This window comes from Podarcis liolepis (genome assembly GCF_965112155.1).
Source record: "Podarcis liolepis genome assembly, chromosome: W".
Lineage (NCBI taxonomy): Eukaryota > Metazoa > Chordata > Lepidosauria > Squamata > Lacertidae > Podarcis > Podarcis liolepis.
The window spans coordinates 18,805,832-18,877,920 of record NC_139568.1 but is presented as its reverse complement, the minus strand read 5'-3'; the positions used below and the strand labels follow the sequence as shown (position 1 = coordinate 18,877,920).

Here is a 72,089-nt window from a genome sequence, read left to right as displayed (position 1 = left end):
ACATATCATGTACAGGTGCACAGCCTGCACAACAAAAAACTCTGATCCATGGCTTCCTGGCCGTACCGTGGTACAAAAACGTGGTTTTGAAACACGGATCCTCATGGATCCTCACGCTTTTCACTTTGGGGAACCCCAAATTCACCCTTTATTCAAATATCTTGTACATAACCACAGATCTGACCACAAACATCATGGATCTACTGCTTCATGGCCCTGGCCAGATGCTACCCTGGATATATTGGCCAGTTTTTAGGTGGGTGTGCTGGGATGGAGGAAACGGAGTCGGCTGAATCTTTATCCATCAAAGATGGGCATCCAATGCCTGGGCCAGAATGATTTTGGTTCGGTTTGCCAGCTCCCAGCTCTTCATGGGGCACAATAGTCACCTGTAGCAATAGTCACACCCGGTGTGATCCTGGATGCTTCTGTCTCTATGGAGGCATTGGTCACAAATGTAGCCAAACTGGAATTTTTGAATCTATGTCAGCTTAGGCGATCGGTACCGTACCTGTCCCTTTCCAACCTAGCCATGGTGATCCATGCAGTAGTCACCTGCAGGTTAGACTACTTTAACTTGCTGTACACCTGAGCCGGGGAGTGCAGGGTATAAATGTGATAGAGAGAGAGAGAGAGAGAGAGAGAGAGAGAGAGAGAGAGAGAGATGCAGGACTACCCTTGAGACTGCTCCAGAAACTCCAAATGGTCTAAAATGCAGATGCATGAGTTCTTAATTGGACTTTGTGGAGAGCCCACATCCAGTTGGTTGTTCATCAGCTGGATTGGCTCCAGGTGGAGCATTGAATCAGGTTCAATGTTTTGGTGCTAATCTTTAAAGCCCTAAACAGTCAGTGACCTTTCTTATCTGTGGGAATTATCTTCCAATACACCCCGCATGAGTGTGACGCTCATCTAACAGCAACCTACTGGTGGTCCCTGGCCCAAAAACATATCCAGCTGTCCTCAACCAGAGCCAGAGCCTTTTTGGTGGAATGCTTTGTCTAATGAGTCCAGGGCTCGGTGCAATCTATCTCAGTTCTCTCACTTGTCATGGTGAGTGGGCTTGCACATTCCTATGACCCTTGTGAGCAAAGCCGTTGGGAATCTCGTACTCCCAGCAGGGTCACCCAAGGCGGTAAGGTCAAAGAAAATTAAATATGCTCAGAGTCCTGTAGTGATTTCATGCTCTTTATTGCAGCTTGTAAAACAGTGACTGAATTTCCCCCCAAACCTGAGGCTTTTATATACATTATTTACACAATGAGTCCCGTCTGACTGGCTGATTCTGCTTCCCTCCTGGAGCCTGATTGGTCTTTTCTTGCAAGCCAATCAGTTATTGCATTCTAGGATCCTACTTGCCTATTGTTCTAGGATCCAAACTTAGTACATAACAGGGAAGGAGCTAGACAAAGAAGGACCCGAGAAGTCCTTAACGGCAGAACAGGCCGATGATAACAAGCGGTGTGTTACAACGGCTCTGAAGGCGGATGAAGGCTGCAGCAGATAGGATCCACCAGTTCGTCGTGACTACTCATGCCATCAGAACAGAGCCCTACTGCGAAGACTGTGCGTTGGTCAGCGTGCACTGATCTACACACATAAAACAAATTCACGCACAGGCGTCTTCCAAAAACCCAACCCAACCCCCCCAAACCCTCCCCCCATGGCGATCACTAAATGGCTGTGGAGGCAGGAATGTGAAGCCCCTAGTCATGAACCGACACATGGGCGGTCAGTCGTTCTGACTCAAGGAATGAGGCAGTTGAGCATCTCAGCAGCTGTATCCATGACTGAGCGGCCCTTTTTAGGATCCACTATGCTCACCCCGAAAAGGGGAAGGGGCTGGAAACGGTGCCCTAAACATAGTCTGCCTCCCTTTTTCCCTGACTGGATTACCACGCCCAGGTGGAATCTCTTTTCCCATAGTTTGGCTGAGGGAGCCGGCGTACAGCTTCTGGGTCATGTGGCCAGCATGACTAAGCTGCTTCTGGTGAACCAGAGCAGTACACGGAAACACCGTTTACCTTCCCACTGGAGTGGTACCTATTTATCTACTTGCACTTTGACGTGCTTTCAAACTGCTAGGTTGGCAGGAGCAGGGACCGAGCAACGGGAGCTCACCCCATTGCGGGGATTCAAACCGCCAACCTTCTGATCGGCAAGTCCTAGGCTCTGTGGTTTAACCCACAGCGCCACCCGCGTCCCTCTTCAACATGACATCCCTTCAAATATTTAAACATGGCTATCATGTCACTCCTTAATCTTCTCTTATCTAGATTAAACAAATCCAGCTCCCTAAGTCTCTCCTCATAGGGCTTGGATTCCAGACCTTTTACATTTTGGTCACCCTCCTCTGGACATGCTCCAACTTGACAATATCCTTCTTCAACTGGACACAGTATTTCAGGTGTGGTCTGTCCAACCAGAATAGAGTGGTAGCATTCCTTCACTTGATCTAGACACTATGCTCCTATTGATGCAGCCCAGAATTGCATTGGCGTTCTTAGCTGCCACATCACACTGTTGACTCATGTTCAGCTTGTGGTCGACTAAGACTCCCAGATCCCTTTCACAGGTACTGCTGTCAAGCCAAGTGTCCCCCACCTGCGCATTTCATTTTTTCTATCCAGGTGTAGTACCTTACATTTCTCCCTACTGAACTCCATATTGTTGGTTTTGGCCCAGCTCTCTAGGCTATTCAGGTCATTTTGAATTCTGACCCTGTCCTCTGGTGTATTAGCAACCCCTCCCAGTTTGCAGTCATTTGCAAATTTGATTAGCATGCCCTCTATTCCATCATCCAAATCATTTATAAAAATATTGAATAGCACCAGGCCCGGGACAAAACCTTGTGGAACCCCACTAGTCATTTTTTTCCAGGATGAAGGTGAGCCACTAATGAGCACTCTTTGGGTTCAGCCCGTCAACCAATTACAAATCCACCTAACAGTAGCTTTGTCTAGCCCACATTTTACTAGTTGTTTTGCAATAATATCATGGGGGACCTTTTCAAAGGCCTTACTGAAGTCAAGGTAAGCTGGTACAAGGGAAAGCAGGATTGTAATTACCGTAAAAATTACTGATTACTTTGGATCAGCAGTCTCAACCTAACCCGCTATGTGGGGAGAGCCACGTGTTCCTTTGGAAGGCAAGTGGAATACAGTGTGTTATACTGACAGCTGTTTTAAAAGATGTAACTGTAACTTAAAATCCAGTATCAGGAAAAAAAAACAAAAATAGATGGTCCCTGTGTGGATAGTCATGTTTGCATGATGGGGCCACCTCCAGTGACCATGTGGCCTGATATAAGAGGGTTCTAAAATCAGTCCTGAAAGTAGACTGATTGAGAATGACACACGCATAGCTTTTGCTGTGCTATTAACAAGGTGAGCTGAAGCAAATTCTTGCCTCCCTTTGGGCTTAGCAATATTTCCTACAGCATTCTTGTTGAAGGGCATTGGAGAGTTAGGTGAGGGTCACTTTTCTGTTTTTCCATCAAGCCCCCAGACAAGAATGCTACAGCATCAGCCCCAAACACTCAGTCTCATAACAAAAAATACTCAACGGAGTTAGGGCTGAGGGTAGGGGAAGTACAATTATGATCTTTCCAGTCCTCTAGAAGCTGACCCTTTTGGTCAATTTGGTTATGGAGCCAAATATCTGTTTCCAAGTTTAAAGAGTCTAAACAAGTAAAGAACAAGCTTGCCCTTTGCATGCAAAAGCCCTGAAATTCAGCCCATTGGGCAATGATAGGCTGGGAGGAGGGAGGTAAGGACTAGCACCTTCTCTGCCCTCCACCTCCAACAGCTACACCTGAAAGTTTCATGATGGGGTTCGATTTGAGAAGCTGAATGTTTATAAAGGCACTTAGCCAATTTCTGCCACGGAAATTCTGAACAGAAACACTCTGCAGGTTCAGCCCCCAAAAGAAACTGCTCTGTGGTCTCTGTGTTGGGAAATGGGAACAGATCTTGCTCATCACCAACCTTCCCTCCACAAATCAGTATCACTATGAGGCTGAACTGAACAGCTTGCTCCAGAGTTTTAAGAGATACGTTTCTGTGGTGTAGTAGTTAAGAGCGGTGGACTCTAATCTGGTGAGCTGGGTTCGCTTCCCCGCTCCTCCACATGCAGCTGCTGGGTGACCTTGGGCCAGTCACACTTCTCTCTGAACTCTCTCAGCCCCACCTACCTCACAAGGTGTCTGTTGTGGGGGTGGAAGGGAAAGGAGATTTTTAGCCACTTTGAGACTCCTTCAAGTAGAGAAAAGCAGGATATAAAAACTAACTCCATAAATAAGAATTCTATGGAAAAGGACCATCCCTGCCATGATGATGAAAATTATATGTTTGGATTTTGCTGTATTATACCAACCTGTGGAATATGACAGTTCGCAGTTTCAAAATCTATTTGGCCACAGTGGATTGACAGTCTGGACACACAAAAACCTCTGGAAGATCTTTTGAATCAATGCCTATGCGAAAGCAGTGGTACCAGTCCTTGCAGTTTCCTTCACAGTAAGCCATAGTTAGGTCACCACTGGGCCTCCTGCACCCTTCCTTCAAGAAACATAGTGACCAGCAGCCTTCAAACAAGGATATCTGAGCAGTAGGTTAGTGAATCCTTCCATCCCTCTGGGCATGATCGAGACACAGTAATGTAACTCTCGTTCAAGATTTGTCTCTTCTTGGGAGGAACAGCATCAATTTCCGCTTGAAAATATTTGTCTTGTCCTTCAAAATAGGTTTTCCCACAGTACTGTATTATTTCTTCTGCAATCCAGGGTCTAATGGCAGCCATATCCTTTTGTATGAACTGTAATTGGGCAGCAGAAGCAATCAGATGGGCAATGGTACATGTGAAAGAACCGTAGTCACTGGAATTACGGTACCTTGCCTGGGTATATCAGTTGGTGCAAAAAATGATCAGCCGCAAAACTATAGGGATATTTTGAATCCATCTCATACAGACATGCTAGGAAGGATGTTATTGCATCAATCACAGAGTGGTTCAATCCATGTTTGGAATCTAGATAGAGCATGGTCTTCCTTTTAAAAATGATTACTATCAGTTTCCAGTGGACTTCTCTGTCATTTACTGGAATAATCAAAACATCTTTCTTTAGCACTCCAAATCTCAAACAGTTCTTCAGAGCTTGCACTGGCAATCTTTGACATATCTGCATGAAGTGGCAAGTACGGTAAGTGGGAAAATTGTTCCATTGTGACCTAGCTCTTTGGCCATGATCACCCTGGAGGCAAGAAAGGCATCTATTATGCGATCATTTATCCAGTTTGATCCTTTCAGTGTGTTTATGTCATAGTCATACACACAGATGTTGCCAACTGAACCAAAGTCCCATGGTTTGTAGACTGAGTGTGGGGAAGGTACAGTTGTGCCATGGGGGAACTGATGTACAAATCAGTGATTTGTCCAAACACTTCTCACTTTGTGTTGAGAATATGGGGCTGCTATCAAAATAATCAATATTGGTCACTGTCAAATCCTCTTTCCCACCTTTTGGAGTGGAGGTCATCTGAGGCTGAGTGCTTTCCAGGTGTCTCATAGTCAGTTGGTGATCTTAATGGCAGCTACATGTATTTTTAATGTTTTAGGCGCACGCCCTAGGTCATCAAGGTGTGAAAGGTATTGCAAAACGTCATCGGTGGTGGGAGGTGCGCTAGCAGAAAGCCCCAGAAGACCCAAACCTGAAGCCCAAGAAATCGCACCAGGCCTTCTTGTAAGACCTGAGGGTGGAGGGTGTGACAGACGCTAATACTCCCTTAATCACTTTGCGTCTCCAACGTTCCACAGGTGCTCCGGAAAGGGTTCGGGCAACAGTTGTGCTCCAGGTGCCAGCGACCGGAAGCGAGACATCTGAAAGCGAGATAATGCATCGGCTATATCATTATTAACCCCCGGTATGAATTTGGCTGAAAAAACTATATTGTACTTAAGGCACCGGAGGACGAACAACCGCAGGAGGGAGTAGACCCTCTCCGACCGGGATGACTGCTTCGCTAGAATGTTCACCACTGCCAGGTTGTCGGTTCTGAAGCACACTCTGTGATTTCGGAACTCCTCCGTCCAGATATGCACGGCCACTACTATCGGAAAAACTCGAGAAAAGTGAGATCCCGCATGATGCCCTTGCCCTGCCAACCTGCTGGCCAATGTTGAGCGCACCATCGACCCTTGAAATACAAGCCAAAGCCCAGAGAGCCTGCTGCATCAGATTGGACCTGAAAATCTGAGGACAAGTTAAGGACATCCTGCCATAGGGACACTCCATTATAGTTTTCCAAAAATGTCGCCCAAACCTCCAGGTCAGCCTTAACTGTCTTCGGAAGACGGACTCTGTGGTGTGGATGCTTGAGACCCACCGAAAGCCTGGCTAGGCGGGCACAGAAAGGGCGTCCGGGGGAAACCACTCTACAAGCAAAATTGAAATGGCCCAACAGGGATTGTATCTGTCTGAGGGTGATTTTCGTAAGTGGAAGGGTAGCATGAATTAAATCCTTAAGGGTATCAATCTTCTCCCCTAGTAAGCGGGATGATTGAGCAACTGTATCCAGCTCAATACCCAAATAGGTGAGGCACGTAGTCGGGCCTTCCGTTTTTTTCTGCTGCGAGGGGAACACCTAGGTCCTGGGCCAGAGCTGAGAAGGCCCCAAGCAGAGAGGCGCATTCCCCAGTGTTTGGCTTCCCCATGAAAAGAAAATCAACTAGGTAGTGTGTGACCCCTGTGGCGTGAGTTCGAAAGCGTATGGCCCAATCCAAGAATGTGCTAAATGATTCAAATGCCGAACAAGCTACAGAGCAGCCCATCGGCATAGCCTTGTCGATATAATACTTCTCTTGAAATTTGAATCCCGGCAGCCAAAAGTCGTTGGGATGCACTGGCAGAAGGCGAAAGGCCAATTCTATATCACACTTGGCTAAGAGTGCCCCTTGACCAAAGCGCCTAATTAGTTTTACTGCCTGATCAAATGTGGCATATTTCACCGAAGTTAACTCAGCTGGGATGGCATCGTTCACCAATCCCCCTTTCGGGTAAGTAAGATTGTGAATGAGCCTAAATTCCCCTGGGGTTTTCTTGGGTACTATTCCTAACGGTGATATATGTAGATTTGGTATTGGGGGACTATCGAACAGGCCAGCTACTCTGCCGGCGCTCGCTTCTTTAGCTATCTTCCGCTCGGCAATTTCCGGCCTCTCCCTAACAGACTTCTGGTTGGGTGAATCTTTTGCTATCAAGGGACATGTTACTGGGATTCGAAAACCGTTGGAAAAATCCTCCCGAAGATAAGCTGCCGCCTGTTTATCTGGGTAGTAGGATATGAGATCGCAAAGTGGGGCCAGCTTAATCGGGGTAAACGCCAATTCAGAAACTGCCTTATCTTCTGTTCCCGGCACCCCCGATGAATTACAGCTATTGGCACCCATGCAGCCTGAGGTGTGAGCTGATTCCGTTGCAGAGCGCTTCCTCTTAGGTGCCATGGATAACATGCTAAAGCTACTGCCACAAACACGTGCTACCGCTTACAAGCGGTTGTATAGGGATGTGTTATTGATTCTGAAACGAATATACTAATTAACGATTGCTTTACTTATAATAAACAATGATTCCCAAGCCTTCAGTTAAATGTTTAATTGTTTATCCCGTTAGTATGTGTGTGTGTGTGTTATTTATTACTCTCTCTATATATATTAATATCTATTATTATTATTATTTATTCATTTATTTTTTATTTATTTTTATTTATTTATTTTTCTTAAAAATAAGATGCTTCCTACGTCATATTATAATATCTCATTCAATCCCCTGCAATGCAGAATATACCTGGGTCCCATACAGGGATCAAACCGGCAACCTTAGCATTATCGGCACCATGCTCTAACCAGTTGAGTTATCCAGGCTCTCAAGAATTGTGTGGGACCCCGAGGGTCATTTAGTCCAACCCCTTGCAAAGCAGGAATATGCAATTGTTCCATACAGGAATCAAACCTGCCACCTTGGCGTTATTGTCACCACACTCTAACCAACTGAGGGTTCCGAAATATATGTAAATTATTTATTATTAATGAATTTTATTTTATTTTTTATTTTATTTGTTTATTTATATATTTATCTATAGATTTGTTTAATTAATTAATCAATTTAATCTTGGTATGTGATGTCATTCCACTTATTCTCTTTTATTATTATTAATGTATATTTATCATTATTTATTTATTATAATATTTAAAAAAAAATCCACTTATTTATTATTAGTAGTATTTTTATTCTATTATTTATCTATTCATTTTTATTTATTTATTTATTTGTTGTTATTATTATTCTATTATTTATTGTTATTGTTATTTATTACAATCTATTCCAGTATTATTTGTTCAATTAATTACCACTGTAAGTAGAATTAATTGATGATGCTATCAATTGTCTACCATAACTAATGATGATATGAAATAATTATTCTTCATTTGACTGTTTGGTTTGTATTTGCCTATAAATTTATTTATTTGCCACCAAGCAAAGGGTCAGGCAGATAGACACAGCTAAATAACTCACAAGCATATAGGGATGGAACAATAGGCGGCCCCCACGCTGCAATCAAATGGAATCAAAGAAAATCACTCTCTGGGAAATGTCCCTTTAACTAACACTTTGAAAAACAAAAGGTTATGCTGGAGGCCCCAGCAGAAGGAAAATGCTGCCAAAGACAATGTATCCTTGATTGGCCATTCGCCAGGTACCTGAATTAACAATGTACCACGAACTGCCTGTCTTTAAGCGACAATGTATTCTGCCTGGACGCCGGGACAATTGTGAAGGGATTTCTTAAGCCAGGCAGCAGAATGAGTCACACTGAAAGAAGGAACTAAAACTCTTCTGCAGGCTGAGGGGAGGGGGGCGGGTTAGATCGCAAGCGAAATGTAAAAGTAAGGGACTACACGAAAGGGAAACCTAAAAGAGAATCCTTATGAATTGCGCAAAGCAGAGCTTAAGACAGGGACTGGGGGGGGGGAGGGGGGAATAAATCAGGAAATAAGGCTCAACACCAGAAACAGAACGCGGGTAAAAAGCTGCTGAATATAAGGTACAAGGCAGGCTAACAAGGAGATAGCTACTAGACCTGCTGCCTGCTATAACTCACTAAACGCAGCCCACATGTTGAGTCAAAACCGGCAGGGAAAGGCTCATGCTTTAGCGCGACTCAAAAGGGGGTGGCATTCCTATTTAAAACAATATGGGACGTCGTCTGCCGGCCGCAGAAGGCTCAGGCGTAACTCCTAAGGCTATCTGCTTTAGCGAGATTCACAAAGATCTGCTTGTATGCTTCTATCCCCCAAAGCAAGCCCCTGGATTATTGAAACAAGTTGGAAACAATAACAACAAAAAACTTGTTGGGACTTGAAGCTTTCTCCCGAACACTAACGCTGATTAGTCGATTGGGGGAGGAGCAGAAACAAAAATGCAGCAGCTGCAAGCCAAGAACAGCAGAACAGAAGAAACGGAAGGCAGGGACTTTTTAAAGAGGCAGCTACAGGCACCAAGAATGGCAAGCAGGGACTTATAAAGAGCGCAGTCTTCAGCTGTGGGTAAGGGCACAATTTGTACCACACAGTAGCCACACACGCATAGGGAATCACGCGCACTAGTGCCCCAGTTGGCACTCAAAATGTAAGAGGAGGGAGCGGATTGAAGAGGAAACATGCTCACTCTACACACTTGGGGAATCACGCACACTAGCCCTGTCTGTTCAAACGTGCTACCAGCCTTAGATATAAGTTCTAGGCAGTAGCCCAGTGGCTCTCAGTAAGGAACTAGAGGGGGGTGGTAACGAGCCGGGGAAGTGTTCAGCACATACACAGGACAAAGCTCCATCTTTCTTTCCCAATACCCCTTAGGCAGAGCGTTTCAGTCTGCCTTTCAGTTATCTAGCTATCACTTATGCCACCAGAGATGAAGGGTAACCCTGAGAATGCAGCTGCAGGGAACGTTGCCCCTTTAGGAAAAAGGTAAAAGGCGGATCTACACGGATCCTCGTGAATTCATATGATTTTTTCATTCAAATTAAATAAAACCACCATGATATTGTAGACCATGTCTTACTCTGTAGAAAGCATCAAAAAAATCACGCATCCACTGTTTCGGGGGGGCGCAGGGGCACAAAAACATGGTTAAAAAACACGGATCCTCATGGATCCTCATGATTTTTCCACTAGATCAGCCCAAAGTCACCATCAGATCAAGCATCATGGCCATGGGCACAGCATCCACCACAAAAATCACGGATCCACGGCTTCCTGGCGAAACCGTGGCCCAAAAACGTGGTTTTCAAGAACGGATCTTCATGGATCCACACGCTTTCTGCATCGGGCCAACCCAAACTCACCGTCAAATCACATATCATAGTAAGGGGCACAGCCTACACCACAAAAAACTCGGATCCACACCTGCCTGGCCACGCCCTGGCCCAAAAACATGGTTCCGAAGCACGGATCCTCATGAATCCTCATGATTTTTGCACTAGATCAGCCCAAAGTCACCATCAGATCAAGCATCATGGCCATGGGCACAGCATCCACCACAAAAATCACAGATCCACGACTTCCTGGCGAAACCGTGGCCCAAAAACTTGGTTCCGAACCAAAGATCCTCATGGATCCTCACGCTTTTTGCATCGGGCCACCCCAAACTCACCATCAAATCACACATCATGTCCAGGGGCACAGCCTGCACCACAAAAATCACGGATCCACAGCTTCCTGACCATACCGTGGCCCAAAAACGTGGTTTTGAAGCACGGATCCTCATGGATCCTCACGCTTTTTGCATCGGGCCACCCCAAACTCACCGTCAAATCACACATCATGTCCAGAGGCACAGCCCGCACCACAAAAATCACGGATCCACGGCTTCCTGGCCACTCCAAGGCCCAAAAACGTGGTTCCGAAGCACGGATCCTCATGGATCCTCATGCTTTTTGCATTGGGCCACCCCAAACTCACCGTCAAATCACACATCATGTCCAGGGGCACAGCCTGCACCACAAAAAACTCGGATCCACGGGTTCCTGGCCACCCCATGGCCCAAAAACGTGGTTCCGAAGCACGGATCCTCATGGATCCTCACGCTTTTTGCATTGGGCCAACCCAAACTCACCGTCAAATCACACATCATGTCCAGGGGCACAGCCTGCACCACAAAAAACTCGGATCCACGGCTTCCTGGCCACCCCATGGCCCAAAAACCTGGTTCCGAAGCACGGATCCTCATGGATCCTCACGCTTTTTGCACTAGATCAGCCCAAACTCACTGTCAAATCACATATCATACCAAGGGGCACAGCCTGAACAACAAAAAACTTGGATCCACGGCTTCCTGGCAACACCGTGGACCAAAAACATGGTTTTGAAGCACGGATCCTCATTGATTCTCACGCTTTTTGCACTAGATCAGCCCAAACTCACCATCAAATCACACATCATGGCCAGGGGCACAGCTTACACCACAAAAATCACGGATCCATGGCTTCCTGGCGATACCGTAGCCCAAAAATGTAGTTTTGAAGCACAGATCCTCGTGGATCCTCACATTTTTTGCACTGGGCCACCCCTAAATCACTGTCAAATCACACATCATTCCCAGGGGCATAGCCTGCACCACAAAAAACTCGGATCCACAGCTTCCTGGCCACTCCATGGCCCAAAAACGTGGTTCCGAAGCACGGATCCTCATGGATCCTCACGCTTTTTGCATTGGGCCACCCCAAACTCACCGTCAAATCACACATCATTCCCAGGGGCACAGACTGCACCACAAAAAACTCGGATCCACGGGTTCCTGGCCATACTGTGGCCCAAAAACGTGGTTTCAAAGCATGGATCCTTATGGATCCTCACGCATTTTCCATTGGCCAACCCAAACTCACCGTCAAATCACACATCATGGCCATGGGCACAGCCTGCACCACAAAAAAACACGGATCCACAGCTTCCTGGCCACTCCATGGCTCAAAAACGTGGTTTTGAAGCACGGATCCTCATGGATCATCACACTTTTTGCATTGGGGAACCCCAAATTCACCCTTTAGTCAAATATCTTTTACATAACCACAGATCTGACCACAAACATCATGGATCTACTGCCAGATGCTACCCTGGATATATTGGCCAATTTTTAGGTGGGTGCGCTGGGATGGAGGAAACTGAGTCGGCTGAATCTCAATCCATTAAAGATGGGCGTCCAATGGCTGGGCCAGAATAATTTCAGTTTGGTTTGCCAGCTCCCAGCTCTTAATGGGGCGCAATAGTCACCTGTAGCCGCTATCAGGAGTCCCGGTGTGATCCTGGATGCTTCTGTCTCTATGGAGGCATTGGTCACAAATGTAGCCAAACTGGAATTTTTGAATCTATGTCAGGTTAGGAGATCGGTACCGTACCTGTCCCTTTCCAACCTAGCCATGGTGATCCATGCAGTAGTCACCTGCAGACTAGACTACTTTAACTTGCTGTACACCTGAGCCGGGGAGTGCAGGGTATAAATGTGATAGAGAGAGGGAGAGGGAGAGAGATAGATATGCAGGGCTACCCTTGAGACTGCTCCAGAAACTCCAAATGGTCTAAAATGCAGATGCATGAGTTCTTACTTGGACTTTGTGGAGAGCCCACATTCAGTTGGTTGTTCATCAGCTGGATTGGCTCCAGGTGGAGTATCGAATCAGGTTCAATGTTTTGGTGCTAATCTTTAAAGCCCTAAACAGTCTGTGACCTTTCTTATCTGTGGGAATTATCTTCCAATACACCCCCCCCATGAGTGTGACGCTCATCTAACAGCAACCTACTGGTGGTCCCTGGCCCAAAACATATCCAGCTGTCCTCAACCTGAGCCAGAGCCTTTTTGGTGGAACGCTTTGTCTAATGAGAACCAGGGCTCAGTGCAATCTATCTCAGTTCTCTCACTTGTCATGGTGAGTGGGCTTGCACATTCCTATGACCCTTGTGAGTGAAGCCATTGGGAATCTCGTACTCCCAGCAGGGTCACCCAAGGTGGTAAGGTCAAAGAAAATTAAATATGCTCAGAGTCCTGTAGTGATTTCATGCTCTTTATTGCAGCTTGTAAAACAGTGATTGAATTTCCCCCCAAACCTCAGGCTTTTATATACATTATTTACACAATGAGTCCCGTCTGACTAGCTGATTCTTCTTCCCTCCTGGAGCCTGATTGGTCTTTTCCTGCAAGCCAATCAGTTCTTGCATTCTAGGATCCTACTTGCCTATTGTTCTAGGATCCAAGCTTAGTACATAACAGGGAAGGAGTTAGACAAAGAATGATCCAAGAAGTTCTCAACGGCAGAACAGGCGGGTGATAACAAGCAGTGTGTTACAACGGCTCTGAAGGCGGATGAAGGCTGCAGCAGATAGGATCCACCAGTTTGTCGTGACTACTCATGCCATCAGAACAGAGCCCTACTGCGAAGACTGTGCGTTGGTCAGCGTGCACTAATCTACACACATAAAACAAATTCACGCACAGGCGTCTTCCAAAAACCAAACCCAACCTCCCCAAACCCTCCCCCCATGGCCATCACTAAATGGCTACTGTGGCAGGAATGTGAAGCCCCTAGTCATGAACCGACACATGGGCGGTCAGTCGTTCTGACTCAAGGAATGAGGCCGTTGAGCAGCTCAGCAGCTGTATCCATGACTGAGCAGCCCTTTTTAGGATCCACTATGCTCACCCCGAAAAGGGGAAGGGGCTGGAAATGGTGCCCTAAACATAGTATGCCTCCCTTTTTCCCTGACTGGATTACCACGCCCAGGTGGAATCTCTTTTCCCATAGTTTGAATCCATTATTCTGCATCCTAGTCTCTAGAACAGCAGAAAACAAGCTTGCTCCCTCTTCAACATGACATCCCTTCAAATATTTAAACATGGCTATCATGTCACTCCTTAATCTTCTCTTCTCTAGATTAAACAAATCCAGCTCCCTAAGTCTCTCCTCATAGGGCTTGGATTCCAGACCTTTTACATTTTGGTCACCCTCCTCTGGACATGCTCCATCTTGACAATATCCTTCTTCAACTGGACACAGTATTTCAGGTGTGGTCTGACCAACCAACCAGAATAGTGTGGTAGCATTCCTTCACTTGATCTAGACACTATACTCCTATTGATGCAGCCCAGAATTGCATTGGCATTCTTAGCTGCCACATCACACTGTTGACTCATATTCAGCTTGTGGTCGACTAAGACTCCCAGATCCCTTTCACAGGTACTGTTGTCAAGCCAAGTGTCCCCCACCTGTGCATTTCATTTTTTCTATCCAGGTGCAGTACCTTACATTTCTCCCTATTGAACTCCATATTGTTGGTTTTGGCCCAGCTCTCTAGGCTATTCAGGTCATTTTGAATTCTGACCCTGTCCTCTGGTGTATTAGCAACCCCTCCCAGTTTGCAGTCATTTGCAAATTTCATTAGCACACCCTCTATTCCATCATCCAAATCATTTATAAAAATATTGAATAGCACCAGGCCCAGGACAGAACCTTGTGGAACCCCACTAGTCATTTTTTCCCAGGATGAAGGTGAGCCACTGATGAGCACTCTTTGGGTTCAGCCCATCAACCAATTACAAATCCACCTAACAGTAGCTTTGTCTAGCCCACATTTTACTAGTTGTTTTGCAATAATATCATGGGGGACCTTTTCAAAGGCCTTACTGAAGTCAAGGTAAGCTGGTACAAGGGAAAGCAGGATTGTAATTACCGTAAAAATTACTGATTACTTTGGATCAGCAGTCTCAACCTAACCCGCTATGTGGGGAGAGCCACGTGTTCCTTTGGAAGGCAAGTGGAATACAGTGTGTTATACTGACAGCTGTTTTAAAAGATGTAACTGTAACTTAAAATCCAGTATCAGGAAAAAAAAACAAAAATAGATGGTCCCTGTGTGGATAGTCATGTTTGCATGATGGGGCCACCTCCAGTGACCATGTGGCCTGATATAAGAGGGTTCTAAAATCAGTCCTGAAAGTAGACTGATTGAGAATGACACACGCATAGCTTTTGCTGTGCTATTAACAAGGTGAGCTGAAGCAAATTCTTGCCTCCCTTTGGGCTTAGCAATATTTCCTACAGCATTCTTGTTGAAGGGCATTGGAGAGTTAGGTGAGGGTCACTTTTCTGTTTTTCCATCAAGCCCCCAGACAAGAATGCTACAGCATCAGCCCCAAACACTCAGTCTCATAACAAAAAATACTCAACGGAGTTAGGGCTGAGGGTAGGGGAAGTACAATTATGATCTTTCCAGTCCTCTAGAAGCTGACCCTTTTGGTCAATTTGGTTATGGAGCCAAATATCTGTTTCCAAGTTTAAAGAGTCTAAACAAGTAAAGAACAAGCTTGCCCTTTGCATGCAAAAGCCCTGAAATTCAGCCCATTGGGCAATGATAGGCTGGGAGGAGGGAGGTAAGGACTAGCACCTTCTCTGCCCTCCACCTCCAACAGCTACACCTGAAAGTTTCATGATGGGGTTCGATTTGAGAAGCTGAATGTTTATAAAGGCACTTAGCCAATTTCTGCCACGGAAATTCTGAACAGAAACACTCTGCAGGTTCAGCCCCCAAAAGAAACTGCTCTGTGGTCTCTGTGTTGGGAAATGGGAACAGATCTTGCTCATCACCAACCTTCCCTCCACAAATCAGTATCACTATGAGGCTGAACTGAACAGCTTGCTCCAGAGTTTTAAGAGATACGTTTCTGTGGTGTAGTAGTTAAGAGCGGTGGACTCTAATCTGGTGAGCTGGGTTCGCTTCCCCGCTCCTCCACATGCAGCTGCTGGGTGACCTTGGGCCAGTCACACTTCTCTCTGAACTCTCTCAGCCCCACCTACCTCACAAGGTGTCTGTTGTGGGGGTGGAAGGGAAAGGAGATTTTTAGCCACTTTGAGACTCCTTCAAGTAGAGAAAAGCAGGATATAAAAACTAACTCCATAAATAAGAATTCTATGGAAAAGGACCATCCCTGCCATGATGATGAAAATTATATGTTTGGATTTTGCTGTATTATACCAACCTGTGGAATATGACAGTTCGCAGTTTCAAAATCTATTTGGCCACAGTGGATTGACAGTCTGGACACACAAAAACCTCTGGAAGATCTTTTGAATCAATGCCTATGCGAAAGCAGTGGTACCAGTCCTTGCAGTTTCCTTCACAGTAAGCCATAGTTAGGTCACCACTGGGCCTCCTGCACCCTTCCTTCAAGAAACATAGTGACCAGCAGCCTTCAAACAAGGATATCTGAGCAGTAGGTTAGTGAATCCTTCCATCCCTCTGGGCATGATCGAGACACAGTAATGTAACTCTCGTTCAAGATTTGTCTCTTCTTGGGAGGAACAGCATCAATTTCCGCTTGAAAATATTTGTCTTGTCCTTCAAAATAGGTTTTCCCACAGTACTGTATTATTTCTTCTGCAATCCAGGGTCTAATGGCAGCCATATCCTTTTGTATGAACTGTAATTGGGCAGCAGAAGCAATCAGATGGGCAATGGTACATGTGAAAGAACCGTAGTCACTGGAATTACGGTACCTTGCCTGGGTATATCAGTTGGTGCAAAAAATGATCAGCCGCAAAACTATAGGGATATTTTGAATCCATCTCATACAGACATGCTAGGAAGGATGTTATTGCATCAATCACAGAGTGGTTCAATCCATGTTTGGAATCTAGATAGAGCATGGTCTTCCTTTTAAAAATGATTACTATCAGTTTCCAGTGGACTTCTCTGTCATTTACTGGAATAATCAAAACATCTTTCTTTAGCACTCCAAATCTCAAACAGTTCTTCAGAGCTTGCACTGGCAATCTTTGACATATCTGCATGAAGTGGCAAGTACGGTAAGTGGGAAAATTGTTCCATTGTGACCTAGCTCTTTGGCCATGATCACCCTGGAGGCAAGAAAGGCATCTATTATGCGATCATTTATCCAGTTTGATCCTTTCAGTGTGTTTATGTCATAGTCATACACACAGATGTTGCCAACTGAACCAAAGTCCCATGGTTTGTAGACTGAGTGTGGGGAAGGTACAGTTGTGCCATGGGGGAACTGATGTACAAATCAGTGATTTGTCCAAACACTTCTCACTTTGTGTTGAGAATATGGGGCTGCTATCAAAATAATCAATATTGGTCACTGTCAAATCCTCTTTCCCACCTTTTGGAGTGGAGGTCATCTGAGGCTGAGTGCTTTCCAGGTGTCTCATAGTCAGTTGGTGATCTTAAGGAGTCAAACCCCTCAGCAGCCTGCACTGAATCAGATGCTGGAGCTACTGTTATCTTTTCCTGCAGTCTGGGGAACTTTCTTCCCGATCTACTCTTCTCTCTTTTATTTCACTTCAACTGTGTGAGCTGCAACTGGCAAGGCTTCCCTGGTTCTGGTGGCATGCCGATAGATTTTGTGGCAGCTATAATATGGTAACAAGTCCTGGATGATGTCCTGTACGGACTGTGCATGCATGGCTGCCCGTATGGTCGCCAGGAGAGCGGCTGCCCATACAGCCTGTACGGCCGCCGTGAGAGGAGCTGCCTGTACGGACGCTACGTGAGCAGCAGCCTGTACAGTCGCCGCGAGAGCAGCTGCCCGTATGGCCCATACGGTCACTGTGAGAGGGGCTGCCTGTACAGTTGCCGCAAGAGCGGCAGCCAGTACAGCGACCTTACTGTCACCCTCCCCCCAGCATGGCACCCCTGGGCACCACCACGCTGCCCCTTCATATGCCCCTGTAGTCAATCAAATGTACTATGAAAAATCTGAAGTCATGCTGGGCACAATTCACCACTAATCCTGTTCTTTTTCTAAAAACACGTGGTGGACTCCAGGAAAGCTGTCAGCAGGCAACATGATTCCCATGGCCACCACGTTGGAAACCCCCTATTTCAAAGTTTGCACTGACAAAATCTGCTCTCAAAAAAACTTGCAGTTAAACCTCCATTTATAATTACTACCCCTGCAAAGCAACCAACTTTTGTCCCAAAACCATTTGTAGCTGAATTGACGCAAGACAGGTGATTGTTTTTCATGGTTACTTTGGTGGTCTCCATCTAGTTGGTTTGATAATTTACATTCACAGGTAAGATCATCACAATCTCTGCCTTGGACATTCTTGAGGTTTAGCAGTGTCAAAAATTTCCAGGTGCAGTTCTTCACAGTGGAAGCTATGAATATGAATGTCATTTTATTTCAATGTTCTTGCTAATGCAGAACCATTTCAGATAGCGTTTGTATTTCGGTCATTCCATGGACATTGGTGTGATCTTACAATATAATTTGGTGGAGTCCATTTAACAATCATGCCGATCCATGAGGATTAAAGTATTTAATATAGTGTTTGTTCCTTGGCTGTGCTCTGTGGTTTTTGTGGTTCGTTCTGTGGTCATATACATCATGTGTGATTTGATAGTGATTTCAGGGTGACCAAACATAAAAAAACCTAAGGATCCATGGGGATCTGTGCTTCATGAGAATCTTTTTACAGCATGGCAGTGCCCCAAAGTGATCTGGCCATGAGCAGCATAGGTGGTTGGGTAATGAATATGGGGCGACCCAGAAAACTGTGGAGCCGTAAATTTTAAAAATATATATATATTCAATTTTATAAGGATAAGGAAGTACAGAAAGGGAAACGGGGGAGGGGATAGATAGATAGATAGATAGATAGATAGATAGATAAGAAATTTAAAAGACCTATAAAGATTATCAAATCCTACAAAGTACTACTACTACTACTACTACTACTACTACAAATATATTTGTACCCTGCCCATCTGGCTGGGTTTCCCCAGCCACTCTGGGTGGCTTCCCAAAAAATGAAATAAAAATACATTAAAAAGTCACACATTAAAAACGTCCCTAAACAGGGCTGTCGTCAGATGTCTTCTAAATGTCAGGTAGTTGTTTATCTCTTTGACATCTAATGGGAGGACATTCCACAGGGCGGGCGCCACAACCAAGAAGGCCCTCTGCCTGGTTCCTTGTCACTTTGCTTCTCACTGTGAGGTAACCACCAGAAGGCCCTTGGTGCTGGACATCAGTGTCTGGGCAGAATGATGGGCGTGGAGATGCTCCTTCAGGTATACTGCATCGAGGCCGTTTAGGGCTCTAAAGGTCAGCACCAACACTTTGAATTGTGCTCAGAAATGTACTGGGAGCCAATGTAAGTCTTTCAGGACATGTGTTATATGGTCTTGGTGGCCACTCCCAGTCACCAGACTAGCTGCTGCGTTCTGGATTAGTTGTAGTTTCTGGGTCACCTTCAAAGGTAGCCCCACGTAGAGGACATTGCAGTAGTCCAAGCGGAAGATAACAAGAGCATGCACCACTCTAGTGAGGCAGTCTCCGGGCAGGTAGGGTCTCAGCCTGCGTACCAGATGGAGCTGGTAGACAGCTGCCCTGGATACAGAATTGACCTGTGCGTCCATGGACAGCTGTGAGTCCAAAATGACTCCCAGGCTGTGCACCTGGCCCTTCAGGGGCACAGTTACCCCATTCTGGACCAGGGAGTCCTTCACACCAGCCCACCCCCTGTCCCCCAATAACAGAACTTCATTATTGTCAGGATTCAACCTCAATCCACTAGCTGCCATCCATCTTCCAACCGCCTCCAAGCACTCACACAGGACCTTCACCACCTTCACTGGTTCTGAGTTGAAAGAGAGGTAGAGCTGGGTATCATCCGCATATTGATGGACACCAAGCCCAAACCCCCTGATGATCTCTCCCAGCAGCTTCCTGTAGATGTTAAAAAGCATGGAGGGGAGGACGGAACCCCTAGGCACCCCACAAGTAAGTCTGAACACTCATCCCCCACCACAACTTTCTGGACACAGCCCAGGAGGAAGGAGCAGAACCACTGTATAACAGTGCCCTCAGCTCCCAGCTCCTCTAGACGGTCCAGAAGGATGTTATGATCGATTGTCGCGACCAAGGCAGTTTCAGTCCCATGAGGAGACCTGAATCCCAATTGGAAGGGATCCAAATGGTCTGCATCCTCCAGGCGTGCCTGGAGTTGTTCAGCAACCACCCGCTCAATCACCTTGCCCAAGAATGGAAGATTTGAGGCTGGGCGATAGTTGGCCATACTGGCCGGGTCTGAAGATGTTTTTTTAAGAAGCGGTTTAATGACCGCCTCTTTCAGCTGGTCTGGGAATGCCCCCTCACAGAGGGAAGCATTCACCACCCCGCAGAGCCCATTGCCCAGCCCTTCCCGGCTTGCTTTTATTAGCCAGGATGGGCAAGGATCAAGGAGACAGGTGGTTGGTTTCACTCATCCAAGCAGCCTGTCCACATTCTCGGGGGTAACGGATTGAAATTGATTCCATGCAACTTGACCAGACAGGGCTCTAGCACTCTCTCGCCCCGACCCTGCTCCCACGGTGGTGTCTACCTCCTTCCGAATATGAGCAACTTTATCTGCATAAAAATTTGAAAAATCGTTGCAGGAGGTCTTGGGGTCTTTACAAGGCGGTAAAGGTGGTTCCGTTAAATTGCAAACCACCTGAAAGAGTCTCCTGCTACTATTTTCTGTAGATGCTATAGAGGCAGTGAAGAAAGTCTTCTTCGCCGTTGCTATCGCCACTTGGTAGGCTCGACATTGAGCTCTAACCTGTGTCCGGTCCAATTCAGAATGAGTTTTCTGCCACTGGCACTCTAGCCGTCTCAGCGATTGTTTCCTCACCCGCAGCTCCAAAGAAAACCATGGGGCTGTCAGGGCTCCATGCAGTCGGAGAGGGCGCTTCGGAGCCAGACAGTCGATAGCCCTGGTCAACTCCACATTCCAGCGGGCCACCAGGGAATCAGCTGAAAGGCCATCAACATGGGATAAAGCATGCCCTACCACTCTCCCTGCAGAGGAGAAGGGTCATGGAGAAGTCCAGTTGCAGCAGGAAGTGATCTGACCATGGCACTTCTTTTGTTTCACTTTTACCTAGTGTCATATCACCCATGTCACTATTGGTGAACACTAGGTCTAAGGCATGTCCGTGACTATGAGTTGGGCCAAACTTATTCAGGGACAGCCCCATGGAGGCCATGCTTTCCACGAAGTCCCAAGCAGCCCCTTGTAAGGTCATGTTGGCATGGATGTTAAAATCCCCTAGGACAACCAAACTAGGTATCTCCAGGAGAACATCCGCGATGACCTGAAGCAGCTCGGGCAGGGAATCCTTGGTGCAGCGGGGAGGTCAGTACACCAAAAGGAATCCTGTACTGCCCCTATTGCCCAGCTTCCAGAACATGCACTCAGAGAACTGGGTCTTTCATATGCGCAGAAGCGCCAAATTGCACCAGTGCCTGTGCAGATGTGGCGCTTCAGGATGCGAATGCTGTGGGTTGCGGACGTGCCTCAGTCACGGGTTATGTCTGCAACCCGAGGTTCCACTGTACCAATTTTGTTTTAGGGCTTAATTTGCAGTAAATTTTATTCCTTTATTCATAATTGTTCTCACTGTTCTACTGTGAACTGCTCTTAAAATTTTTGCATCCATTTTGTCATATAAGGTGTTGCTTGTTCGGGCTTGGTGTCATATTTCAGTAATAGTTTATAAATTTTACCCAGAATGTAGAACTCTGTTATGATGGACTCAGATTCTATCTTTTCACTGATTTAAATGTTTGCCATACAGTCTTTCTTGAATCTGGATATTAGTTGACAGTATGTAAGCAGTTTCATATTTTTTCTCCTCTTTAATACTTTGGCATGTATTTGATCTGTTCTTGAAGATGAACCATATCTTGGTACAATATATACCGTATTTTTCACTCTATAGGACGCACCGGACCATAGGACGCACCGAACCATAGGAGGGGGAGAACAAGGAGAAAAAAATTCTCCCCCTCTCCGCTCAGCGCCCCTTCAGCGAAGCGGGATGAGAAACGGAGCCCCTTCCATTTCTCCTCCAGCTTCACTGAAGGGGCGCTGCGCAGAGAGGAAACATTGTGCAGTGCCTCTCCAGCGAAGCAAAGCCTGGAGAGCAAGAGGGATCGGTGTGCACCGACCCCTCTCGTTCTCCAAGCTTCAGGCGGCTTACCACAAGCCTTCGGAGATCAGCAGGAACTTGCGCTGTGCTCCAAAGGCTTCAGGCGGCTATCCCTGAAGCCTGGACAGCGAGAGGGGTCAGTGCGCACCGACCCCTCTCGCTCTCCAGGCTTCAGCGAAAGCAACGCGTAGCCTCTGGAGCGTGGAGGGAGCGCTCCCTCTGCGCTTCGGAGGCTTTGTGTTGCTATCGCTGAAGCCAAGGAGCCTGCATTCACTCCATAGGACGCACACACATTTCCCCTTAATTTTTGAAGGGTAAAAAGTGTGTCCTATAGAGCGAAAAATACGGTAGTCATATATTCTCCTATCGGCTCTAATAATAATATTGCAGTGGTGACATTAACAGTGCAGGTAAGGGGATTTTTGTGATTTTTGTAGTGCAACTCATGATTTGTGAGTTGTGCCCGTGGCTATGATGTGTGATTTGATGGTGAGTTTGGGGAGCCCCAATGCGAAAAGAGTGAGGATCCTTGAGGATCCGTGCTTCAAAACTACCTTTTTGGGCCATGGCGTTGCCAGGAAGCCGTGGATCCATAATTTTTATGGTGCAGGCTCTGCTCCTGGCTATGACGTGTGATTTGACAGTGAGTTTGGTTTGGCCCAATTCAAAAAGTGTGAGGATCCATGAGGATCCGTGCTTCAAAACCACGTTTTGGGGCTTTGGAGTGGCCAGGAAGCCGTGGATCCGAGATTTTTGTGGTGCAGGCTGTGCCCCTGGGAATGATGTGTGATTTGACGGTGAGTTTGGGGTCGCCCAATGCAAAAAGCGTGAGGATCCAAGAGGATCCGTGCTTCGGAACCACGTTTTTGGGCCATGGAGTGGCCAGAAAGCCGTGGATCCGAGTTTTTTGTGGTGCGGGCTGTGCCTCTGGACATGATGTGTGATTTGACAGTGAGTTTGGGTTGGCCCAATGCAAAAAGCGTGAGGATCCAAGAGGATCCGTGCTTCAAAACCACGTTTTTGGGCCACGGTATGGTCAGGAAGCCGTGGATCCGTGATTTTTGTGGTGCAGGCTGTGCCCCTGGACATGATGTGTGATTTGATGGTGAGTTTGGGGTGGCCCGATGCAAAAAGCGTGAGGATCCATGAGGATCTGTGGTTCGGAACCACGTTTTTGGGCCACGGTTTCGCCAGGAAGTCGTGGATCTTTGATTTTTGTGGTGGATGCTGTGCCCATGGCCATGATGTTTGATCTGATGGTGACTTTGGGCTGATCTAGTGCAAAAATCATGAGGATTCATGAGGATCCGTGCTTCGGAACCATGTTTTTGGGCCAGGGCGTGGCCAGGCAGGTGTGGATCCGAGTTTTTTGTGGTGTAGGCTGTGCCCCTTACTATGATATGTGATTTGACGGTGAGTTTGGGTTGGCCCGATGCAGAAAGCGTGTGGATCCATGAAGATCCGTTCTTGAAAACCACGTTTTTGGGCCACGGTTTCGCCAGGAAGCCGTGGATCCGTGATTTTTATGGTGGATGCTGTGCCCATGGCCATGATGTTTGATCTGATGGTGACTTTGGGTTGATCTAGTGCAAAAATCATGAGGATTCATGAGGATCCGTGCTTCGGAACCACGTTTTTGGGTCAGGGCGTGGCCAGGCAGGCGTGGATCTGAGTTTTTTGTGGTGTAGGCTGTGCACCTAGCTATGATGTGTGATTTGATGGTGAGTTTGGGTTGGTCCAATGCAAAAAGTGTGAGGATCCATGAGGATCTGTTCCCTGAAAACAACGTTTTTGGGCCATGGTATGGCCAGGAAGCTATGGATCCGTGATTTCTGTGGTGGATGTTGTGCCCCTGGACATGATGTGTAATTTGAAAGTGAGTTTGTGCTGATCTAGTGCAAAAATCATGAGGATTCATGAGGATCCGTGTTTTTTAACCATGTTTTTGCGCCATTGCGTCACCACGAAACAGTGGATGCGTGATTTTTTTGGTTCCTCCTACAGACTAAGATGTGGTCTACAGCAGTGTTTCCCAACCGGTGTTCCGCGGCACACTACTGTGCCGTGAGACATTGGCTGGTGTGCCGTGGGAGGGAGGCGGGCGAGTCGGGCGGTGAGAGGCGGCGGCGGCGAGGATCCGCGTCGAGCCGGGGGCGGCTCCGCGGTGGTGGTGCCGAGCGGCGGGGCAGCGCGTGCAAAAGGGAGGAGCGCGAGACAGCGGAGGAGGAGGAGGCCGGCATGTCCGGGCAGCAGCAGCAACAACAGCAGCAGCAACTCCCGGCGACGGCTCCTCAAGCCCCGCCGCCGCCCCCTCCTCTGCCCGCTATCGCCGCCACCACCACAACAGCCGCCGCCGCCTCAGTTGCCGCCGTCCCTCAGTCCCTCGCTCTGCTGCCTCCTCCCACCCCCAAAGCTTGGAGGTTCCCCGGCAAGGGGGAGGGAAAAATTTTTCACTTCCGTGCGTCCCTCCCGGCGTGACGCTGCGCGCTGACGTCACGGGGCGGGGCTTTAATGGTGGTGTGCCGCGAGATTTTTTTTCCGTAAACAGGTGTGCCGTTGCCCAAAAAAGTTTGGGAAACACTGGTCTACAGTAGCATGGTGTTTTTATTTTGTTTCAATATAAAAATCATATGAATTCATGAGGATCCGTGCCTCGGATCCATGTTTTTATGGTGCTGCAGCGCGGCAAAGTGTTGGATCCACGTTTTTTATAGTCCAGTTTGTAGGCGTGCCTTCTAGGTGTGATTTGACACTGCATTTGTTGGAATTATTTTTTAAAAAGTGGAGGATCCATGAGGATCCGTGTAGATCCGCCTTTTAGGCAGACCCCCTCTTTACAAATGGGAAGGCTGAAGAACAATGCCCTTAACTATCGCTCCTTAGCTACTAAGTTTCCTGCTGGTCGGCAGCAACAACAGCGCTTCTATGGAAAACAGGAATTAAATGCTGACCTTTTTCTCAAAGCAAGGGGGGGGGATTGAAACTCAGAGCACAAGAGGGGGATATCTATCTATCTATCTATCTTTCTTTCTTTCTTTCTATATATATATATATATATATATATATATATATATATATATATAATATATAGATAGTTAAAGAAGCTCCAAGGAGCAGAAGCAGCCTGGCTAGGCGAAGCCCTTCAACAAAATACCATTTAAAAGAAAAAAGAGAGGCTGGTGGAAAGTCGCTACGCTCTGAATCGCACTTTTCCTCAGCCACAGATGAGGCAAGAGCTGAATACAGCTTCAGTACTGAGAGTATAAAACCACTAAGACAGACTCATAAAATTTCAAGGGTGGGGGTTAGACAACCTGAACGGCAAGAATATAGACAGCAGGCAGCCCAGCACAACACTCCCCGTGCTCTCACTGCTTTGTTAAAGCCACGGCGGAGAGGGGGAGAAGCAAGCGTTTTTGTGTTTTTTTAAAAAATCACTGATGCAGGAGGAGCGAATGGGGGGGGGTGTTGAAGAACTGTAATTTAACAGTGGTTTTTCGTTGCAAGAAAGCAACGGTGAACCCAAGCAACGTGAGCACTGCAGGCCGCAGCTTGGGGGGGAACCCCCTGGGGAGCCCAAACAAATGTCCCGCTGTCTACAGCAACTCTGGAGAATTACTGCCAAAACAGCTGTTTAAATTGCTCCCATCAGCTGTTTGGCGGGAGGCTTAATAGTAGCTGCGGATAAACGGTAGCGGCCTCGTGGGCTAAGGCAAACGGAGGGTAACGTAATAAAAGAAGGGGTTACAGAAAAGGATACTTTTGTGCGTGTGTGTGTTTGTGTGTGTGTGTGTAACCAGACACTAGGAGTGGGGGGAAGACAGCAGACTAGCAGATTTGGATTTAGAAAATTAGGAACCCCCTGCTTAACAACCCTGAAATTAAACCGAACACCAGAAGTGGGGGGAAATAGGGAAGTTAGCTCAACGAAAAGTAAACTGAAGCAATTTACATCCAAGCAAAGATCCAAACTCTCCCAGTACTCCAATCACAAGGAATTAGCTCCAATAGCAATAAACACCACCCCCCACTCTAAGCCTTGCGAAATACTTCCCTGGCTTCTGCAGACAGCAAGGAGGTTAGACCTGTTGACTCGCTGAGGGACGAGGACGAATGAGGAGGAGGCGGAGCTGGCACCACAGCATTAAGCTGCTACACACGCCCCCCGGAGGCACCTGGTTGGCCACCTCCGGTGGGCGTGGGCGCCAGCCAGGTAGGAGGGGAGGGGGCTAATGCCCCCTACCAGGGGCGGAGCTCGGTCTCCCGCCCACAACCATTCCCCTCTCTTCCAGGGAGGAGAGTCTTGCTGACTGTAGCTGACTGTAGCTGACCTTGGGGGGAAAAACTATGGATGGGGGAGACAAAGGAGACAAGACAGAAAAGTCAGAGAGATTAGAGGGCAAAAATTAAACCAAGAAGAGACTCTAGAACACCAACATTTGAAGAATCAGTAATGCAACTTCTTCAGGAAATTAAAACAGAAGTAAGAGGGAATTAAAAACCTATTGAAGAATTGAGGAATGACTTTTCTGAATTGAAACAGGACCTGAAGACACTGAAGTCTGATATTACTTCACATGAGGAAAGAATTTCACAACTGGAAACGGTAAAGGTCCGTGACTTAGAAACTGTCCAGCAGCAAGCGTTAAATTTGATTTCGTTTCTGGAATTAAAGCAGAAGGAGGCCCATTTGAGATTAAGAGGTGTAGTCCAGAAGACCAACATCAAAATAACCAGGTGAGCCAAAAGGAACAGCCGATTCCTCTAGACAATTATCTTCAGGAATCTGAGCACTCTGTAAATCCTTTGGAAGAGGATTTTCTCCGCTCCTTTAGGAATCTCCCTCAGGAAGAGCAACAAACAGTTATCAAGAGGCTTGATCTTATGAGCCAGACATTGAAAGAGATTAAAGAACTGGAGGCAGAGATTGATAATAGACCCAATGGCCACAACAGAATGATAACTATAGAACCACCGGAGTATTGGACAAAGATGAGATATTTAGAAGAGGAGGAGTCAGGAAATACACCCAAGGAATCCCCATTGGCAAGCAATTTGCAAAGAAAAGGCCCAGTGATTACAAATGTGAGTACTTTATGTACAACGACTGAAATAATCGAACATCTTGATTATTCCACTAGCATTAGCAATACTCTGTTGCCTCAAAAACTGGTAAACTCTGAGAGTACATTGGCCAACAATTGACTAAGAGTAAATCACTGTAAAACAATTAAACTTCTCTCATGGAATGTAACAGGGTGGATGAACAAGATCCAAGACAAACACATGATATCATCTTTCTTCAAGAAACCTGGGCAAAAGAGGGCACTATGGTTGAATTACAGGGTTTTACAAGTTACACTCAACCACCTCTTAGAACTGTAAAGTATGGAAGGCCTAGTGGGGGGCTGGGGGTGCTGGTGTCAACCTCTCTTAATGTATCAATTCAACAGTGTCCCTCGTTGACCACCCCTAATTTTTTAGTGTTGTCCCTTTCTGATAGTCTCCTGAGAAATACTTATTGCATCTGTGTGTACATACCTCCAGTAAAGTCTTGTGGGGAACTGAGATCATATTGGGGTAAACTTGACCAACTACTCGAAAGTATAGACTCTCTGTCACCTAACCCTCGGCTTGTCTTGGGAGGCGACTTCAATGCCCGGATCAGCCTTGTTTCTCCACAAAATACAATCTTATCTGGACTAAACTTGGAGGACGAACCCGAAATCTGTCAGAGGGCAGCAATGGACACCACCTCTAATCGCCCTGGGAAATATCTTTGTGAACTGATAATTAAGCATAACCTTTTGTTATGCAATGGGCACGGTCAAGGGGATCAAGAGGGTTATTTTACTTTTATCTCCCCCAGAGGATTTACTAGCACCATAGATTATATCCTAACATCTAATAATGTGCCAGTTAACCGAGATACCTTCAGGATAATTCCCAGAGCTGAAAGTGACCACTTTCCACTTGAGTTATCTCTGACATCATTCTTTTCTCCTGCCTTTCCTAAATTATTGGATGAAACAGAATATCTGATACTTGGAAATAGAAGGTTAAAATGGAATTCACAGGTCCAAGAAAAAATGATTCAGATGTAAATACATCCATAATTTGAAGCAAAAATTATATGTTGATTTTATCGAGCTAAAGTCAGCTTTTGATACGGTCCCAAAACACGCATTGTGGCAAAAATTGGAAAAGACAAATATAGACCTCCATCTATTATTTCTCATCAAAACATTGTATACTGACACATCAATACAAGTAAAGGTGGATCTGGCTGGCCATCTCAACACTAGAATTAAGACCACTACTGGAGTCAAACAGGGATGCATTTTGGCACCTTTCCTGTTCAATTTTTATATTAATGACATGGTTAAAGAACTGGAGGGCCTACAGTTTGCCCCTGTCACAATTCTCGACCAAAAACTCTCAGTTTTAATGTATGCTGATGACCTAGTACTTGTATCTAGAACCCAGGTGGGCCTGAGACGGCTGCTTGCAAAATTAAGTTCATATTGCACGAGGAATGCTTTATCTATAAACTATGATAAGACGCAGGTCATTGTATTTGGGAAGCGTTCTAAAAAGCATGTTTGGCACCTGGATGAACACATCATAAACCAAGTAAATACGTTTAAATATCTGGGATTGATTTATTCAGAAACGACATCTTGGAATACACAGCTATCCAATATTAAATTGCAAGCCTTTAAATCAGCAAAAGCCATTCTGAAATTCGCTGCCTGTAAAGGTGGAAATCTGGTCAACCCAGCTCTATCTGTGTATAAAGCAAAAACAATGGCCCAGATTTTATATGGTGCAGAGGTTTGGGGTACCTCAAAGGTCTCCGGTCTGGAACCCCCACAGAATTATTTGTTAAGAGTTCTTTTAGGTTTACCCAAAGACGTGCAATCTGCCATGGTCAGGTTGGAAACTCGCATGTTGAGCATAGAGAGCCAAATAGATAAAATAATTCTCTGTTACTGGTTTAGAGTTCAACAGATGGACAACACTAGGCTACCAAAAAAATGCCTGATTGAGCTCTCAAATGGATAACCCCTTAAAAACTGGGTACATCATGCTGCCCAACTGATGGGCAAATATGACCTCTCAGTGAGTGAGATTAAAGAACTCCCCTTATATTCACAGAAAAATATTTTTAAACGAACCATAAGGGCAGTGGCAACTAAAAACGATCTAAACTCTATGTGCACATCTACATGCGCCCCATTGTATTTTAAACTTAGAGAGGTCAATTGTCACGGGCTGCCTCTGGTCTCAGCTCACAAAAGACCAACGCCAAGCTCTTCTTATATACAAGGATGTTTATTGCAGCTCATTATTGGTTCCACAACCGAGGCGTGCAGCCCCGAGTGTCTAACGTCAGACATTTGAAGTCCCCTCTGATTCGTCCCCGCCCCTACACCAACTTATGAGGCTTGTGCTAGACCACCGCTTCCTGTCTTTCCTTTTCCGCAGGGTCTTTCTGCCCCCCTGGGTTCCTTCCCTCCTGCTCTCTCCCGAAGCGGATTCCTGAGATGCCTGTTCCCCCCTCCTTCGTGCTTTGGGGCTGGGCTCCTCCTCCGGGCTTTCTCCATTTCCGCGCGCCTCCACATTTGAACTTGGCGCGCGCTCGCTACCCCTGACCTTCCTTTTGACACTGACACTACTCCCTGTACTACTCTCCCCCTCTTCCGGCAGGACGTTCTCCCCAGATCTCCTTCCCCTGTCTCTTTCCTGCTCCGCTCCGTGTGTCACACTGGGAACCCCCCTCTCTTCCCTTCGTTCCTGCTGGGAAGCCGGCCCCGATCTCCCACTCCCGCTCGGGGTTTCCCTGCTGCTTCCCTGCTCCTGGCAGGTCCCCCCTGTGACCCCCCTTGTCCTGACTAGGGGCGCCCCCTCCTGAGAATCCTCCGATTCACTTGAGAGACTCATGGAAGATCTCAAGTCATTGTCATCCTCTTCCCCACTGTCCTGGGATTCTTCCTCGTCGCTCTCCGTCTCCTCCCTCACCTGTGCCTCTGTCTCTGAACCCCTGACATCAATGAACACATATCTTATTTTAATGAATTGACTTTTGCACAGCTTCGAAAAGCTTTTACAGAGCTACAACTAAATACAATAAGCTCTGCTTATAGAGATGGGAGACACAGAGGCATACCAAAAAACGAACGTGTTTGCATTAGGGGATGTTCTGAAGTAGAGGACCTTATGCATTATATCTTGCACTGTCCGTTATATAATGATGCAAGAAAAAGATTTTTGGTACCTATAATGACAGGGTCCCCTGGCCAGAACCCCCTTGACATGATTTTATATCTCCTTGCAGACACAGATAAGTATGTGACCTGGCAGGTAGCACTTTTTGCAACTGCTGCTAGGAAAATTAGAGCAAATTATATAGCCAAGGTAGCCATTAACTGTAAAGGAGATGAATTTATTTGATCCTATCTATCTACCTCAGGCTATGCTCTATCTTTGTCACCAAACTCTGAGTATAAATTGCACACTGTATTAATTGATATTGTTTTTAACATTAGTGACCATGTGATGATTTTAGCTCATGAATTTTATTGTTTAATGTTTTTATTTGTATGGGGTACTTTTATAGCTTTGTTTAGAGTACGTAATGTTTTAATAATATAAATGTTTTAAGTCTTTTTTATCAATTCAGTATATTTTCTTTTAATTGTCAAACAATTCTGTGTACATTGCAGCAGCCTTTGGCTATGTGCAATAAAACTGACTGAGACTGAGACATATGAAAGATAATATTAGAAATATAGTGGATATTCTGGAAAGATTAGAGACTAAGAGAAACACCAAAGCATTATTAATGTTTATTGATGCGGAGAAAGCCTTTGATAATATCTCTTGGCTTTTTATGGGAAAAAATTTGGAAAGTATTGAGGTTGGTCAACAATTTTTAAATAGTATCAAAGCGATCTATTCTGAACAAAAAGCTAAAATTATTATTAATAATGTGGTATCGGAAGAAATTAAAATTGAGAAAGGAACCAGGCAAGGGTGCCCACTTCCCCCTCTATTATTTATTGTGGTCCTGGAGGTCTTGCTGAACAGTTTGAGAAAAGAAGAGCAAGTCAAGGGCATTGTAGTGGGTACTAAGCAATATAAATTAAAAGCCTTTGCTGATGATTTGGTTTTAACCTTACAGGATCCAGAGACCAGTGCAGTAAAAGCACTGGAGATGATACAGGAGTATGGGCAGCTGGCTGGTTTTAAATTAAACAAGAGCAAAACCAAAGTAATTGATAAAAACTTAGATAAAGTTGAAAGAAAAACCCTAATAGAAAAAACAGGCCTAGCATTTATGAAGAAGGTTAAATACTTGAATTTGAATTTGTATAAAGATAATTATGAGAAAGTATGGAATGAAATAAAAAGAGATTTAGAGATTTGGTCAAACTTAAAATTTTCACTTATGGGACGAATATGGTTAAGATGAATGTATTGCCGAAAATGCTGTTTTTATGTCAAACTTTACCTATTATTGTCAAATGTTTTAAAGAATGGCAGAAGGCCCTGTCCAAATTTATCTGGCAAGGGAAAAAAACGAGAATTAAGTATAAATTACTTACAGATTCAAAAGAAAGAGGAGGCTTTTCCCTACCTGATTTAAAGATATATTCTGAGGCTGCGGCCTTCTGCTGGATTAAAGATTGGATCAATTTAGATAATGAGGACATTTTGGACCTAGAAGGATTGGACAATAGGTTTGGCTGGCATGGATATCTTTGGTATGACAAAATAAAGGCCTACAGTGGCTTTAAGAATCATATAATTAGGAAGGCACTTTTTAATGTTTGGTCTAGATATCAGGATCTTTTGGTAAGAAAAACACCCAAATAGATTTCACCAATGGAAGTGCAGGCACAAAAAAAGCTTAATATGGAAAATAAGTGGTTGAGATACTCAGATTTATTGGTTGAAGATGGGGAAGGATTTAAGTTAAAATCATTTGAACAAATCAAAGATAAAGTAAATTGGCTTCAATATTACCAAATGAATGAATTATTTAAGATTGATAAGAAAAAAAGTTTTGCAGTTGAGAAAACCAAGCTGGAAACGGAGTTGTTAGATACTAATGTTAAAAATTTGTCTAAAATGTTTTGTTTGTTATTGGAGTGGCATACAAAAGATGAGCAAGTAAAATTGGTTATGATTGATTGGGCACAAGATGTGGGACATAATATAATGATGGAGGATTGCGAGAGACTTTGGAAGAAAGGGGTTAAGTTTACTGCATGTACAATGCTAAAGGAAAATATTATGAAAATGATGTATAGATGGTACTTAACCCCTGTTAAACTGGTGAAGATCTACCACAATTGTGATAATTTATGCTGGAAATGTAAAGAAAAGGAAGGTACTTTCTATCATATATGGTGGACTTGCTCCAAGGTAAAAGACTTCGGGGGGGGGGGGGGAATTATAATGAATTAAAAAAATGATGAAATATACATTTATGAAGAAACCAGAAGCCTTGCTCCTTGGAATAACAGGTTCTGAACTGCCCCCAAAAGATGTAAAAGTATTTTTGTATGCCACAACTGCTGCACGGATTTTATTAGCCAAGAAATGGAAAACACAAGAATTACCAACGGTAGAAGAATGGCAGATGAAGATGATGGAGTTTAAGGAGCTGGCTGACCTCACCGGGAGAATCCGCGACCAGAAAGAAGAGGAACACCAAGAAGATTGGAAGAAATTTAAAGACTATTTGAATAAATATTGTAATATTAAATATATGTAATCATTTGAAAGAAACAATTAGGCCTAGGATTAAAATGGAATTAAATTTACAAATAAGAAAATCTATGATAAGGGAAGTTATGTAACATGATTAGGACTGTGATATGGTTTTCTGAAACACTGATATTGGAAACTGCTACATATAATTACTAAGAAATTCGGATGGAAGAGATTCGAGGAAGTCAAATACTATGTTTATGAAGATGGATGGTACTTAATTTTAATTAATTAAGTGGCAATATGTTGTATGTATCTTTTTTCTTTTCTCTCTTTTTCTCCTATTTTTTGTTTGTCTTTATTATTGTTAATCTCTTCTTTTTTATTATGTTTACCTATTGAAAATAATAAATATTATTGGGGGGGGGAAGAATTTGACAAATCGTTTCTCTATTTCTTTAGGGTTGTTTATTATGTTGCCTTCGCACTTGACTCTATTTATAAGCTTTTCTGCCTCTCTCTTTTTTAATTGCCATGCTAATAACCTTCCTGGTTTATCAGCGTGTTCAAAGGTTTTTGTTTCAATAATCTTAATTTCCATTCCATTTCTGTGTTTATTAGCATTAAATATTGAGATTGTAGTATCTTAATATTTCTTTTTAATTCTACACTATTTGGTTTTGTCAGGTGCTGTTGTAGTTGCTCGAGAGTAACCAGGCAGGACTCCGACCTGTCTTTTACAGGTTTTATTTTGGTGCAAACTATTTACAGTGAAGAGCGTCATAAATTCATGTCTGGCTCAATCGCTAGCAGAACCCGGGAGTGGTCTGTTTTTGTACCTCCCCCAACATAAAAGTCTCGTGACCCCCAGCCGTTTCTGCCCCTCCCTGAGCTTCAGACTACTGCGCAGGATGGGCAATGGCAAGGGCGTGCTTCCCGCCTCTCCGGCTTGCTCAGGCGCGGTGTTAAGGCTCTTCCTAGCATCCTCTCGTCCTTGCACCTCTTCTCCACTCAGAGGTGGGGCTTTCCTCCTCACTGGAAGAAGAACTGCTTCGCAAGATTTTCGGAGGCTCCCTGTAACACAACTGCCCTTCTATCTCTCGCCCTGAGCCGATGGCAGTTCCCTGACAGGTTTTTTGTATAATTCCAACTCGCTTTTTCTAATCTCCTCTAAGATTTCTTGTTTGTTTTTTTTCCTTTTGTTTTCTTTGAATTACATTTTGTTGAATAAAGAAACCTCTTAAGACAGCTTTACTAGCATCCCAGACTATTTTTAAATCAGTGTCCTTATTTAAATTCAATTCAAAAAATTCCTTTAAGGTCTTTTTTGCTTTTTCTATTATTGTTTCATCTCTCAATAAAGTTTCATTTAATCTCCATCTTATAGATTTCCTCTTTCCCCAAGTCAGCGCTACTTGTACTGCATTATGGTCAGCTATTGTCTTTGGTTGAATTTCAGATTTCCTTTTTTTTTACTGTCAAATCTTTTGTTAGCCAGATGGCATCAATTCTTCCTGCCGACTTATTAGGGTAGGGGGGAAAAGTGTATTCTTTTACTGTCGGATTTTGTATTCTTCATGCGTCCTCTAAACTTAACAAATCTACTAACTGAAAAAAGGTTTTTGGGAGTTTTATTTGCTGTTTTTAGTAGTCTTTTTGGATCTGTCTAAATCAGGATTTACCATGCCATTTTGGTCTCCTAAAAATATAATTTTCTCTCCAATAAACTCCCCCAACTCTCGTTCCAGCTTTTGATAAAATTAACTTTTTTTTTCATTCGGTGCGTAGAAGCTGATAACTTTAATTTTCTCCCCCTGGACTGTTATTTATATCACAACGACCCTTCCTTGTGAATCTTTATAGATCAATTTTGGCTCAAAATGCTTTTTTGCGTATATTACAACTCGGTTCTTCTTGGATTTATCTGAAGAAACAAAATCAAGTCTTATTGGATAAAATTATTGTGTGTTGTTTTGTGATATGAGTTTCTTGCAAACATATCAAAACCAATTTCTGTTTGCTGAGTATATATTCCACCTTATTTCTTTTCTTTTTATCATTTAAACCATTTACCTTCCAAGTAACAATCCTTTATTCCATTATTTACTACACAGTGATTCAACTTCTTAAAAATAATAATAATTAAAAAATAATAATCAGAGAAGTCACTTGTCCTTAATGCTTAAGATTTGTCCTCCTCTGGTTGTTTTTTAAGATCATCCGCCCCTCCTCCCAGCTGTCTTTTGCCTTCTAATTCTTCTCTATATGTTCTCCAAAATTTGTCAGCGTCCTCCCATGTAAAAAATCTTCTCCTTTTCCCTTTATAAAGAAAGGAAATTCCCTCAGGGAATTCCCATCTGTGCACAATTGATTTTTTATTTATGGTTTCCACCGACGGTTTATATTGTTCCCTTTTCCTTAAAAGCCATGGTGGAACAGTTTTATGAATGATTATGTCTGTTTCCTGAATTTTAAGTTTTGTCTTACTGCTAATTTGTAGTATTTTATCTCTAATATCCATATTCACAAAAGTCACCAGACAGTCCCCAGGCCAATTATTTGCTCTTGCAATTCTTGATCTGATTCTAAAGGCTCTCTCAATTTTGTTTCTCATTTCCTGCTCTTCTATTCCAATCCATTTGGCTAATTCTGATGATATTTTTTGCTCTATCACTTCATCTGGTTCTTCTGGAATAGATTTAAAACTCAATGTTTTTTCTCTTCTGTGCATTTCAGTCATAGAGATGGCATCTAGGACTGTCTCATGGGTTTCTTTCATATCTGCCAGCTCTTTCTTAATTTTTTCTGTTTCCCCTTTTTTCTCCTCTGTTCTCCTTCTGTACTTTTCTTACCCCTTCCTCTAAACTTATCGTTTTCCCTTTTAATTCTTGTACAGTCTTTGTTATTTCCAAATTTTTAACCACCAGATCATTGATTTTAACCATCATTTCTAACACCATTTTTGCATTTTCCTCTATTTTTTGCCCCATCTTATCCAACTTTTGATCTGTTGATCCTGTATTGTTTTTCATCTCTTTCAGTTCTAGATATTCCTTTTATTTTAGGCACTCAGTATTATATTTTGTTATTTTTAATTAATATATATGTATGTGTATAAACATATAGAATGTGGCACTCTCCCTTTCTTCTCCACAAAAATAAAGGCAAGTTCTGGACAATCGGTATGGATTAATGCACTGGCAAATTGGCAAAATGTTAAAGTTTGTGGGTTGTAAAGTCTGCTGCAATGGCACTGCAATAAATTTGATTTATTGCCACTCCGGCAAACTTCAATGGCGCCCACACTCTTCCACTCGCGCGCTGCCACTCTTCTCAGTTGTCGGACATTAGCACAGTTCACACGCAGCGTAAAATGGCTTTTTCTGTGTCTGCGTGGTGTCTTCAATAACTCAGCTCGACACCAGTGCTTCTATTCTATCACTCTTTATTTAGAAGCATACAAAAACAGAAAAGAAAAACCTACAGAATCTAGCTGCATGCTTGCAGCTTTCTGTCTCTAACAACACAAAACTACCTTGCTCACATTCCTAGACAGACTGCTCTCAGCAACCCCCAGAGAGCACAGATCAAAGGAAAATGCCCGGGTCATGTGGGCAGTGCACCCAGTTGATAAGAACGCTCCTGGAGTGTTAACTCTTCACTGTCCAGAACCACAACACTTCCAAGATTTGGCAGCTTTACTACCACTACTAGCAAGTGACAACCCTTCCTGGATGCAGTGTGTGTGTGTGTGTGTGTGTCTGTCTGTCTGTCTGTTTGCCTGTCTGTCTGTCTGTCTGTCTGTCTCAGTCTCTCTATAGTGAAAGTCTTGCTGGCCTTAGCAATTAAGAGTGGCAAAAAGTTCAGTGGAATGTCAGACGTGCCAGGAGGACTGCTGTGAGATGAGCAGCCCTCTCAGCCAAGGGCAGGAGGGCTACATGTTTATCTAGCAGAGCACTGAGCCCTTTGTGTTTCTTGTTTCTTCCCACACAGCCTTCGCACGTCTGAAACCAGCTACCTGAATGAAGCCTTTTCCTTCTACTCTGCTATTTGCCAGAGGTCTTACTACTCCCAAGTCAACAAAGAAGACAGGTCAGGCCATGCCTCAGTCTTGTGAGTTTTTTGTAATTTAAAAATGAGAAGTGCTGGATTGTCAAACTTGTGTGACTTGGCAGCTGGTGGGCAGCCACTTTCTTTTTTTTAAATATAATTTTTATTACTTTTTTAACATATCATTTTCAACAGTAATTAAACATACTTTTACATCTTATTCAAATTCTTGACTTCCATCAATCCTGTCTGAAAATTTTCCAATCTAATCTCTCAGTATGCATTTCGTATCCTCCCTATTACATTTCAAACTCATAACCAATATCTCTATCTTTTTCTACTTTGTAACACTTTGTATATTTCTCCTTACAAAACTTCTTGTAATCCTAGTAGCGTAATTTGTTGATTACAGTTGCTCTTCAAATAATTCATATATTTCTTCCAATCTTCTGTAAATTTCTGGTCCCGCAGGTTTTGAATCCTTCCTGTCATTTTGTCCAGTTCTGCATAGTCCATTAATTTCGTCTGCCATTCTTCTTTCGTCGGAATTTGTTCTTGTTTCCATTTCTGGGCTAATAATACTCTTGCCACAGTTGTTGCGTATAAAAACAATTTAACAACTTGCCTATTAATGTCTTGACCTATAATACCAAGTAAAAATGCTTCTGGTTTTTTTAAGAATGTGTATTTCAACATCTTTTTCATCTCATTATATATCATTTCCCGGAAGTTCTTTACTTTTTTACATTCCCACCACATATGATAAAATGTTCCTTCTTTTTCTTTACATTTCCAACATGTATTATTTGTCTTATACATTTTAGCTAATTTCACTGGTGTAATATACCATCTATACATCATTTTCATCATATTCTCTTTCAAAGCATTACAGGCTGTAAATTTTATCCTTTCCTTCAACAACCTTTCCCATTCTTCAAACTGTATATTATATCCAAAGTCTTTTGCCCAATGTATCATTACCGATTTCACTTCCTCATCTTTCAAATGCCATTCCAACAGTATTGTATACATTTTAGACATTGTTTTACATTCATTGTTTAATATTTCTATTTCAAATTTTGATTTTTTTATCATCAAATCCTTTTTCCTTTAAATCCTCTTTATATATTTCATTGACTTGGCGATAGTGCAACCAATCATTTACATATTCTTTAACCTCTTCATATGGTTTCATTTTCCATTTATTTCCTCCCCCCCCCAACAATTTCTCATAGGTAACCCAATTTTTACTCATATTTATCTTTTTCACACTCATAGCTTCTAATGGGGATAACCACCATGGTGTTTTACGTTCTAGTAAGTTTTTATACCTGTCCCATACTTCATATAAAAATCTTCGAAATATGTGATTACCAAATCCTTTATGGATTTTTGTTTTATTATACCATAAATATGTGTGCCAACCAAATCTATTGTCATAACCTTCCAAATCCAACAAATCTGTATTTCTTAACAGCATCCATTCCTTTAACCAACAGAGGCAAACCACTTCATAATACAACTTCATAGTACAACTTCAAGTCTGGCAGGGCAAAGCCTCCTCTTTCTTTAACATCTGTTAACAATTTATATTGTATTCTCTGTTTCTTCCCCTGCCAGACATATCTTGAAATTGCTTTTTGCCATTCTTTAAAAGTTGCTGCCCCCTGGATTATTGGAATTGATTGAAACAAAAATAACATCTTTGGTAGCACATTCATTTTTATAGTTGAAATCCTTCCCCAAAATGATAATTTCATTCTTCCCCATATTTCCATGTCTCTCTTAATTCCATTCCACACCGGTGTATAGTTATTTTGAAATAAATCTATATTCATTGTGGTTAACCAGATTCCTAAATACTTAACTTTTTAAACTACTTCTATACCAATTTCCTGCTGCAACATATCAACCAAGTCTTGTTTCATATTTTTAACTAATATTTTAGTCTTGCTTTTGTTTAATTTAAAACCTGCTACTTGTCCAAATTGTTCTATTTCTTTAATAACTTCTTTGGCATTATTTAATGGTTCTTCTATAGTTAGTACCAAGTTGTCTGCGAAGGCTTTCACTTTATGTTCTTTCCGGCCAACTGAAATTCCTTTTATTTTCTCATTTTCTCTTATTGTCCTTAGAAAGACTTCCAGTACCGATATGAATAATAACGGTGAAAGCAGACACCCTTGTCTTGTATCTTTTGTAATTTCAATATTTTCAGTTATTATATTATTTACTATCAATTTTGCTTTTTGATCAGAGTATATAGCTTTTATACCTTTTATAAACAATTGTCCAATGCCCATTAATTCAATATTCTTTATCATAAATTCCCAAGATATATTATCAAAGGCCTTTTCCGCATCTACAAACATTAACTTCGCTTGTTTATCAGTCCTGGCCGTCAGATATTCAATTATGTTCACAATATTCCTTGTGTTATCTTTCATCTGGCGACCAGGAAGAAAACCTGCTTGATCTTCATGTATTATCTCATTCATTACTTTTTTCAATCTGTTTGCTAAAATACTAGTAAATAGCTTATAGTCATTATTCAACAGTGAAATTGGCCTATAATTTTTCACTTGTAGTAAGTCAGAATCTGGTTTTGGTATTAATGTAATATATGCTTCTTTCCATGTTTCTGGTATTTCTCCATTGTTTCATATATTATTCATCACTTCTTTCAACGGTACAAGTAGGGTGTGCTTCAATTCCTTGTAGTATTTTGCTGTAAATCCATCTGGCCCTGGTGCCTTTCCACTTTTCAATTGCTTTATTGCTTCTTTAATTCCTTCTTCCGCTATTCTTTCATTTAGTCGTTCCTTCTTCTCTGTCAGGATTTGTTGCACTCCTTTCTGTTTCAGGAATTCCTCTATCTTTTTTACGTCTTCCTTTCCAGTTTTTTTATACAGTTGTTTATAAAAGTTAACAAATCCTTTTCTAATTTCTTTCAGATTTTCTACTTCTTTTCCATCCAATATTATTTTGTACTTAGAGCTTTCCATTTTTTTATTTGCCACGCCAACCATTTACCTGATTTGTTGGCATGTTCAAAGTTCTTCTGTCTCATTCTTTTAATATTCCATTCCACTTCTTGATTGATTTGCAAATTGGCTTTGTAGCATCTTAATATTTTGATTAATTCTTAAATCTCTTGGATTTTTTATGAGTTTTTTTCTCATTTTCCATAATCTGATTTAAGATCTCCTTTTTACCTTTCTCTCTAAATTTATTCCTGATGCTATTTTTTGTATAAAGAAGCCTCGCATAACTGCTTTACTAGCATCCCAAACAACACTTATTTTAGTTCCTTTATTACAATTATTAACAAGATATTCTGTTAGCATCTTTTGAGCCTTCTCATTAGTTTTTTCATCTTCTAACAAATTTTCATTCAGTCTCCATCGAAAGGTCTTTACATCCAATTCTTTTATTTCGCATCTAATTGCATTATGATCCGAAAATATCTTTGGTTGTATTTCTATTTTTGTTACTCTGGGTGTTAATTCACTGGAAAGCCATACGTAGTCAATTGTAGAAGCTGATTGATTTGGTTTTGAGAAATATGTAAATTGTTTGTCTAATGGGTGTCTCAGTCTCCAAACATCTATCAAATTACAATTCTCTATCATAGAGAAAAAGGTCTTTGGTAACTTCCCTTCTTTCCTATTCTCTTTTTTCCTTGTTCTATCTATTTCCAATGAGACTACTCCATTCATGTCTCCCATAATTATAATTTTTGATCCATAAATTCAAACAGTTTTTCTTCCAAATCTTTGTAAAATTCCATCTTACTACCATTAGGTGCATAGGTTCCGACAATTATCAATTTTTCACCTTGCCAGGTGACTTGTACTGCTATTACTCTGCCTTCTTAGTCCTTAAAGATTTGTCGAGCCTCTATTTTATTTTTTATATACATCACCACTCCTCTCTTCTTACTTTTATCAGATGAGATAAACTCATTTCCTAATTTTTTGTTGATCAGTACTCTTCTATGTTTTCTAGCTACATGCGTCTCTTGTAAGCAGATAATATATTTTTTAACGAAAAATGTCCAATTCTGCTCTTTTTATTTCTATTGTTAATGCCATTTACATTCCATGTCCATAATTTCAATGCCATTTTGGCCTCCTTTGTAGTAAAGTTCTTAAGGTTCTTAAACCTGTCCCTCCTCTTCTTCTTCTTCTTCCTCTTCCTCTTCTTCTGATTTATTAATGTCTTCTTCCTCTGGTTCTGCTGCTGCTGCCTCTTCTCCTTTTCCCAACTCTTTATATCTTCTCAGAAGTTTGTGTGTCACATTCTTAAATTTAATTTTTTTCTTCTTATAGTAGAATGAGACTCCTTCTGGAAATTCCTTTTTAAATTCAATATTATTTTTCCTCAAAATCTGTGTTAATGTCCTATATTGGTCACGTTTTTTCAACGACCGAAGTGGGACATATTTAAATATGATTGTATCCACTCCATCAATACATAATCTTTTTTCTCTATTCTTCTGCAAAATCAAATTTCTCATTTCTCTGTCTTTATATATAATCAAACAGTCTCCTGGGAATTTTTTTGCCTTTGTTGTTCTTGTCTTAATCCTAAATGTGTTTTGAATTGTTTTTGCCACGTCTTGTGCTTCCATATTTAACCATTGCGCAATTTCTGTTGTTAATTTTTCCAAAATGTTTTCTCCTTGTGTTTCTGGTACAGATCTCAATCTCAAATTTGTTTCTCTCTGCCTCAGTTCATTCATAGTAATCACATCCCATAGCTCTTCTTGTGTTTTGTTGATTTCTGAAACTTCTGTCTTAACATTTTCCTCTTCTTTTTTTAATATCTCTTACTTCTTGCTTTGTCCGCTTCATTCCTTCCTCCAAACTTTGTGTTCTTTTTGTTATTTCCTTCAACTGGCCTTTCAGTTCTTCAACTGTCAAATCATATTTTTGATCCATTTGCTGCAGTCTTGTCTCAATATTTTTTTCACTCTGTTTGATGTCCTTTTTTATTTCTGCAAACATTTTCAAAATTTCACTTTTATTCTCACTTTCTTGTTTTGATGCTCTCCTCTCTAGTGGTGTCCCTCTATCTCCTACCTTCTTTTTTCTGCCATTACTTAATTGTAATTTTATAACTAATTGCATATTTGTAATTGAAGTTACTTAATTGTAATTCCCCCTTTCACCACTAGATATCACCACAGCAGTTTTCTTGCCTCTTAAATGGCTAATCCACAATTTCAATGAGTGAGCCCCTAAAACCACCCAGTTGAAGGTTAAAATGTAAATAAAAATTGTTTCCTTCTGCCTCTTGTTTGGCCAATCCTTAAAAGTAAGCAGCATTAATAATTAATAATAAAAAGGGGGAGGGAAAAAGAAAAAAAAGAAAAAACCAAAAAAGAACCCCCCCAAAAAACCCTGTCCACCAACAAAGGAAAAAATAGAACCAAATATAAAACGAACCACTTCTTCAGCTGCTTTTCAGCCTAATTCCACACGCAGACCAATTATCCATCAATCAAAAGAGGAGGAAAATAAAGAAGATGCCAATCCAATAATCCAAAAATAATCCAGAAAGCAGAAGGGAAGACAGTGTATTTATCAAAAGGAGGATAGGAGATTCTCTCTAGACGCCAGTCCTCCAGCTCTAACAATCCACTCCAAGAAGGAAAGGAGGGGTTGATTTATTGTTTTACTCTCCGCTCCACACTTCCCTAAATTAGCCGCAATAAAAAGTAATAAAATAATATATAAATAATTATCCAAGTTACTTTCAATTTGGTCTCAGTAGTATCTCCAAGCTTCTGTGGTTTGGACCATTTAAAGTTAAAAAGAAAGGCTGCACTTCAAAGTTTTAATTTCTGCTACGCAGTTACTAAAACTGAAAGTAAAAGTTTTCAGGAGGTTCTCTTCCTGCAAAAGCAGAGATTCCAGACAGATCGCTAATATCCACAAACAGAGGCTTTCACCTCTTTTAAGTTTATTATATATAATCCTCTTCTCCAGCAAATGTGTTTACTTTAAAGCAATAAATTCCACAGTAGGGAACATCAAGCCTTTTCTGTTCCGTAAGAGCGTCCTGCTTCCCAATGCAATTCCCAGACAGGGCTGACCTCCTTTTTTCCACCCCGCTGCATCCAAATTGTTTTTAAATTTAAAAGCCTTTTGTCTCTCACCAATTCAAATGCGGATTTCTTTTCCTTTGGAGTCGATCACTGTGCTGGGCAAGCTCGAGGCTGCACTTCTCGGGAGTAGAATATGGCGACCCCAAGCCGGCGTCTCGATCTCACCAACTCTCTCACTCCTAAAAGGAATGTTTTGTCTGGCGGAGAGACCGCTCTTCGGCTCGCTGGGAACCTGCCCTCAGAATTTGCCTTCTGGGGTTTTTGGGGGCTTGCAGCGTCTATACAAATCCCCCCCCCCGAGAAGCTGGATTCTCCCCTGAGGATTGAATCCCGCTTGCTTTCAGCTCTGTGAATCAACCGAAAGTCCGGTGGGCAGCCACTTTCAGTTCAGTTGGCATCCCTTGGCTACCTGTGTGTCTCCTCCCTTGAGGTGCAGGTGTCAGCAGGAGCAGGGATGGGGGAACCTGTGGCCCTCCAGATGTCATTAGACTGTAATGCCCATCAAGCCCCAGCTGGGGGCTGGGGTGAAGGAGTTGCAGTTCAGCAGAATCTGAAGGGCTACAAGTTCCCTATCCCTGATTAGTAATAGGCAGCTGTTGAATGAGGGCCCAGGAGTAGGAGCCAAGTGAGTCAATCAAGGAAGAAGCCAAGAGTTTATGTGAGCCAGATCCAGGAGAAACCTATTATTATCCAAAACTGTACTACATGGGTACCTGTGGCTCTCCATTTGCTCTTAGACTCCAGATTATTATTTTTATTTCAAAGTTTGTATCCTGCTTTTCACCATCTAGATCTCAAAGCGGCTTACAACAATAAGCTATACCATATACATAATTTAAGAACTAAATTAAACCACCAAAAGAAACCTAAAGAATCTAAAAAGAAAAAAGAAAGTAATGCAAAACATCCGAGAAGCATTCAGGGTGCAGTGGCCTCCTGAAACGTAATGGTCTTGACCAGGTGTCTGAAACTCAGTAGGGACAGTGCCTGTCTAACTTCTTGTGGGGAGTTCCATAGAGTTGGGCCCACAACATTGAGGGTGCAGATGCTTTTTGGCATTGAGTTGTTGTTCTGGTTTCTCATCTCTGTTCATTCAGAAGTCTTTTATAAGCCCTTCCTGTTGAGGAGAGCCAGTTACCACCCTGGCTTGGTGGAGCCACTTGGATATTTAGGAGCCCATCACTGCCCAGGGTACTGCTTCCATCAGTAACTCATCCCCCTTTCCAGCGGATGTAACATTCCAGCCTGTGAATTAACAGGGTTTCCAGGGTGTTCTTCAGAAATATGGTTTATCTCTGCTGAACGTTCCAAAGTAATGGCCCCTCTAACACTTTGGCCAGCAAGTAGATAAAGAGAAAGAAAAGACACAAATACATGGACTAATGAGTAAGGCAACTCTGTACTTGGGTAGAGAACTTAGGGTAAAAGCAAGAACCCTAAGCCAAGTGCCACAGCAGATATCTTTTGGATGATATGAGTGTCGAGCCAGCTTTACAAGCCCATTTTTCCAGAGTCATTTGGGAAATAAGATCCTATTAACTAATTACAGTATAGATAGGGTGAACCTACAGAATCAGCAACTTGCTGCAATCAGCCCTTTGGAACTGTCTTTCCTATTATGGCTGCTTACTTTTAAGGAAAGGGCTGGTGCTGTGATGTTTTTTATTTTAATGGTGTGTGTGTATTCCAAAATAATACAGCTTTTAACACACACACACACACACACACACACACACACACAAACATATATATATTCTACTAATGCTTGTTTTTTAATATGTTTATAGCTGTTTCTATTTTAGTTGTCAGCCGCCTTGAGTCCCATTAGGGAAAAAGGCGGGGTATAAATAAATACAGCAGCAGCAACAACAACAACAACAACAACAACAACAACAACAACAATCTCCCCATTGCTTTTTATATCGGTCCTGGAGGTCCTGCTAAACATGATTGGAAGGGACCAGTTGGTTAAAGGGGTACAGGTCGGAGTTAAACAGTACAAACTGAGAGCATTTGCAGATGACTTGGTACTTACATTACAAGAGCCAGACACTAGTACCAAAAGAGTCTTAGAATTAATTCAAGAATTTGCTCAAGTCGCAGGATTTAAACTGAATAAATTAAAAACTAAGGTATTAGAGAAAAATTTAACAGCTACTGAAAGGGAGAGGTTCCAGAATGAAACAGGTTTAACTGTGGTTAAGAAAGTGAAGTACTTGGGTATTAACATGACAGCTAAAAATGTGAACTTATTTAAAGACAATTATGAGAAATGCTGGACGGAAGTAAAAAAGGATTTAGAAATATGGTCAAATTTGAAGCTTTCATTGTTAGGCCGTATTGCTGTGATCAAAATGAATGTATTGCCCAGAATGTTGTTTTTATTTCAAACATTGCAAATTGTGGACAAGATGGATTGTTTCAAGAAGTGGCAGAAAGATATTTCGAAATTTGTCTGGCAGGGCAAGAAACCCAGAATAAAATTTAAGATTTTAACTGATGCGGAAAGATTCAACGGGTCTAGGGGAGCCATTTTCTTACCTTCAGATAGCGAAGCCCTGCGCTTGCAGGAAGAGCGGCGCGCTTTCAAAAAAAAAAAGAACTCTGATACTTGTAACTTTATGGTTAAGAGGGGAAACAAAGAAATCTCGGAGTAACGAAGAGAGGTGAATAGAGTTCAGCTGACAGCCGAAATCAACTAAGACACGGCGGGAACGCAGTACAAAAGAAAGTGAGTGATTTGCCCGGGCGGTAACGCGGTTCCCTCTCGGTTTCCCCCTCCTCACGAAAATAATGCTGTTATAAAGGAAGAAGGGGAAGAAAACAACCTTGGAGGGGAAAAGGAAAATCGAAAGGGTCCAGGCGAAAAGGGAAAGTGGATGTCCTTGGCGAGCAGGAGGCTGTAAAGAAGAGAGGGGACATCCCCCTGGCTTTTCTACAAGCGAGATCTGTGTTAGTAAGAAATCCCGGAAGAGAAGCCCCGCCGCCATTTGAAATTGGAGCGCAGCGTCTGTGTAGAGGAGAAGGAAAAAGGACGGTACTACGTGTCTGCGCTTTACAGAGAACTATATATTTTATCGGGAACTGCATATGGAAACAAGGGCTGGAAATGCGAGCTTTGAGGACAGTTTAAAGACTTGATAAGAGCTGGTGCGGATTTGGGACAAGAGTGGGGGTTAATTTGGAGAGCTTCTGAGGACAAAATGGAGGGTATGAGTTGCGTCTGAACCTTCCCCTTCCCGGCTCCCCTCCCCCCCTCCCTCCCCCATTATATATTTGCCGTATTTTCATTTCTCCCTACCTAACCCCCCCTCCTTCTTATCAAACCTCCTGAAGTTCACTTAATCTCTGGACTAAGTAGCAGGTGGACTAGCGGACTGGGAGAAGGGAAGAAGCATCTACTTCTGGAAACCTCAGTTTGCTGCGGGAAACATCATATACCCAAAGGAACTGTTTTTGTATTAGAAAAGGACATTGATTGACAAATAAGATTACGATCGGGACTGCGAGGATTTACTAGGAACCAGCTCTACTGTTTTGGAGTGTTGTATACGGGTTTATGGTTTATTGTTTACAGATCTAAAGACTACCGATCTTGTTTTGGAGAAAGCAAACAGGGTATGAAAGGTAAATCATAATAAGGAAAGAAAGTGAACACAAAGAAACTGTGGGAGGGACTAAGAAAGACAAATTTGGGTGGAAAGGGACGGTGGGGAGAGGGACTATACAAAGTACAAGATGTCCCATACAGGGAAGAAGGGAACTAATGGGGGAACACCAGGAGAGAGGAGAGGCTCTAAACAGGAGACAGACTTTAAGTCAGATATTCTGAAGATGTTTGCAGAGATCAAACAAAGCCAAGTTAATGTTGAACATAAGTTAGAATCGGTAGACAACAGAATTGGGAAATTAGATAAAAAAATGGAGGAAACTGTGAATGAAATTAAGGGCCAAATAAAAGAAATATTTAGGAGAACGCAGCTCACAGAAGAAGGTTTGAAAAAGACAAAGGTGGAGCTAAGAGATGTCAGAAGAGACAAGGAAAAGATCAAATTAGAAGTGATGGAAATAAGTAAGACACAGGAAGAGATGAAAGACATTATAGCAATGAACGAATTGAGGCAGAGGGAGGTGAACCTGAGGCTGAGAGCAGTCTCAGAGACACAGAATGAGAATATTAAAGAAAAATTGACGAAGGAGTTAGCAGAATGGATGGGCTTGTCTGTAGAAGAAATGGCCAACAGCATACTGAACGCATTTAGAATGCGTGTTAACGTAACAAAAGCAAAGAAATTTCCAGGCGACTGTCTGATTACATTTAAAGACAAAGTAATGAGGGACAGGATCCTCCAAAGGAATAGAGAAAAGAGATTGAATATAGATGGAAATTATATAATTATTTTTAAAGACGTCCCAATAAGATTGCTTAAAAAGAGAGATTCTTATAAACCCTTGGTGCAAACATTGAGGAAAAATAGGATTGAGTTTAGGTGGGAATTCCCGGAAGGGATATCATTTACATATAGAGGTAAAAGACACAAGTTGATAAACCTTGAAGAAACCGGGAAATTCCTTAGGAAATACAAGGAACTTAAAGCGGAAGTTCAGGAAATAGGAAGAGCGGAGAGAGCCTCACCAGGAGAACTAAGAGTGTCAGAAGAGGGGGAGGAGGAGGAGAGTGGGTCGGGAGAGGAAGAGGAAAAAGAAGAGGAAACAGAGGATCTAGAAAATATACAATAGATAAGAAAACTTTAAAGAATAATAAAAGGAAAGTATAGGGGCTATGGGGTTAAAAATCTGGAATTGGAATGTTAACGGGATGAATGACAAAAGAAAGAGAAATAAAATCGAGCAATGTTTAAAAAGGAAAAACCTAGATATTATCTGTCTCCAGGAGACGCATGTGGCCAGAAAACACAGAAAAGTGTTAATTAATAAACGGTTGGGAAATGAGTATGAAGCCTTGGACAAGGCAAAAAAAAGAGGTGTGGTATTGTACATCAGTAATAAGATAGAAGCTAAAACAATATTTAAAGATGAGGAGGGGAGGATGATAGCGGTTAATATCAATTGGCAGGGGGAAAAGCTACTGTTAGTGGGGATATATGCCCCGAACGGCAGCAAAACTGAATTTTTTAAGAGATTAGAAGAAAAACTAATGGAATATGCGGATCAAAAAATAATACTAATGGGGGATATGAACGCAGTTGTTTCACTTGAGATGGATAGACTTAGAGATAGAACAAACAAAGAAGGGAAGTTACCAAAATCTTTCTTCTCTATGGTGGAAAACTGCGGGTTAGTGGATATTTGACGCTTGAGACACCCGCTAGAAAAGCACTTCACCTTTTATTCAGAACCCAACCAATCTTTTTCTCGATTAGATCAGATCTGGATTTCAAAAGAATTGTGTCCAAGAATTAAATCTATAGAAATAAGACCAAAAGTAATGTCAGACCATAACCCACTAGAGATGGAATTGGAAAGTTTTGAGAAAAGATCTTATAGATGGAGACTAAAAGATAACTTGTTGGATGATCAAGAGGTGGTGGAAATGGCAAAGAAAAAATTGACAGGGTACTTTAAGGATAACTGCGACAAAGGAACAAAAGAAAACATAGTTTGGGATGCAGGCAAGGCGGTTATAAGAGGATTTTTTATTCAACAGAACGCAATTAAAAATAGGAATAGAGAAAAAAACAAAGAGGAAATTCTAAGACAAATAATGGCAAATGAACGAAAATTAGTTCAGAAACCCAACTGTCCAAAAACAAAGGAAAGAATAAAAATCCTTCAATCCCAGTTTGCCACAATAATAAACAGGGAGGTAGAGTGGAACATAAAAAGACTCAAACAAAGAAACTTTGAATTTGCTAACAAACCAGGCAAATGGCTTGCCTGGCAAATTAAAAAAAGGAAAGAACAAGGGATAGTCAATAAAATAATGGTAGATGGGGAAGAAAGAACTGACCCTAAAGGAATAAGGAGTGAGTTTATCAATTACTATAGAAACCTGTATAAAGATCAAGAAAGGGTAGGACAAAGGAAGATAGAAAGATTTTTGAAAGACAAAGGGGGACAAAAAATCTCAACGGAAGGAAAACAAAGACTGAATACACCTATTGAAACTAAGGAAATAGAGGAGATAATCAGAGATTTAAAGAGAGGAAAAGCCCCAGGCCCCGACGGATTCACGGCCGGCTATTATAAAGAAATGAAATCGGTCCTGGTTGAACCTCTGAAAAAGACAATGAACATAATATTAAAGAAAGGGGAAATCCCAGAAACCTGGAAGGAGGCGTATATTACATTCCTCCCCAAACAGGATTCGGATCTAACCCAAGTCAGAAATTATAGACCAATTTCACTGTTGAATGTAGACTATAAGATATTCGCAGGAATCCTGGCAAGAAGGTTAAAAGATGTGTTAGCAGATGTTATTCATAAGGATCAGGCAGGATTTCTGCCAGGTCGGCAGATGAGAGATAATATAAGACATATTATTGACATGCTAGAATTCTTATCTATTAGGATTGACAAACAAGTTATAATGATGTTTATCGATGCCGAAAAGGCGTTTGATAATGTGATATGGAACTTTATGCTGAGAAATCTAGAGCACATGGGTGTAGGCAGTGATTTTTACAATGGGGTGAAAGCAATATATACGGACCAGAAGACCAAACTGATTGTAAATGGTATAGTAACGGAAGAGATTAAGATAGGGAAGGGTACAAGGCAAGGATGCCCACTCTCCCCGTTACTATTTATAACAGTGTTAGAAATCCTCCTAAACTCTATAAGGAAAAATGGAAACATAAAAGGTGTGACTTTAGGTCAGAATGTATATAAAACCAAGGCCTTTGCCGATGATTTAGTGGTGATGACGGAAGACCCATTAACATCAACAGGAGAGATAATGAAAGAAATAGAATCATTTGGAGAGGTGGCTGGGTTCAAATTAAACAAGACAAAAACAAAAATGATATATAAGAATGCGGATCTAAAGACAATAGAATTAATACAACAGCAATTGCAGATAGGGACGGCAAAAAAAGTTAAATACCTCGGCATTTGGATAACACCTAAAAATATAGACCTATATAAAAACAATTATGAGCCGATGTGGAGGGAAATAAGGAGAGATTTAGAAAAATGGGGACGGCTAAAACTATCAATATGGGGAAGAATAAACATGATCAAGATGAACGTTCTATCAAGACTGATGTTTTTATTTCAGTCCATACCCATAATAAAAGGGAGCAAGACTCTAAAAGAATGGCAGAGGGTAGTTTCGAGGTTCATATGGCAGGGCAAAAAACCCAGAATCCAATTTAAACTACTAACGGATGTAAAGGAAAGGGGGGGGGTTGCCCTGCCAGATCTTAAGCTATACTATGAGGCAACATGCTTAAGTTGGCTAAAAGACTGGGTTAAACTAGAAAACACGGAGCTACTTGATCTGGAGGGTTTCGACAACCACTTCGGTTGGCATGCCTACCTGTGGAAGAACAAAACGAAAGTACATAGGGGGTTTAGCAATCATATCTTCAGAGGACCGATAATTGAAGTGTGGGAAAGATATAAAAATGTACTGGAACCGAAAACACCACACTGGCTAGCACCACTTGAAATAATAAGCAGAAAAACCATCAACATGGGAGGTAACTGGGCAACATACAACCAGCTAGTAACTAAAGTAGATGGGAAATGGAGAATTAAACCTTACGAGAAGATCAGAGAATGTGTGTATGATTGGTTTAGCCATCAACAGGTCAACCAGATGCTCAGTAAAGATATTAAAGAAAGAGGGTATATATATGTCAGGGGTTTAGGAGCAGAGGCACGGGCAAGGGAGGAAACAGAGAGCGAAGGGGAGGAGGCAGAAGAAAAGATGAGTGATGACGACGACCCGAGATCTCCTAGTCTTTCCAGTGAATCAGAGGATTCACAGAAAGGAGCACCAGTGGCCAGGGCAAGGGGGGAGTCTAGGGGGGCACCCCAGGAAGATAGAGCCAGAGGGGACTCAGGGGAGAGCAGCTGGAAATCGGGACCAGCGTCACCGCCAGGAAGCAGGGAAGATGAAGGGAGCCAGGGGGGAAGCGCTGGCAGCTCACCACAGGAGGGAGGGCATGAGTCAGGAGTGGCCACACCTCCATCGGGGAGCGAAGAAACGGTTAAGAGGAAAGTGGAAGGTTGGGCGCGCGCGCCAAGTTCAAATGCAGAGGAAGGCGGCGCAGTAAGCAGCCCCGAAAGAGAGCCAGGTCCTAAAGCCCGGCGCAAGGAGACAGGAGGGTCCGGGTCAGCGTCAGAAGAATCCCGGAAGGAAGAAACCCCGGGGGGTAGAGGGACCCAGAGGAGGACAGTCAGGCGGAAAAGGTGGAGCAAGGCTAGGATATTAAGTTGGTGCACACGGGGCGGAGACTCAGACGGAGCTTCGCCGATCTAGCTACTAGACGTAGAGTTGCGCGCAGCAGCGTGAGAATGGAAACTGTAATTCAATAAAGACTTTTACTTAATGATCGCTGGCTAGCGTGATCCTGTGTGAGCTAGGATCTTCAAGCAGCTCTGACAGTAAGCTCCGTCTCCCTCTTGTGGGCATCTACAGCCTCGAGGAGGGGAGAGAAACAGGTGCCTACTAGCGAGCTCACGAACGGCAGACGACATGACGGCTGAGCAGCAGATAGAGGAACTCAGAAACGCAGTGGCACAACTGAACGCCGAGGCTCTCGCATCCAGGAAGAGAGAGGAGGAGGCAGCTGCCGCCTGCAGGGATCTCCAGGTCAGGTTAGACGTGCTGACAAAGCAGACACCCCGGCAGGAGGGAATTGGGTTGGCGAGACGGACAGGCGGGCTGGTCTCTCACTTCGATGGGAACCTGCAACAGTATCCCAACTTTAGAGCCGACGTACTGTGCGCACTGCAACTGCTGCATAAAGACTTTAGAGATGAACAAGAGAGAGTGGGGTTCATCATGTCCCATTTGCATGGGGAGGCGAAAGCATGGCTACGCAATTTATGGAGAGATAAGGATCCGGCGCTCCAGAATGCAGATGCCTTTATTAAAGCGATGGATGGGTGTTTTTTATCAAGTATTGACGTGGATCTTGCACGGAAGGAGGTGCATGGGCTGAGACAAGGGAGGGCCAGCGTCAGGCAGTATCATGCCCGCTTTTTCGCCTTGGTCAGTGCCCTGGAATGGGACAGAGATTCGGCTCCTGTAAGAGACCTCTTTTGGGAGGGGCTGCACAACTCGATTAAAGATGAGATCGCGAGGGGGGAGAGACCCCGAACCACCCAGGAGGTCGTTCAGAGGGCACTGGCAGTGGGGGTGAGGCTGGAAGGACGTCCGTGGAGCAGGGACGAAGGGCGTGAAGGGCGCGAACCAGCCAGGGGCCCCTCCTTCCTTCCCAGAGAAGCAGCGCGGGCGCAATCCACGCCTCCGCCAGGAGGAGGAGCCGAACCTATGGAGGTTGGAGGTGCAAGGGCTCAGTCAGCAACCAGAGCCCTAGCACCGGCAGCAGTGAAAGCGAAGCCTCCTAGAGGGAACAGGAAGTGTTACGTCTGTGAGGAGCCAGGGCATATGGCGAAAGAGTGTCCCCAGAGGCTCCACAAGCTCACTGCAGCCTCAGCAATGGTGACTGCAGCACCGCAGCAAGGGGGACCACAGCAGGGAAACGACGCAGTCTGGCTGGAGGAAGAGGCCCTGGGGCCCAGCCAGACGTGTTAGTGACGCAGTCCCCAGAGGTTTTACAGCCCGTGAACCCCCTCCCGCCCAAACCAGTGGTGAGGCTCACCGCATCTCTCCAGCTGCCCAATGGAATCACCACTGACGTGCCAATCACCATTGACTCAGGCAGCAATGCGGACTTTATAGGGCAGGACTTTGTCGACAAACACGCTATACAGTTGCTGCCGGCCACACTGCCCCTGCAGGTTGTCACGGTGGATGGCAGGGAGTTGCTAGGGGGGCAAGTGGTGAAGCAGACGCCGCCCATGGCGATGCGACTTGGAAATCACAAAGAAATCATCAGCTTCAATGTCACTCAACTATCGGATACGCCCATTGTATTGGGAATGAGTTGGCTGGACAAGCACAGCCCAACGCTGGCTTGGTACCAGAGGCAGCTGATCTTCGGCTCTTCCTTTTGTGCTGAACACTGCATCGTACCCCGGCAGGAAGGAGAGGAAGAGGAGTCACAGCTGCTGCTAGGCACGCTGCAAGCGATTCCCCACAAGTACGCAGAATTTTTGGAAGTTTTCTGCGAGAAGGAGGCGGACAGGCTGCCCCCTCACAGACCATATGACTGCAAGATTGACCTGCTGCCGGGGGTGGCGCTGCCTACGGGGAAACTGTATTCCATGTCAGAGGACGAGCTGCAGGAACTCAAACAGTTCATAGATCATAATTTGGAGCGCGGTTTCATCCGAGAGTCCAAGGCAGCGGGGGGCAGCCCAGTATTCTTTGTTAAGAAGCGAGACACGCCCCAAAAAAGACTGGTCGTGGACTATCGCATTTTAAACAATGGGACCAAGCCGTCGGACTTCCCCATGCCCCGAATCGACGACCTCCTGGCGAAGGTGCGGAAGGGAAAAGTGTTCACCAAGTTAGACCTGCGAGGGGCGTACAACCTCATTCGTATGCGGGAGGGAGATGAGTGGAAGACGGCCATGTTCACGCCACTGGGTACCTACGAATACAGAGTTATGCCCTTTGGATTGCAAAATGGCTCCCACGTTTTTCAAGCTTTCATGCATCACGTGTTGGCGGGACTTCTCTACAAGACGTGCGTCTGTTTCTTAGATGACATCCTGATCTTTTCGGAATCGCAGCAGGAGCATGACAGACACGTCAAGGAAGTGCTGACCAGACTAAAGCAACATAGGCTCTACGCCAAGCTGGAGAAGTGCCAATTTGACGTGACGGAGGTGGATTTTCTGGGCTACAAGTTGTCTGACAAGGGGCTCGCCATGGACAGCGCCAAGGTTCGCGCGGTATTGGATTGGAAGAGTCCACGCAACCGGAAGGAGGTCCAGAGGTTTGTCGGCTTTGCGAACTTCTATCGCAAGTTTATCAAGGGCTTCGCGATGCAGACAGCGGCCATCACAGACACGCTTAGCTCCAAGAAAAAGAAGTTCGTTTGGACAGAGGAGGCGGAGCAGTCCTTTCAGGCACTCAAGCGTCTCTTCGCGTCGGAAGAGCAGCTGCTTCACGTCAACCCCAGCAGGCCGATGAGGGTGGAGACAGACGCCTCGGACAGAGCCGTGGGGGCGGTCCTGCTGCAAAAGGACCAGCAGGGGGTGTGGCGACCGGCAGCGTTTTACTCCAGGAAGCTCAGCAAGTCCGAGCAGAACTACACCATCTGGGACAGGGAGTTGCTGGCCATTCACGCAGCGTTCAAAGCGTGGAGGCACTTCCTGATCGGCGCCAAGCACACGGTGCAGGTTTGCACGGACCACAAGAATCTGGAGCACTGGCGCACGGCACAGTTCCTAAACCAGAGGCAGATACGTTGGGCGGAGTTTTTTGCGAACTTCGACTTCCGCATAGAGTATGTCCCGGGGGACACTAACATCATGGCGGACGCCCTCTCCCGTAAGCCACAGTATCTGGAGGACGCAACGCCAGCGGCCGCCATGCACATCTTCGCACCAACAGTATGGGCGTGCGCCGCGGCCACTGTGGACCTGGAGGCGGTGCGACGAGCGTTGCAGGATGACTCCTTCGCGCAAGCAAAGATGGCAGAGGTGCAAAGGGGCACGGCTGCGGCCGACGGTTTCCAGCTACGAGATGGTTTGCTCATCCGTAAGGGGGCCATCTACGTGCCGGGAGACGACCTTCGCGCCAAGGTGCTGCAGCAGCTGCACGACGCGCCCACGGCCGGGCACTTTGGCAAGGAGAAGACGGTGGAATTAGTAGCCAGGGATTTCTGGTGGCCTGGAATGAGAGGGGAGGTCGCAGACTACGTGGCGAGGTGTGACACCTGCCAGAGGGCCAAACCAGTGCACAAACCGCCGGCCGGACTGTTGGAACCGCTGCAAACTCCGGTCGAACCTTGGGAGAGGGTGGCCCTGGACTTTGTCACGGATCTGCCCAGCTCGAGGGGCAAGACGGCAGTGCTGGTGGTGGTGGACCTGTTTTCCAAGATGGCGCATTTCATTCCGTGTGCTAAGGTGGCCACGGCGGAGCAAACCGCCAAACTGTTCATAGACCACGTGTTCAAGGTTCACGGTCTGCCACGGTCTATTCTGTCCGACCGGGGGCGGCAGTTCATCTCGAATTTCTGGCAGAAGCTGATGGGCTTCCTGAACGTCAAGATCAACCTGGCGTCGGCGAGACACCCGCAGACCAACGGGCAAGCAGAGCGGGTCAATGCCATCATGCAGCAGTACCTGAGATGTTATGCAAATCAACAGCCTGCGACGTGGGTGGATTACCTGCCGCTTGCCGAGTTCGCCTACAACAACACGAAGCACGTGTCCACGGGGGTCACGCCGTTCTTCGCCAACAACGGGAGGCACCCCAGAACCTTCCCGGGACTGGAAAGAAGGGGGGAGGGGGAGCCGCAGACAGCAGATGCGTTCGCGTCGGAGCTGCAGGAAGTCCACGATCAGCTGAGGCGCCACCTGGAGCTGGCCAAACACGCATACAAGGTACAAGCGGACAAGCACAGAAGGGTTGGCGAAGAGCTCCACGTGGGAGACTGGGTTTGGTTAGCAGCCCACGCAGTGCCGGCCAGGTCGTTGGCCAAGAAGAAACTAGGGCATAAACAACTGGGGCCCTACCAAGTCGAAGAGCAGGTCAACCCGGTAGCTTTCAGACTGGCACTTCCGGAGGGTTCCAGAATGCATCCGGTATTCCACAGATCGGTGCTCACTCCCTACAAGGCACCGCACAGGTTCCAGGAACCCGGAACAGCGCCGAGTCCGGTCAGAGACAGAACAGGGCACGCGGGAGTGGCACAGAAGGAGCGCATCAACGAAGTCACGGAGATTTTGGACTCCAGATGGGGGGAAGAGGGGGTAGAATACTTTCTCGCCAAGGAGGGCACCCCGGCCAGTGCGAACAGCTGGGTGCCGGGCTACGCCTTGGACGAACCTCTCCTCAAGGACGAGTTTCATGCCCTCTTTCCCCATAGACCTATGCCAGCAGACTTTTTCGACGACTGGCTTTTCACGCCCACGCTTTCGGCCAGCACTTTCCGGGGGTTCGACTCGGACGAGGACCCGACACAAGACGTCCGTTCCCCGGAGGGGTCACCCTCGGGATCTGCATCAGAACCCTCGTATTGGTGGGACGATAGACCAGAGGAGCAGTTCCGCAGACGGTGGCTGGAAGGCCCAGGACGAGCAACACCGCCAGGAGGAAGTGAGGGAGAGACGGACATGGACGTTTTCGGGGACGACCCTGGTTTCGAGCACGGCGGCACAGAGATGGAAGCGGAGGTGACCGTTGTCGACGAGAGCAGGGAGGAAGACCCGCGAGACTTCAGATGGAGGCCCGCCACGGGAAGCGACCGATATCCGACGTTCGTCCCTTTGCAACAGCAGCCCCCAGCTCCAGCACCGGAAGGAGGGGAGGGGGGAATGGAGGGCTTCGAGGGGGGGATGGATGTCAGGGGTTTAGGAGCAGAGGCACGGGCAAGGGAGGAAACAGAGAGCGAAGGGGAGGAGGCAGAAGAAAAGATGAGTGATGACGACGACCCGAGATCTCCTAGTCTTTCCAGTGAATCAGAGGATTCACAGAAAGGAGCACCAGTGGCCAGGGCAAGGGGGGAGTCTAGGGGGGCACCCCAGGAAGATAGAGCCAGAGGGGACTCAGGGGAGAGCAGCTGGAAATCGGGACCAGCGTCACCGCCAGGAAGCAGGGAAGAGGAAGGGAGCCAGGGGGGAAGCGCTGGCAGCTCACCACAGGAGGGAGGGCATGAGTCAGGAGTGGCCACACCTCCATCGGGGAGCGAAGAAACGGTTAAGAGGAAAGTGGAAGGTTGGGCGCGCGCGCCAAGTTCAAATGCAGAGGAAGGCGGCGCAGTAAGCAGCCCCGAAAGAGAGCCAGGTCCTAAAGCCCGGCGCAAGGAGACAGGAGGGTCCGGGTCAGCGTCAGAAGAATCCCGGAAGGAAGAAACCCCGGGGGGTAGAGGGACCCAGAGGAGGACAGTCAGGCGGAAAAGGTGGAGCAAGGCTAGGATATTAAGTTGGTGAACACGGGGCGGAGACTCAGACGGAGCTTCGCCGATCTAGCTACTAGACGTAGAGTTGCGCGCAGCAGCGTGAGAATGGAAACTGTAATTCAATAAAGACTTTTACTTAATGATCGCTGGCTAGCGTGATCCTGTGTGAGCTAGGATCTTCAAGCAGCTCTGACAGATAAAGACTCAAAATTCCAGACGGAAATAATAAACAACAAAGTGAAAAACATATCTAAAACATATAGGATGCTGTTAGATTGGAATCTGGGAGACGAAGAAGTGAAATCAGTGATGATCCGTTGGGCAAAAGACGTAGGCCATAGTATACAATATGAGGACTGGGAAAGATTATGGAAAGATGGATTGAACTTTACAGCGTGTACGGCGATAAAAGAAAACGTTATGAAGATGTTTTATAGGTGGCATCTGACACCTGTGAAACTTTCAAAAATGTATAAAGTGAATAACAAGTGTTGGAGGTGTAAAGATGCAGAGGGCTCCTTCTACCATATGTGGTGGGAGTGTGGAAGGGTAAAACAGTTCTGGGAAAAGGTATACACAGAATTGAAAAAGATATTAAAGTACACGTTCATAAAAAAACCAGAAACTTTCCTATTAGGAATATTACAACAAGAGATAAAAAAGGAGGACTGTAGAATGGTATACTATGCGGTTACGGCAGCAAGGATCCTAATAGCTCAGAGATGGAAACAGCAGGAAACCCCAACAGTGGAGGAGTGGAGATCTAAATTAACGGAATATGCAGAGCTAGATAAATTAACGGGAAAAATTAGATACATAAAAGACCAAGTGTTCATCAGGGACTGGGGAAAATACGTAAATTATCTGGAAAACATCAGTGATGGACAAATAACGCTAAAGGGGTTTAGAGATGTACTGTGATAGACTAAGGTTATTGTATAAGGAAAATAGGGAACAAAACTGGATATAACGACAATATAAAAGATGAAACGTGTGATTTTATTTATTTGCTTCGTATGATTTGCGGCCAGGCTGAAGGAAGTCCCAAAAGAAAGAACTATGTTATGAGAGAACTATGAAAATAAGAATTTTGTGTACCTTTTTTTTTTTTTTTTTTGCTTTTGTTGGTAAGTTTCTCTTTTTTCTTTATATGCCTGTGTTTTGTTTATTTTATGTGTGTGTCTGTCTTTATAGAATAAAAAATAAAAAGAATTTAAGATTTTAACTGATGCAAAAGAAAGAGGGGGATTTGCCCTGCCAGACATCAAACTCTACTATGAATCAGCAGTTTTCTGCTGGTTGAAAGACTGGCTGCTTCTTGAGAACACAGTCATTTTGGATCTGGAAGGTTTTAACAATATTTTTGGGTGGCATGCATATTTATGGTATGACAAGGTTAAGGCCCATAAAGCTTTTAAAAATCATATTGTTAGGAAAGCTTTATATAATGCCTGGATTAGATATAAAGACCTGTTGGAAAATAAAACCCCGAGGTAGTTGTCGCCAATGGAAGCTAAGGCTGTGAGAAAACTCAATATGGAGGCCAAATGGCCGAAATATTGGGAAAATTTGGAACAAGAGGGGGATAAAATGAAATTGCAGAGTTTTGAGAAGTTAAAGGACAAAGTGCAAGATTGGCTCCATTATTATCAAATAATGGAGGTTTTTAAGTTGGACAGGAAAATTGGCTTCCAGGTTGAAAAATCAAAATTAGAAACAGAACTGATAGAACCCAATACTAAGAACTTGTCAAGAATGTATAACTTGCTGTTGAAATGGAATACACAAGATGAAACAGTGAAATCAGCTATGATAAAGTGGGCACAAGATATTGGCCATAACATTATGTTTGCTGACAGGGAACAGTTGTGGAACACCGGTATGAAATTTACGGCATGTCATGCCTTAAAGGAAAATATTATGAAAATGATCTATAGGTGGTACATGACCCCAGTCAAGCTTGCAAAAATTTACCACTTGTCTGACAATAAATGTTGGAAATGTAAAGAAATTGAAGGTACTTTTTTTCACCTTTGGTGGACGTGCCCAAGGATTAAGGCTTTCTGGGAAATGATATATAATGAAATGAAAAAGGTATTTAAATATACCTTCCCTAAGAAACCAGAGGCCTTTCTCCTGGGCATTGTTGGCCAATTGGTGCAAAACAAAGACAGAACATTTTTTTATGTATGCTACAACAGCAGCAAGAATACTCATCGCAAAGTATTGGAAGACACAGGATCTACCCACCTTGGAAGAATGGCAGATGAAGGTGATAGACTACATGGGACTAGCAGAAATGACTGGCAGAATCCAAGACCAGGGAAAATAGACGGCGGAAGAAGATTGGAAGAAATTTAAGAATTATCTTAAGAAATATTGTAAAATTCATGAATCTTAGAATGATGTGGTTTTCAAAATCAAATGGAGTACAGCTGTAAAGATTAAGTGAAAGGAAAGTAAGGATGATAATTAGACAAAATTAAGTGTGAGGATTTGCTGAACTAAATTTTTGAAATGGGAATGCAGAAAGGGGAGGTATGAGGAGGTCGGTGAAATAAGTTTTAAGAAAATAAGGTTTTGAAACTGGTTCAGGAAGGGGTTTTCATGCAATCCTGCTAAGCTTGAGCAGGATTTAACTTCTCATCAGCTGAAGAGTGGGAGTTAGTTAGTTAGTTAGTTAGTTAGTTAGTTAGTTAGTTAGTTAGTTTTGTACACTGCCCTTCACCTGAGGGTTGCTGAGTGCTTTATAGTATAAAAAACTGGTGGGAAAAGGCATGCCACAGGCATTGCAGGATTTAACCCTACCTCCCATCATATGTTGTCACTAGTGATGCCAGCTAATGGGGTGGCTGGGTAGGCATGGTTTGGGGAATACAGCCTTGGGGGCCAAGATTGCCCCACAGACTGAAGCTTACCCAATCCTTTTCTTAAGGGATACAAGCTTTCTTCTTGCATGCTCTAAATCCAGCCATTTTGTTCCTTTCTGTCAGAAGTTGGATTTAGTAACGGAGGAACCTGCCTTTTTCCAAGCCAAACTATTTGTCGATCTCACTGGCCATGGCTTTCCAGGGTCTCAGGCAGGGAAAAGTATTTCCCCATCTGCAGCCACCTGAGTCATTTGGCTGGAAGTGCCAGACATTGAATGTGGGACCTTCTGCATGCAAATCCTGTTCTCCAGAGCTATGATCCCTCCCACTGGCCTGATAGTTGTGCTGGCAGGTAGTAGAGAGGCACGTAGACCTCCAGAGTAAATTATCTCTGGTCCTCCAAGCACTCGTCCTCTCAAGCTCCAATAATTCTGTCATGGCTAAAAATTGGCCGCTGTTTCTTTAATGCTAAAAGAACTAAGTCAGCGGCCTACAATGACTCATGCAACCTTTCACCAAATTGTACCTGTATATATAGAGTGGTTAATGTTAGTGTTGGTGTGGGTTGGTTGGATGGATGGTAGAAAGCTGGTTGCGTTTGCTGTGTGTAAAAGCTGTTGGTCGTGGTTGGAGGAGAAGACTTTTGAGATTTTTGAGAATAAAAGTAGCATTCTGCAAAGTACTCTTTCTTAAGGACTCTTTGTGCCAACTAAGGTCTGAGGACTAGGCAAAGGAGTAAAAAGGAGGTCAGAACCTTTTCTTTTTCAAACACTGACAAATTCTACATGCACTGAAAGTGAAATATTTTCTGCCTATACTACAGCTGCGATTAAAATCTAACATGGGCATCACTTGATATTCCTTCACAGGAGCCATGTTCCTCTTCATTTCTCTTCCATCTGCTAAATAATTTTCCCTTCTCCAATTTTCTTTCCTCTTTTTTTCTTCCCTCCCAGGCCTGAATTGGTAGTTAAGAAGCTGCATTATTATGCAAGATTCATTGTGGTTTGCCTTTTACTGAACAAAATGGATGTCATCAAGGATCTTGTAAAGGTAAAACCAATAGTACCATTGTGATGTGTGTAGTTAAGACTTTGCACATGCTCCAAGGAGCTCGGAGCCTTGTACAGTGGTGCCCTGCAAGACGAATGCCTCGCAAGACGGAAAACTCGCTAGACAAAAGGGCTTTCCGTTTTTTAGCTGCTTCGCAAGACGAATTTCCCTATGGGCTTGCTTCGCAAGACGAAAACGTCTTGCAAGTTTGTTTCCTTTTTCTTAACACCGTTAATACAGTTGCGACTTGACTTTGAGGAGCAACTCATAGAACGCAGTGTACATAGTAGCCTTTTTTGAGGTTTTTAAAGACTTTGGTGATTTTTGAAGCTTTTCCAAAACTTCTTTTGCAGCCATTTGGTAAGTTAAGCTTTTAAAACTTTTTTTGGGGGGGGTTGGATTTTGGGTTGGGGTGTTTGGAATTCAAGGACTTGGTGTTGGGAAGGGGTTTGCAAGAATCTGGAAGCTTGTGTGTTTTTTCTGCATTTTTATGATTTTCTGTGACCATTGGGCCACTCTGCTGTTTTTTTAAAAAAAATCTGGGTTTGAATTTTGAAATGCTCTTTACAGTATGTGTGACTTTAAAGAGCACTTAATAAACTCTTGTTGTACCAAATTTGGCTTTGTTTGGACTTTTTTTGACCATAGGAACGCATTAATTGATTTTCAATGCATTCCTATGGGAAACCGTGCTTCGCAAGACGAAAAATTCGCTAGACGAAAAAATTCACGGAACGAATTAATTTCGTCTTGCAAGGCACCACTGTATTAGCTTTGCAACGACCATGTGAGTGCATGTTAAGTTGAGGATGGCCAGAAAGCATTTTTGCCTGGCTTTCCCCCCACTGAAGCTCAGCGTTCTAATCACTATGCCACCTTGACTGTCCAATAGCAATTCCCAATTTCTGTGCAGTGAGAAATTAATGGAAGGGTCCTGGAATCTCAGGGTATCCATCCATGGAGGAGGCTGTTGTGTTGCTGTATGAATCATTGGCCTATTATTGCCTCCTTCCAGTCAGCCCCTGCCTTGGTGCAGATTGTACTTTGGGTATAAAGTGCAGTTGGATTACTCCCGTCTGGAAACCAATGTCCCCACTGTGGAAGGACATGTGGATCCAGAATTGGCCTCCACCGTCACTTATGGACTCACTGTTAAAACCGTGTTTATGGAAGACAATCTTACTCGGCTACAAGTGATTGCCAAAGAAGAAAGAAGAAGAAGCCTCAGAACTACCCACTCTTAGGATTAAATGGCTTTTCTGGGCTTTCTTCTTTTTCCAATCAGGTTTTTGGCTGCTCTCTCCCTCTCAGTTTTTCCTCTTTCACAGGGTTGTTACGAAAGTTGCGCGAGTACAATAGTGCATGCAGAAACATCGGGGGAGTGGGGTAATGATTCTGGTATACTGTAAAGGCGTAAACCTCTCCAAGTGTAAGAGTGAAACAACAGTGCTTCCATTATTAATTTGAAGTGGTGAAGTTTGTCTTGCCTGTATAAAAAGAATATCGGGCACTGTATTCTATGACGGGGTCTGGTCTTCAAGCTTCATTCAGGTGGCCCACAGCTTGTCTGCAGGAGAAGCAGTTGTGAATGGAGGGTGCAACTTACTGCTCTGTTGTTCTCAGAACTCAGCAGTTCACCTGGAAGCCAGGTGGTATGGACCTGAAGTGATGGAGGGAGGAGGCACTTGAAAGGAGTGGAAAGCAGTGGATTTAATAGAAGGCTGGATTTAAGGAGTTCATTCTTGAGTAAATTAAAAATCATCTAGCATAGTGCATTATTATTATGGTTATTGTTACATTTATACCCACAGCTCCTCCAAGGAGTTCAAGGTGGTGTACATATTTCTTCCTCTCTCAATTTTATCCTCACAACAGCCTTGTAGGTTAGACTAAGAGACTATGACTGGTCCAAGGTCACCCAGTGAGCTTTGTGGTCAAGTGGGGCCTAGAACTCTGGTCTCCCAGGTCTTAGTCTAGCACTCTAACTGCTATACCACACTGGCTCTGCATTACAATAGCTACACAGTAATTAAGTGATCTGCCAACACTGTAGGGATCTCCGCTCGGCCAAGCTGATAAAGCTGCCTTCAAAGCTTTGGCGCCATCTAGTGGTTGCACTGCATTCTGGGATGACATCTGTGAGGACTCCCCCTTGGTGATGCATCTAGCACTACGCCGATCCGCTTCATTCAACACCACAGCAGTAACATGCGCTACCGCTAGCTGAGCAGTAGGCAAAACAGCAAGCTGGCTGGCAATTGCTTCCCAACTTAAACCCAAAGAATGTAGAATCATGAAGGAATACACAGCCTCTGGAAAGGTGATTCCACGCTGTTGCAACTCATGCCTGAGATTCTGCATTTCCATGAGGTGAGCACGTACGTCTGCTCCATCTGCAAGTGCCATATCATGCAACTTGGCATAAAAGAACAAAGAAGCTCCCGCCTCTGTTCTTAAATGTGACTGTTGGAGACTGCCCCACATCTCTTTGGCTGAGGCCTTGTTATGCAAAAGACATAACTCTTCAGGGGACACAATAAGCGTCAGAGTTCCCCTTGCTTTGGAATCCTTAGCCTCCCATTCTGCGGTTACTGGAGCTGGGGGGGGGGCATCTGTTATCACATTAAACAGACCCTCTTTTCTTAGCAGAGCTTCTGCATACTGCACCCAGTCCTGATAATTCCCTTTGGAGAGCTTAGGAATTCCCAACGCAAAATTAAGAGCCTCCTGTACTTTTGGATTAGCCATCTTGTGTCTTTTTACAAGCAGCTGCATTCCAAAAGCACACTCATGAGACTTTTGCTTTCCTGCCGCAGCCGGTCAGTGCTCTGGCTAAAAGTTCAAAGTCCACCCTTATTGCCGTTAATTAGGGACTGGCAGGCTTCCCGGGGCAATGATCACATTGTTGTTGTTGTTGTTGTTGTTGTTGTTTAGTCGTTTAGTCGTGTCCGACTCTTCGTGACCCTATGGACCAGAGCACGCCAGGTACTCCTGTCTTCCACTGCCTCCCGCAGTTTGGTCAGACTCATGTTTGTAGCTTCGAGAACACTGTCCAACCATCTCATCCTCTATCGTCCCCTTCGCCTTGTGCCTTTTATCTTTCCCAACATCAGGGTCTTTTCCAGGGAGTCTTCTCTTCTCATGAGGTGGCCAAAGTATTGGAGCCTCAGCTTCACGATCTGTCCTTCCAGTGAGCACTCAGGGCTGATTTCCTTAAGAATGGATAGGTTTGATCTTCTTGCAGTCCATGGGACTCTCAAGAGTCTCCTCCAGCACCATAATTCAAAAGCATCAATTCTTCGGTGATCAGCCTTCTTTATGGTCCAGCTCTCACTTCCATACATCACTACTGGGAAAACCATGGCTTTAACTATACGGATCTTTGTTGGCAAGGTGATGTCTCTGCTTTTTAAGATGCTGTCTAGGTTTGCCATCGCCTTTCTCCCAAGAAGCAGGCGTCTTTTAATTTCGTGACTGCTGTCACCATCTGCAGTGATCATGGAGCCCAAGAAAGTAAAATCTCTCACTGCCTCCATTTCTTCCCCTTCTATTTGCCAGGAGGTGATGGGCCCAGTGGCCATGATCTTCGTTTTTTTGATGTTGAGCTTCAGACCATATTTTCCGCTCTCCTCTTTCACCCTCATTAAAAGGTTCTTTAATTCCTCCTCACTTTCTGCCATCAAGGTTGTGTCATCTGCATATCTGAGGTTGTTGATATTTCTTCCGGCGATCTTAATTCCAACTTGGGATTCATCCAGCCCAGCCTTTCGTATGATGAATTCTGCATATAAGTTAAATAAGCAGGGAGACAATATACAGCCTTGCCGTACTCCTTTCCCAATTTTGAACCAATCAGTTGTTCCATATCCAGTTCTAACTGTAGCTTCTTTTCCCACATAGAGATTTCTCAGGAGACTGATGAGGTGATCAGGCACTCCCATTTCTTTAAGAACTTGCCATAATTTGCTGTGATCGACACAGTCAAAGGCTTTTGCATAGTCAATGAAGCAGAAGTAGATGTCTTTCTGGAACTCTCTAGCTTTCTCCATAATCCAGCACATGTTTGCAATTTGGTCTCTGGTTCCTCTGCCCCTTCGAAATCCAGCTTGCACCTCTGGGAGTTCTCGGTCCACATACTGCTTAAGCCTGCCTTGTAGTATTTTAAGCATAACCTTGCTAGCGTGCGAAATGAGTGCAATTGTGCGGTAGTTGGAGCATTCTTTGGCATTGCCCTTCTTTGGGATTGGGATGTAGACTGATCTTCTCCAATCCTCTGGCCACTGCTGAGTTTTCCAAATTTGCTGGCATATTGAGTGTAGCACCTTAACAGCATCATCTTTTAAAATTTTAAATAGTTCAGCTGGAATATCATCACTTCCACTGGCCTTGTGGCCTTGAGCACATACCTCTCATCAATCGTCTTGACACGCAGAGAAGATAAGAGCTGCATTCCATTATTCAGGCCTCGGAACCAAAAATGTTGGGATCTTCGCTCAGCCAAGCTGATAAAGCTCATTTTGCTCTGGCCGAGTCCTTCGTAATCGCCTCCCGATGGGATTAACGACCTGAGCCTTTGATGAGGCCCCAGGCACATTCCTATCCAGCAGAGAATCAAAGCAGCATGCGGAAGTGATGAGAGGTTTGGGCTACATGGCTAAAGAGTTTGTTTCTTACTACGCAGACTGAAAACACATCCTCTCTCTGAAAGCAGAGAGCAACTGAACAACAAAGGAACAGGAAACCACTAACGTCACATCCATCTCCCGTGAGACTTCCAACAGTATGGAATGTGCGGAATGTAAACAGAGAGCCAGTGTGGTGTAGTGGTTAAGAGCGGTAGTCTCGTAATCTGGGGAACCTGGTTCGCGTCTCCGCTCCTCCACATGCAGCTGCTGGATGACCTTGGGCCAGTCACACTTCTCTGAAATCTCTCAGCCCCACTCACCTCACAGAGTGTTTGTTGTGGGGGAGGAAGGGAAAGGAGATTGTTAGCCGCTTTGAGACTCCTTAAGGGGAGTGAAAGGCGGGATATCAAGTCCAAACTCCTCCTCCTCCTCCTCCTCCTCCTCCTCCTCCTCCTCCTCCTCCTCGTTGTTGTTGTTGTTGTTGTTGTTGTTGTTGTTGTTGTTGTTGTTGTTGTTGTTACTCCAAAGCACTGCTCAGTGGCAACCAGAAACTAACAAACACCCATAGCACTTTCCAAGTAGTTGCGGGTGGGAGGAGTGGAAGTTTGGGAACCACTGCTATGTGAGAACAGTTGCACATTTGAGAATATGATAGCTCACAGCTGAGATGCATAATATGGTGAACGAAGACGGATCAGAGAAGATCAGACCAAAGAATACACAGAGCCTTTGGAAAAAATACTGATCGAGATCTGCCTGAATATGAGAGTAGAATGGTAAAGTGAGAGGTAGCAGATAATGAAATGGAGAGGACCTTCACACAGGTGGCTGGAGGAGTGGAACAGACAAATGATTAAGTTGTGATCCTGGAGGAGGGGAATGAACAGACATTAAGAAACATCTTGAGATGGCAGAGATAGAACTGAGAGAGAAATGATCCTGTGTACAAGGTGGAGTGAATTCAGAGGAAAAAACTACCAAGCCTGTGCCAATTCTCTTGGTGGGGGGGATGGAAGAAGAGGAAATGGAAGGAACTTTTTTTCCAAATTAGGACGGAAAATCATGGCCAACAGGAAATGGGATTGGAAGAGATGGATCTGGGTACAAATTAATGAATATACAACAAGTGGATAACTATGGATTATTATCCTTATAATGGATGTTGGTTTTTTATTTTTGTTTTTGAGATAAGGTCCACATACCGGATTGGAAGAAGACTATTCTAGGCATGTAGTGATAATAACAACTGGGGAGCCCCTTTTGGACTTTTTTGTGGAAATGAGAATGAACTTGGGGTGTCTGGGGTTGAAGATTGGGAAAACATCATCTAGCTGAATGAGAAACAGCTGGATATAATCATGGAATACAGCTAGATACTAGCATTGAGAGCCAGTTTGGTGTAGTGGTTAGGAGCGGTAGACTCGTAATCTGGTGAACCAGGTTCGTGTCTCCGCTCCTCCACATGTAGCTGCTGGGTGAGCTTGGGCCAGTCACGCTTCTTTGAAGTCTCTCAGCCCCACTCACTGTTGGTATGCAACCAAGGAAATGGGGGTAATTGGCAGGGCCCCCCAGCTGGCGCCAGCCCACCGGCCAGTGTGCTAGGTGATCTCCAGTCCTTGTTGCAGCATCTGCGACCCGAGCTTCAAAAGCTGGGGCATGCAACTCAGCAGAGTAAACGCGCAAACAGAAGTGGCAGGAGAGGCTGTGTGAGCATATTTACAAGCAATTTATTCAGCATACATCAGGACAAAAGGAAACATGTCTGATCTCCTTCATGTCCAAAGCAAGGCAGCTAAAAGCAAAAGCTATACATAAACAGAAGTTCCCAGCAAGCTGTGCTGGAGTGTAAACAGACATGTGACATACAACAATTCCACACGTCTGTTCTTAAGGTGGAATGGAATATTCTAACATCCTTCATTGTAACCTGTGTCACCTGTGTCGCAGTATTTCAACCCAACTGCAACCTCTGTACATTAACCTGAAGTTGTTCTCTGTTAACAACCTTAGACAACAGATCTGCAGGAATTTCGTTTCCTGGCATGTAGGACACCTGAATGAGTCCTTTCTGGATACACTCCCTTGCACAATGTAACTTTATCTGCAAGTATTTGGTCCTTTGCTTGCAACTCTCTGAGGCCAGCAAAGCCAAACAGGGCCCGTTGTCTTGATACACCTGTATAGGACATGTCACTTTGACCCTGACATCCTGAAACAGTTGCATCAACCATTCACAACCCATGAGTGAAAATGACAGGGCATTGAGTTCTGATTCATAGGGACTTAGACTTACTGTCATCTGCTTCTTGCACAGACAGTCAAACAGACAGTGGTTGTACATGTAGCATACTCCAGAAGTGCTTGTACCATCCGTGGTGTCACTTCCAAAACTAGCATCTGCAAAGATTTCAAGACCATAAAAACTAATTAAACAATACAGTATAATACAGCAAGGGAGGTTAGATGATTTTCAAAGTCTGGGCTTCCCATTCAGGGTCGAGATCGCTCTGGAGAAGAAGCTGTTCTTAAGACGGCTCGTTCTTGTCTTCATCGTCCTGTATCTCCGTCCCGACGGCAAGAGCTCGAAGAGACAGTGACCAGGATGCGATGAATCTTTTACTATGTCCAGTGCCTTCCTATGGCACCTTGTGGCATAAATCTGCTCTAAGGTGGAGAGTGGGCAGCCAACAATGCTCTCTGCTGCCTTAACAACCCTGCCCAACCCCATCCTGTCCTGGGTAGTACAGCTTCCGTACCACACACATAAGCCATAAGTGAGCACGCTCTCAATGGCACAGTGATAGAAGGCAAGCAGCAGTTTCTGCGGAAGATGGTTTTTCCTTAGTATTCTCAAAAAGTACAGTCTCTGCTGCGCCTTCTTCACAAGCCCCCTTGTGTTGACACTCCAGGACAGATCCTCTTGTAATTCAATGCCCAAAAATCTGAACGTTGTTACCCTCTCCACACAGACCCCATCAATCAAAAGTGGCTGGACGTTGCTCTTCTGTCTCCTGAAGTCCACCACAAGCTCCTTTGTCTTCCTTGTATTTATGAGCAAGTTGTTAGCTCTGCACCACTCTATCAGCCGCTCCACCTCATCTCTATAATCCGTTTCACCCTCCCTTTCAGGGATGAGCCCAATCACAGTTGTGTCATCTGCAAATTTGACAACCCTATTACTAGGGTGAGTAGCGACACAATCGTACGTGTAGAGAATATAAAGGAGCGGACTGAGTACGCATCCCTGTGGTGTTCCTGTGTTAGTCTTAAGCATATTAGAGGTATAAGGGCCCAACCGAACCCTCTGGGGGCGGTCTGACAAAAAGTCCAATATCCACCCACAAAGTGATAACGGAAGCCCCAGATCTTCCAGTTTAGACATCAGACGTTGTGGTAGAATGGTATTAAATGCCGAGCTGAAATCTAAAAAAAGCAGTCTGGCATCACCCCCCCCGCCCCCGCTGCTCCAAATGTGCAAGGACGGCATGGAGGGCAATCGCCACAGCGTCCTCTGTCGATCTTTTCGTTTTATAAGCAAATTGGAATGTGTCCAGTCCCTCTGGTAGGCAGGCAATGACATAATTTCGTACCAGCTTTTCAAAGCACTTCATGATTATGTTAGGGTGTGAAACCTAAGACGCTGGCAAGTTTGCAATGTCATGTAACTTTAAGTAGTCAAGCTCGTTAAGTTGTTAAGTTGCTCAGTATATTAAAGAGTGTTTGTTTTCTCTGTGTGTGGGGCATGAAGCAAAAATGTCCGAAAGCTCCGGAGGTGTTTCTGTTATCTTTCTGCAATAAACCTGTCTTTGGAAAGACAGGCTTCCCTGTGTCGTTACTTCTTTGCTGCTGAGACTCTGAAGCTTGTACTGCAACAAGAATCTCTGCACTGGACTTAATTAATGCTCTGCAAAGAGAGCTGTTGCTGGTGGCGCAGCGGAAGCGTTTACTGGACCAGTACACAAACTCTCTTAGGTTATGGACTCCTTCTACGTTTCTACAGCTGTATTGTGTGCAGAGAAAGTGAAAGCAGCTTTCGGATGAGAGAAGACCGGCTTGGTCGTAAATCCAGCTTTTAAAGGAGGCTGGAGGCGTCTGAAAAGTGAGTAAAACAAATCCCAAGGGGAAAGAGAAGAAAGGGCACACAGAGGGAGTAGCAGCAGACCCCAAGAATGGCAGTGGAAAATTTCCAGGTTCCCTTTACAAAGTTGAACTCTGCTAATTACGTGCAGTGGTCTAAGAGGGCTCAAGTCTGGTTGGAAGCCAAAGAAGTGTGGGCTGACTATGTCCAGAGGCGAAAGCCGTTTGTGGCTGTTGCAGCAGATGCCACAGCAGAGCAACAGGCTGCTGCACATGCTCAGAACAGGGAACATGATAAAATGGACACTAAAGCTAGATGCATGTTGATGGTATCGATAGACGATTCCCAATTACCTCATGTGGAAAATTTAAGGTCTGCATTTGAAATTTGGGAAGCTCTTAGGCGAATTCACCATAGAGCCACGCCCGGAGAGAAGGTGAACATTATACGTGCTTTGTATGAGTTGAAACTGAAGCCAGAGGATAGTGTGGTTGAACACACGTCACAGATGACTGAGTATTTCAACCGACTGTCATCTTTAGGTGTAAATTTTCCTGAAAATATTAAAGTTTATACTCTGCTTAGCAGCCTGCATGCAGGGTTTGAAAACTTAGTACTAACTTTACAAGTTTTGCCAGAGGACCAGCTGAATATGAATTATGTGACTGGTAGATTGTGTGAACAAGAATATCAACATCATCGAAAACGTATTGATAATTCAAATACCCCAAGGGCTGGATGTTCAGATAATTCCCAGCGTGGGGAAACTAGCAGGCAGAGCTGTAAGGAAGCCTCACAAGTGTCTGCTATGGCCAGCAAGTCATGTTTTCGATGTGGCAGCAGGTTTCATTTGATAGCAAAGTGTCCAGAAAAGCAACAGGAATTTCAACAGTCCAAGGCCAGTTTCCGGAGTTACAGGGGAAGACGACGTGAGAACTACAAGAATCAACGATCCAGAGGGGGAGCAGGTGCTGATAAGGGACTATCTGCAATGGCAGCACAAAAGAGTCCTAAAAGGAGCCAACAAACCTTGAAGTGGATAATTGACAGTGGAGCAAGTCACAGTTTAGTTCCAGCGACATCTAGTGGCCGCTTGATGAACTGCAAGACATTGCCAGTTGCAAAAACCGTGACTATAGCAGACAATAGTAAACGAGAAATGAACCTTAAAGGCACAATTTATGTTAACTGTTTGCAAACTAACCTTCCTGTTTTTGTTCTTCCAGGAATGAAGAATGGACTTTTGAGTGTGTCATGCCTGGTAAAAAGTGGTTTTAAGGTTGAGTTTGAAAATGATGTGTGCACCATTTCGAAACAGGGGAAGGAGCTAGTTAAAATTCCCTGTGAGGATGGGCTTTTTGTTTTGGTTGAAGAGCAGTTAGCAGCAGGTAGATGTTCAACAGGTGAAGCGCAAGCTAAGTGTGTAAATAAGGCTCCTCATACAGGTTGTGCACATCTACTACACAGAAGGTTAGCTCATATATGCTTTAAGTATGTAAGCAAGATGCCAGATTTAGCTGAGGAGTGTAACATTAAACCCTGTCCAAATTTTCTGGATTGTTGTGCTTGTAAACATGCTAAGGTTAAGACATGTAACTATCCTAGATCTGATAGAGTAAGCAAGAAACCCTTTGAACTTGTGCACACAGACGTGTGTGGCCCTATGCCAGTCAAATCGCTTGGAGGTGCGAGATTTATGCAAATTTTGGTGGATGATTTTTCAAGGGCTAGTTGGGTTTTCTTTCTGAAAGAAAAATCACAAGCAGCTTCCATCCTGATGGATTGGATTGAAGAAGTCGAATGTAAATTTGACACCAGGGTACGTAAAATACAATCAGATCGTGGTGGGGAATATGTGAACCACACGCTGGAGACGTGGTTAAAAAGGAAAGGTATAGTTCATAGACTTACCAATCCCTATTCACCACAGGAGAATGCAGTTGCCGAAAGAAAATTTCGAACATTACAGGAAGCCAGTGCTGCTTTGCTGTTTGATTCTGGACTTCCACAGCGTTTTTGGGCTGAGGCTGCACTGTATGCGAATTATACTTTTAACAGAGTGTACAATAGCACAGTAGGCAACACTCCTTACTTCATGCTATTTGGAAAAAAACCAAAAATTGATCATCTAAGAGTTTTTGGATGTCGTGCTTATGTGCTGGTGCCTAGGGCACAACGTAGGAAAGGCGATCCTAGGTCTAAAGAAATGTTTTTCTGTGGTTATCAAGCAAACACAAAAGGTTGGAGATTTGTAAATGTAGAAGGCAATCAAACGAAAATCACAATCAGCAGAAGTGCGGAATTTTGTGAACAGGATGGTTGGAATAAAATTCATGGAAATCCTGACATACTATTTGATGTGGTGAA

The 72,089-nt window shown here is 44.1% G+C and overlaps 1 long non-coding RNA gene across 1 annotated transcript; it reads left to right on the top strand.

Moving 5' to 3' along the window:
- The first annotated feature begins 36,442 nt into the window (after nucleotides 1-36,442).
- LOC310697800 lies at nucleotides 36,443-60,984 on the top strand. Its single transcript, XR_014521215.1, has 3 exons — nucleotides 36,443-36,476; nucleotides 36,757-36,855; nucleotides 60,923-60,984. It is a non-coding gene; the product is annotated as an uncharacterized lncRNA (long non-coding RNA).
- Nucleotides 60,985-72,089: the final 11,105 nt, after the last annotated feature.